The sequence below is a fragment of the Pseudogymnoascus destructans genome (assembly GCF_001641265.1).
Source record: "Pseudogymnoascus destructans isolate 20631-21 unplaced genomic scaffold scaffold_13, whole genome shotgun sequence".
Classification (NCBI taxonomy): Eukaryota; Fungi; Ascomycota; class Leotiomycetes; order Thelebolales; family Thelebolaceae; genus Pseudogymnoascus; species Pseudogymnoascus destructans.
In genome coordinates, this window is record NW_020167532.1 from 743,417 (window position 1) to 811,935 (window position 68,519).

A 68,519-nucleotide genomic window follows, 5' to 3' on the forward strand; every position below is an offset into this window, starting at 1 on the left:
GAGGCATACATCCAGGCACTGCTTGATATATGCAACCATCACAACATTGAGTCAGCATACCGTGGCGCTGGCTTGTTTCCTTTTAATCCCCAGCAAGCATTGCGTACGCTGCTCAATGCTGAACCATCAGTCGAGGCTGACCGACCAAAAACACCACATCAGTATGATATTTTTGACCGAGTCTTTATCAACAGCTCCCCCCCAGATGGGATGACCTTACGCTCTGCAAATGTGCTCCTTACAACTATGATTAATGGTGGTGGGGTGCTGTCAACACCAGTGCGGACGTACATCCAAAAACTCACAGTTGCGTCAGAGCAACTTCGAGCACGCAGTCCACCAACTCGATGCCAACAACCTGCGATCAGTTATAAAGCAACGTACGGTACGTACGAAGGGGAAAAGGGTTATTCTGAAGGGTCACTTTCATGTTTCTACGCAAGAGTTGTGTGATGCGGTGATGGAGGCGGAAAAGGCGACACATAACCCAAGTAAGAAAAAGCGCAAAACAAAGGATAAGAATGCCTCCTCAGACATTGAAATTGACGAATATATTGAGGAAGAAGCAGGGGAACAATCTAAGAGTGATGGTGGATCATGTATTATCGTTGATTGTAGTTAAATTTACAGATTTGTTGTGTTCTCTTCAAATTTCCACCGCGTTACGCCATCCCCCTCGTTACGCCATGACTTACGTTAATATACAGAATTGACAAACCTGGAGGAATCAGTCCTTGTTAAACACATACTCAACCTAGCTACTAAAGGATTTATTCTACAGATGTCTGTTGTTAAAGATATGGCAAATCAACTACTTACAACACATAACATGCTTGTGGACCAAAACCTACAGAGAATTCAAGAAAAGAAGAGTGTCACGTTCACCAAGGCATAGGGCGCCAGTTGGGTATTATGAATTAAACTCAATCTAGAGAAGAAAGGAAAGAGAAGAGGAGCACTTGAGCAGTGGCTCGATCTATATACAGCTATGTTGTTGTGGAGTGAATCTCTTTAGTGAGACCAGTTCTGAGAATTCACTCCACAACTGAAAACTTCGCTCCAACCCCAGAAAGCTCCCCACACCCCTGAACCCCTACTTGAGCTGCAAGGCGCACATGATATCGTAACATCACCTACATAAGCTCACTGCTGATTTTTTTTCTTAACATCATACTTTTGACTTTAAACTTAAATAACTTTTTTTTTAAAACATAGCAACTTCGTACAAAGAAAGAAGAATGATTCTTGCACTTTAATTGCTTAAATCAAACTAAAATTAAGTGTAACTCACGTTACACGAATCTACGATCTTCCTTGTATGACATTAAGAAATCGACATGTTAGAAAACCTACATGATATACAACTTTTGTTAAGTCTTAAAAATTGACAATATTAGAAGAAGAAGTTGTCGTATTATTCTTAGTCTAGATTCACAAGCATTTCCTCCTTGATGTAGTTCTATTTAAGATATAGCAAATTAATTGCTTGCTAAACATGATAGCAAATGCATTAGAAAGAACTAGACTTTAGACTATATATGATGACAACTATAACGTACTTCACTACTGAGCTGGCCACACCCCTAAGCTAGCCACCTCATCATGACTCAACAAACATTCTAGCCAAAACTCAACCCTAATGCCATGAATCAATTAAAATCACTCCTTATCACCTTCTTTCTACGATGAGATAACTACTTAACAAGTTCTTGCATTATGGCTAGTGTTTCCACAGACACCACAGCACTGCTTCTTCAGCTTAGACCTCGTTGTGCAACTACTACCCTGCTGCGTTTCCTGCTTCACCTAAACATCAATCTCGTTTTGCGCCATCTGATCCTGTCCCTCAGCTACTGTCAAAGTTCCTCCTCATCTAAGACGTTGTTTCTTTGTCCTGTGATGCCAACTTAGTAGGTGATTTGTCTCTTGAAGTGTCTTAACCTCTGCCTCTAGAAGGGCCATCCTATGCATAAAGACATGTACTCCCTTTGCTAGACAATCAATCCCTTTATAGATTGATGTTAGAGAGCTTCCTTGGTGACGTGAGATTTGGTCCTTAAATAATTGAGATTAGGAAGCAGCCTCATTAGCGCTAGTAGTCGTCTTAGAAGTCCAACTTTCTATGACTCCATTAGAGGTCCCTAGAGGTGTTGCTATCTTTAACTTGATATCTAGCTTTGACAGGACTGCTTCTAGGTTATGTGGTGTAAGTCCTACACCTCGAAAACCTCCGTAGACATTATCAACAGTCATTGCCTCCTAGAATGCAGCAAATGACTACCAGACAAACCACCGCTGCAGCTACGACCGCTGGGCCATCCGAAGACATCCCGAGTCGAATGGACCACCTCGAAGCACAGATACAGGAGGTCAAGGATCTACTAGTTATCCTGTCGGCATCCCAGACCAGAATCCCGTCCACACCGCCGGTGGACGCCCCCATACCCACAGTCGAAGCTACGGCGCAACGAACGCCTCGTACACGAAACACCCCCAACACAGTTCAATTGCCGCCTCTTCGGAACACTCGTTTTCCATCGATTCCAGGGTCGTCACGAATGCACACCGAGGACCCTCCAAATTGCTATAAGAAATCAACCATCTCTGAGAAAATCCTTCCTCTCAGCGATGGGGTAGAACATACCTTCCTACAATGGAGCGCTTCGATTCGGAACTGACTCGTAGTCAATGAGGACCACTACCTTACCGACGTCTCGAGAAGAGCGTTGATATGGGGAACTACGACTGGCCTGGCGAAGACCTACCTAGAGCCCCAATACCTGTCCGCTACGCATAGGTTCCGCAGTGCTGAGGAGATGATGGATCTACTAGGTTCATACTACCTCACAGGCAATGAGACGGAACAGGCCAGGAACCTCTTCAACGACCTGCAAATGGGAGAGAAAGGGCATGCTAGCGAAATCTTCCCAGAGTTCAAGGCTCGTTTCCAAAGTGCAGCTATCACAGGACAAGTCTCCGAGTCGGAATGGTTCCGGTACATGTGGAACAAGTTGACTCCCCAATTTCGCAGCCACGTCACGATCATCAAAAACCAATGGAATGGAGAATACCAGACCATGATACAAGAACTTACCGCCTTCGACCAGGAACGGCGTGGGAACAACGAATTGAATCTGCTACCCGCTCTCACAAGGACGTCCACATGTACCACGGATATGGCAAAGGCGTCGTCAGCGTCGAAGCCGACTCGAGCCACATCCGCTCTGTTCACCCGAACCGCTTTCCTCCCCAAGCCAGCCATACCAGAACGTCTGAGAACCGCAGTCCCTGTGCCCTCAGGAAACTGTTTCAAGTGTGGCAAGCCCGGCCATTTCCAGGACAAATGCCCCCTTAATGCTACTATTAAGGAATTGGACCGTAACGACCCCGAGGCAAAAGAACAATGGAAAGAAGCCATGGAACTTCAATCGGAAGCGTCCCTCGAGGAAAACGACGAGGCCTAGGAGAAGGCTCCTTCCTAGGTCTATGCAAATGTTGTCACGGTTCACCAAGGCATAGGGCGCCAGTTGGGTATTATGAATTAAACTCAATCCAGAGAAGAAAGGAAAGAGAAGAGGCGCACTCGAGCAGTGGCTCGATCTATATACAGCTATGTTGTTGTGGAGTGAATTCTCTTTAGCGAGACCAGTTCTGAGAATTCACTCCACAACTGAAAACTTCGCTCCAACCCCGGAAAGCTCCCCACACCCCTGAACCCCCACTCGAGCTGCAAGGCGCACTTGATATCGTAACACTACCCCCCCCCTACTCCAGAGTTGATCTCCTGATCAAGAAATCCCATTTTCAAAAAAAAAACAATTGTCTCCAGCTCTCATTTTGGTTTCTGAGGGTATTTTCTGTGATATGCTTGGGTAACTTCTGGAGAATTTTCAAAGCTCTCTGCAGTATACCATGTCTCATCCGGTGGATAGTTCTTCCAAGCTGCCTTGTAGAAAAGCTTCTTTCGAATAACTTTTGAGTTGAGGATTTTGTCCACTTCCCACTCCTCTTTGCCATTGACAATGACTGGAGGCTCTGGCTCCTGTTGCTGCCCTTCGATTGCATCATTCGAGTCAAGTCTTAATAGATTGGCATGAAAAACTGGATGAATCTTCATGCTGTTTGGAAGTTTGAGCCGATATGCAACTTGCCCAATTCGCTCTAGATTTCAAAAGGTCCCACTTGCTTGTGGTCTAGCTTCTTTGATGGCCTCTGTGTCTTTATATTTTGAGTTGAAAGCCATACTCTGTCTCCCACTTGATAGCGTGGTGCAGGTTTCCTTTTCTTGTTTGCGAAATGTTCCATTTTTGCTTGCGAGAGCGTGATTTCATCCTGCAGAAACTCCCAAACCTTTGCCATGGTCTGAGCTATGTTCTTGTGCTCCTGTTTGGCTTCGTGATATGCTTGCTGCTCTGTATCGAAGCTCATTCTTGGTTCATAGCCCTTGTTCGCAAAAAACGCACTTGTCTTGGTTGCATCTGATGGCAAACTGTTGGCAGCAAACTCCGCCATGCACAAGTATGAAACCGAATTGTCTTGAAGATAGTTCACATGAGCTCGCAAGTAGCGTTCGAGCTCTGCATTGAATCGCTCAGTCTGTCCATCTGTTTCTGGGTGGAAGGCAGTTGAAAGTTTGGCTGAAATTTTCCAAATTTTGCAGAGCAAACTCCAGACTTCTGCAATGAACTGAGGACCTCTGTCTGATATTATCGAGTTTGGTAGACCATGGTGCTTCCATACATGTCGAAGTAAGAGCTGTGCTGTAGCTTCTGCAGTAGTCCCTTCTTGCCCAGCGAAACACGGAATAAAATGTCTTTCTTTCGTCAACCTGCATGCAACAACCAAGATAGCATTGTTCCCTTCACAGAGTGGTAATCCTGTCACGAAATCCATTGATATATCCATCCATGGTCAACTGTCAATAGGGATTGGTTGTAGAAGTCCATTGTAGGCATCTCGAGATGGTTTCGATCTTTGACAACTATGGCAGCTTTTGACATATCGAATTATTGTTTTGTCCATGTTTGGCCAGTGATAGTGCTGTTTAATGACTCGCAGCATCTTTCCAGCTCCTGGATGTCCCAGCTTTGCATCACCTTGGAGTTCAATATGATGGTCTGAAGGTCGATGGGGAGGTAGCTTGTCTGCTGCCATTTTTGAAAAAACATCCAAAAATTCATGAAATTCCTTCGGAAGGATCAGTCGAGAGTCAATTTCTTCAGTTTTGGTCTTGTTCTTGTGCTCGATTATGTCCTTCATTGATATAGCAAAGACTTGAGCTCCTCTTTGCTTTATGAGCATTCGAAATGGTGCTGCGCCAATCATTGCTATGGTGCAAGGTTTTGGTTTTTCCACTTTCAGAGCAGGTTCCAGAGGAGGCATTTCTTTGGCTTTCTTCTTTGGCCTTTGTCTCTCGCTTTTAGATATAGGCTCTGTTTCGAGGGCTCGATCTGGTATAAAATGGTTGCAATAATCTCCAGTGAAGAGGACTTGATCATTGATCATATCAAGAACAACTCCATGTTGGTTTATCCAAGCTTTCCTGAGAATGATGGAATGTTTTCTGAGCGAAGTGATGAATAATGGACATAGGCTTTCCACATGCTCTCCCACTTGTAGTCGAGGATATATAGAATGTAGTGATAGCATGGGCAGCCTCTCCATTGAATCCTTCAACTTGTTTTGGCTTCACAAGTTCGACTGGGGCTATCCCTTCGATTTCACATATTCTTTCTGCATCAGCAGCATTAATGAAGTTCCCACCTGTGGCACCAGTATCGATCAATGCATGGACAATAGCTTTGTATTTTTCTATTCTACAAGTAGCTAAGAAAGGGGTGTCCGGATCAAAACTGGATCTCGAGGAAGAAGCTGCAATTCTGGCTGCACTGCCTCTAGTGATGACTTGTCTAGAGGCTATTCATTTTCCGAATCGATGATAGACTCAGCTGTAGATACCTCATTCTTGAGCTTTGAGCTTCTGGGGACAGTCTCAAGCTCGATGTCCATTTTGTTGGCATATGAAGCATTTCCCAAGTTTCATGAGCATTTCTTTTGCTGGATCTTGATGCGGTGATCGATACAGCTTCTGTGTCTTGTTTTGCATGTTCGAATCCATTGTAGGTTGAGGGATTGAAGTTCGAAGTGCCTGGCCCTGATTTTGAGTTTGGCCCATGTTGTTCGAAAATGACTTTGGCTTCCTTTTGTCTTCTTGTTCCTTGATCCGCTGGATGTTCTGGTCGATGAGCATGCATTTCTTTGCAAACTCGTGAAGTGTAGTAGCTCCAACTTCAGCCACTAAGGCTTTCTGCATCTGTTGGTTGACTTTGAAGCGCAAGTCATCCAGCAAAGTTTCTTCAGAGTAATCAAGCTCTGTCGTGAGCCTTTGGAACTCAAGTTATTACAGTCAACTCCCGTTAAGTCGATACAATTGGTGACACGTGTAAATATCGTAAAAGTGAAAATATCGTTATATTGAAATGCCAAGTATTATGTAATCCACCTATCTAATGTCTCCTAAACCAAGGAATTAAGCTGAATTGCCTCAATTTCGCCCTCTAAATGCTTCTAATGCCCTGAGGTGATTGGCTCGGAGAGCATCGTGACATAAAGCCACCGCGGCTATCAATTCGTCGCTAAAAGTCGTAGAGAATTTGTTCAAGTTGAGGCCATTGGCCAGTTCGATTTCGTTGTCTAGTTGTTGTCGAGTTGTCAAGATGTTTAAAGCGGTTACTAAGGCTATCTGATATTGTCGATTGACTGAGCCTATGATTGAATTCGTGAAGAAACCAGTTGATGCAGGCTTTCTATTTGTGTGCCTAATGTCGAATGGCACGGCGCTGTTTGAGTGTAATCGTGTGTTTTCGAGGCATAATAGAGTTAGATAAGTCAATAATTAAAGGTCAGAAGGTCAATATCGCGAATATCGAGAATTGAGTGCGAAAATCAATTGGTGCTGAAAAAAATATCGACTTAGCGGTGTTATCGACTAATCCGACATCGTCTTGGCGAGAGTGGACTGTATTGCTAAATACATTATTTATACTCTATAGCTATACTTCCTCTTAATCTGTAAAAAGCTACTAGTATACCCAAACCTATCGCAGATTCTGCACCCTGTCCTCGGTTTCAAGTCCACCGAACTTATAGAGGCACCCCCCGCAAAATTGGCGCAGCTGTTGGCGCAGCTGAAATGGGATGGCGGGGTAACAACTTCCGGATAATAATGTACCCCAACTGCTATACAGCTCTCTTAAATCCTCAAATCTCAATTCCCAACGTATCCATTGACAAGTAAATTGCCTTATAGCGCATTCTTTTAATCCTTCGGTGCGATAAAAGAAACCCGAATCATCGCCGCCGCCATTAGCCTCAACCGCACGACGCGCTGTCACGATGCCTAAAACAACCCCTCCTCTGGCGGATGTCATCCCCCCTCTCATCTTCGGAACAGCGGTCTTCAACCACCAGTACAATAGCGACCCATTTTCCTTGCCCTCCACCACTCTCGTGCATCACGCATTATCTTCCGGAATCTCCGGCTTCGATACCTCGCCATACTACGGCCCCAGCGAAGAAATTCTCGGCGCCGCACTTATAGCACCCATCGCCGAAACGAAGGCGCCATTTCCCCGCGACCAGTACACAATCCTTACAAAAGTGGGCAGGATAGCCGCGGATGAGTTCGATTACTCGCCGGAATGGATACGGAAGAGCATTGCGCACTCCCTGCAGCGCTTGCACACAGACTACCTAGACGTTGTCTACTGCCACGATGTCGAGTTCGTGACCCCCGCAGAGGCTCTGGGGGCTATTAAAGAGCTACGCAGGATACGGGATGAGGATGGAAGCATCAAGTACGTGGGAATCTCTGGATTTCCAGTCGGAACCCTCTGCGGCTTGGCAGAGATGATCCTGCGGGAGACCGGGGAACCTCTCGATATTGTCCAGAGCTACGGGAACTACACGGTGCAGAACCAGACTCTGAAGAATGAGGGCGTGCAGCGCTTCAAAGCAGCAGGTGTGGATGTCATCCCCAATGCGAGTATACTGGGAATGGGGCTGCTGCGGACCCAGGGTGTGCCGATAGGGAGCATGGGGAACTGGCATCCGGCTCCGGATGGCTTGCGTGATGTATGCAAGGACGCTGTGCGAGTTTGTCAAGAAAAAAGCGAGACCCTTGAGAATGTTGCCACGCGTTGGTCACTGGAGCATTGGCTCATGGATGGGGCGGACGTGGGCACAGCATCTTCTGGGGTGGATGGGCAGAAAATTGGCGTTAGTGTAATCGGTGTGAGCAATTTGGTGGAATTGGAAAGGGCTTTGAAAGTGTGGCAGAGCGTGCAAGATGGGGTGAAAAGTGGAGTAGAAGAAAGTAGGAAGACGGGCAGTCTGAACAGGAGGAGGCACATTGATGAAATCGTGGTTGGGATACACGCCGTCCTAGGGAAGTGGAGGAATTTTGCTTGGGACAGCCCCGGCGCAGAATTTGTGAACAAAGCTGCGAAATAGAGTATCACGAAGATAAACACGACCCATTATAGTTTGTGTCCAAGCATAGATGTGGACGAATATTAAATGCTTGCTACAGTGATATAGTTAACTCCTTTGAAGCAAATCCCACTCGAGGCTAAACGAACCACAGTCCGAAAGTCTAACGAGGTACCTGTCCACCAACTCCGTGCAAAGTTCGTACAGTAAAGCAATCCCTATACATCCATTTCCACAAGAAAAAGATTCGTTCCCAGCAATTGCCTTGCCTTGTTCCATTACATACACGAATAAAATATTCCATACCCTACCAGAAACTACACCACCCAATGTAATGCTGGCAAAGGTTCTCGAGCTTCGTCGCCTCAATGAGCAACTTATCGACTTGGTCGATATAGCTCAACTCCTCGTCCGGTTTGAAATCACGCCCTGTGAGTTTCTCCTTGACCCTGTTCAGAACTTGCACTGCTCTCTCATTCTGGATCTCAGTATGGTCTTGCCCAGGTTCAGTAACTGCGGTAGAATTGGTGCGACCACGTGGACGTGCGGATGGAGGACCGCCTGGTGCTGTTGTTGGGTCCTGAGCGACTAGCTCGCTGGGGGGGATGTTGGCATCCAAAACCGATGAGCGCCGTTGATCCGCTGCCATTATGGAGCCTCGGCGGAAGTTAGGGCCCTCACCAGGGGAATGGGCTCCAGTCAGGCGCCAGTTAAGAAGGGGGTCGTGAATGAACTGCGGCTATTAGCATCGAACGTTTTCGAAAATGTGGGTGGGAACAACTTACAGCTTCAAGGACGGCCATCAAAGACTCTTTATTATCTCTGACAACTCTCATCACATTCTCGCAAGTGATTCTGAAACTTCCTTCAATATTGCTAACCTCCATAGCATATGTCAACATTCTTGTGAGACGGAATGGAACTCTCTCCGGGTATTTGTCGCGGTGCATAGCAACTTCGAAACAGTCACCGAAATCGACATGGATGATCTTTCCGGTGATCCTATCAAGCATCAAGTTGGAAGGATGCCTGTCACCAAGGCCTAGGATGTAGCCAACAATGGACATCACACCCAGAGAGCGGGTATAGTTTGTGCGGCGGTCCAACCAGGCCTCAGAACTCTTACTCTTCAGCCACAGAACCCGATAAAGATCCTGGCCAGTAGTATTGTCAAGGGCGTAGCCAAAGACTTCAACTTTTTGCATCAAGGTCAGGTTGTCATAGTCCGGTGCCATCTGAAGCATGATGCGATGCTCAATATTGAGCAGAATCTTACGGCTCTCTCGATATTCACGTATAAGAACATGGAGAGTATCGCTGTTTTCAACCCAACCAAGAAGACCAGAACTTTGTGATAGAGGAATTGCGGGGTATCTTTCGATATTGAGATGACGCTTGTACGACTCTGAATCGTGCGAGAGTAGGGTATTGCAGAGTCCGAAGAGCTGCATAACACGTTCGTCCTGACGCATGTCCTCGTGGCCCTTCAAGAGGAACGCATATGCAACACCATCGCTGCCATTCATACGGAGCCTTCTTGGTCGTTGTTTGGAATTAATTACCGAAAATGTCGGGTCGAAAGACAGAATACGAATAATTGGCTTACCGCTCTGGTAGGTGCCGGGCACGGCAAGATCAAGATCGCGTACATGAAGAAGCTTTGGTGAGACATATGCAAGCTCTAGACTGGTAAGCTGAGGTAGTTGTCGAGCAATGCGCCGGAAAACCTGATAATACAAATCCCAAGCTTGGTTCAAGTCGCCGACATCCCTAGATTGCTTGTACGTGTAACACCACTCTCTTGCTTCCTGAAGATCACGGCCGAAGGTTTGAGCGAAGGAAATTTCACGCAGAGTTTCGGGGCCCTTGTCAAGCTGTTCGTGTAGCGGGGTGAGTGTCGCAAACATGCCCTCAATATCATTGGCACCGAAGTAGAGCCTCGATGCTTCTTCAAGGCCTTCATGCCATTGTTCATGCCAGAGAACTGCGACACGGATAAGCTCTTGGCTAACAACGTCGGCTTGGTCCACAAGTTGGGCGCTGTGCTGACGCATGCTGTCCATAATTTGGCCAGCAGACCTGGATCTTCTTGTAGTCTGTGCCGACTTCATGGCAACAGTAAGAGGGTATACAAGAGCCTGGGGATGTGCACGGCCGACATCTGCAAGCAGGGCATGAATTGATTGCCGCACGCGTGTATTCGGCTGGTTAATACGCGCAATAAGTTGCGGGATAACCTCGAGCCAGGTATCAACGCTGACCGAAGCAAATCCCTCGATAACCACTGCATTCACCTCGAGGTTTCCGCCGTGTGTAAACCATAGCGTAAGGAGTCGAAGTGTATCTTGCAAAGAGCTTCCGGCTGATAGTGAAATCGACTTGAAGAATCCCCTCACAGCGGGAACAACGTGGTCGATCAAGACATTATGAGGTACCACCGCTGTCTCTCGCTCCGGCTTCTGATTCACGGACTGAGCAATCTCGAAGTTCGCTAGAGCCCAAGCATGCCAAGCCTTATACCAGTGCGGATTGAATTGCGTGGCAGCAGAATATGCTGCCAGGATATCTCCAACTTGATCATGACGCCAGTCACCTCGGTTTAGCGATACTTGCCATTCTCCTTGCTTGAGGCAGCATCGAGCAAGCAACTCGGTATGATCTGCTAAAGCCTTAGGGCTCATAGCGTAGGGTACGCCGTTGCCGTTCACAGCAGCGAGGCCGTTCGCCATGTCATGTCCATCCTGCATGCCGTGCGCGGCCATCTGCGACGCATGCAGTCTTTCGGCCATGTCGTTGCTGAAGATTTTAAGCCCATCTAATGCCGCAGCCTTGAGCCCAACGGCCCAGTGATATTTGAGGACGGCATAATTGACTGCTGGAGTAATATGTCTAGGTGGCTCATGATGGTATTGCCCGTGGCCATCAGCATTGATATATGGCAGAACAGCATCGAGACTGTCATCGTTTCCAATTAATTGCTGCAGAGATTTTTCAGCCAGACCCATCCGACCTGATTTTCTACACAGATTGGCAAATTTGATCCACATCTGCATGTTCTCCTTGGGAGAAATGACGAGCGCACGGAGCTTCAACATTCGTTGCCATACTTCGACGTTTCGCTGGCACCCCAACAAACGTGTCTCCCACGTACGTCTCATCGTTTCTTGCTTGGCTGGATTGTCGTTGCTCTGCTTGTACACAATAAGCTCTTCAAGTTCAGCAAGCATCTGAACCCGAACGACTACAGCATATGCGCGATTGTAAGACTCGCTCACAAGAGCGCTCAGCTCCGTATCTAGTCCTTCTCTTGCTTTTTGAATGTATACGCTTGCCTCATGAAACTGGTTCCTATGAAGCGCGAGAATTGCACCGAAGAATGATCGGTCCGGAGACTGGATCTTCATAACGCTTAAGTAATCATCCATAAGATCCCACTTGCCCAAGCCCCAAGCAGAGGAAGTAGCCAGTGGTGCGATCCTTCGCTGAACATCAAGAGTTGAGGTATGGAAGGTATCTTGGGCCAAAGCTGAGAGCTCGTCCCATTCACCGAGAGCGTGTAAACATCGCATCTTGCCCATGATGATCTCTATCCTCTCACCAGGCTCGGTGCTTTCTTGCTCCCTCTGCTTGTAGAAATCCAGTGCCTCTTCCCACCTCTCAAGCTTTTCGAACCAAGTCTCTCGCAGTGCAATGCCATCTGCATACAATTGCGCTCTCCGGAGAATTCCAATCGCAGCGTCGTATTGCTGCAACTGGTTGTTTATCTGTATCAATGCTTCAACGGCACCTCCACTCTGGTCCTGTAGGAATTCCAGCTCTTTATAATGCAATGCCTTCGCGTATGCATGGCATCTACCAGCTTCACGGCCAAGAATTCGAATATCGATCGGCAAAGCCTTATCATCGTGCTCCATAAATTCTGCGAGGTTCAGCAGAATTCCAAGGAGATCTGGCGTAATATGAGGCGATTTAACGGCTAGCTCAATATTCTGAATGAGATCATCTTGGTACTGTTCAAAGAGGTCGCTCCAGCAAGAGACAAATGCAGAATTGAACAACTCCTTTGCAAGAGGTGGATAGGTGCTTGCCAGACTTGCACAGGCCCTCAGCGCATGATTTGGTGACTCCATAAGGACAGTTACGCTGAATCTTCGCATCCACTCTTGCCAATCTTCTTTCGTTGACTTCCCCGCGGCATCCCAAGCAGTCTTCAGATGCACTGGGTTCGAGTCAAGCTTTTTATTGCTGATATCAGAGAACGGGGCCTCGTCAATTTGGTTGTAGTATCGTTCTTCTGGGCTTAGATCCTGTGGGAGAGGCTCGCCTTTTTGCAACTTGGTAACAAGGAGATCGTAGTTTTGGTGCGTTATCTGATGGGCAATAAGCACTTTCTTGATTGTAGAGACAAAGTGGAGGTAGTCTCTTCCAAGCTGGAATATCAATGCGCAAAGAGTGTCCAGTGCTGCAAGCCTCAGAGATGGATCGGACCCCCCCAAGACTCGTGCCAGAGGATGGATAATTTTTGAGGCATAATCATTAAGATTGACTTGACGAGAGATCTTGCCGATAGCATCAATTGCGGATTTCCGAATAAAAGAAGGCTGTTGTGGCTTTTCAAAAACCTTCACAATGACGGGAATGATTAGGTGCATGTATTCTTCACTGCTCGATCCGAAAACCAAGAACGCGTGCAGGACCTTTTCGGATGGCTGTCGACGGGTTGAAGTGTCCTTCTCTAAAACACCAAGCATGAGTGGAAGGAGACTGGCAAGGTAGATCTTAAATTCCCCTTCGAGAGAGCGAGCAATGGCTTCCACAAGCTGGAGGATAGTAGCTTGTAGTGACGGAGAAATATTCCAGTATTCTTGCAAAACTTCGACAATGTCCGGAAGATAATTTCGAATATGCTGGCGAACAATAGTGACAAGAATAGCAAGTTGATTAAAGTAAGATTCAAGCCGGTTCGCTGGCGAGGCACGGATTACCGATATAAAGGCAGGAATAATCTTGTCGAGAAATGAGATACACTCCAAACCCAAGGTTCTGAAAATATTCATAATCGCTTCGATTACAACGGCGTGATGTTGTACAAGGGACTGGTCCTTCAAGATTTGTAACAAGGCGTTGATGACAACTGTAGGATAGTACTCCTTGTTCGATGGTGTAAGCCCAGTCATCATTAGGGATATGTCGGTCATCTGGTTGGACTCCGACCGCAATTGCATCTCAGGGGATTTTTCTTCCACTTGCTGCTGCTTATACGGATCCAATGCTCCGAGAATACCGATTAACTTGATTGTTTCTTGTCGCAGCGGGCCTCTCTGAGACTCCCCCCTGATCACACCTTGCAGTATCTCCAGCAACTGGGGATATTCCATGTATGGCTTGATGACATAACCAGAGTTACTGGCAAGTTGGCCTAGTGTTTTCAATGCTGCTTCTCGCTTTTGTGACGAGCTTTGGTCCTGAAGGGCCTCGAGAATAATTGGCATGAGCTGGTCGATATATGGTATCATATCTTCACCACCAACGGTAGCAAGCTCGCCGATAGCCTTTAGAATCGTTGCAGCAACTGCCGGACTTGGATCTCTAGCCTTCGGCAGTAAAACTGAAATCATTGGGTCCACATAAGGCTTGATTAGCCTTTGGGAGTTTTGAACCAAAAGGCTCAATAATTTCGCGCTCTCTTCCTTGTTTCGGGCAACATCAGAAAACTCTAACTCGGTCAACATCTGGATGAGGACTTTTCGCAACGAGGGAACCACATAGGCTGGGTTCACAAGTGTGAGGCGGCCAATAATGGTGATCGCCACTTCTCGGATAGCAAAGACTTCATCGTTGAGGGCAAAGAACAGTGTACGGATATTCTCCGACTTCGCAAGATGCCGATCGAACCTTTCATCCAAAGCGGCCAGTACTGTTCGTCGAATTTGCGGATCTGGGTCTGCAACTCCAACAGTGAGCAATTTCTCAATTACTTCGTTGACTACCTGGATTGCATGATAGCTGGTCTGGTTGACAATCGGATCCCGAATATAAAGCTGGCAACACGTTAAAGCCGCTGCCTCTCTGATTTCAGGGCTTTCGTCCTCGACATATTTGATAGCGACATCACGGACGAACTCATTGAGCACGTGGCCTGAAAAATCAAAACTGCCCAAGGTATTTAATGCCAGCTTAATCTCGGCCTGGCGATGCTCATAGGCCTGTGGGTCCTTTGAATCCTTCGATACAATTGGCACTGCAGCAATACTGTTCGGGGTTGGTGCTCCAAGAGGCTTGAAGGGCTCCCCACATAGAATGTTGCTGAGCATATCAAGGAGCCTCTCCTGAATGATAGATGTGACAGGTGGTATATGAAAGGCCATATCCACCAGAGCTTGTGTTAGCTTTGGCGTCAGCTCGCAAGCAAATATAGGGTCCAGGAGGGCCTCCATATATTTGCTGAGAGTCTGACCAACTGCTGCGGCCAACCTGCTGATGCAGTCGAACACAGGGTCCACGCTGCCACTTCGACGAGATTTAAGGCTTAAACCCTCACGAACATAAATAAGAACACCATCGAGATATGGCGCGATCGCACTCTTAACTGCATTGGCGATGTTACCAATAGCCAAGAATGCGTCGTTTCTCTCCTTGTCTTTCTTGAGCATCCCAGACAGGAAAATCATAAACTTGTGGAGATAGGTTTGTGCAAAGTCCGTCGGAGAGTAGTTGGCTAATTCGGGTATTAAGAGCACCACGGTACGGCGAATCACAGGTTCGCGGTGGTCCTTCATTTTGAAAACGATCTCGCATGCCTCCTGGTAATGTTCATGCATGAACATGCCCCCTTGTTGAAGTAGCTCTTTGATAACCAGTAGGGACCCGTGAATCGACTCGACCGTCCCCATTTTGATTCCAACGCGTGATTCCTCGTATATCATCGATTGCCATTGCAGTCTCCTAGCCTGCTCTCTTTCCCGGATTATTTGGAAGTAGGCGCTAATAGCCTCCGCAGCTGTTTCTCGAATAAGGAGTCGTATATCCCGCAGGCCAACCCAGATAAGGTCGAAAACATGCTGTACATATGCATACATGAGGGTTTGCGCATTTCTACCCAACTCTCTCAGTATGAGGACGGCACTGTAGCGACGTTCCTCGACACGATCCGATTGTAGCCACTCTAATGCGGTCTTCACCTCACTCTCTACCAATTCGGATATCAATGAGCCTCCAGGTCGGCATAATCTCCCCAGCGCCACGGCTGCCGGCTGCATAGCAACGAGATCTTTACTCCTGAGCACACTCCTCAGGGATTGGGCGAATCGCGTTGTTTTCTGAGCTGCATCGACGCCATTGAAATCGATGAGTGCATCAAGGGCCATGACGCCGCCCAGGCGGTCGATAGGATCGTTTCCATGGCTTATTAATTGTGTTATTTTTCCATTGACGACATTGTAGAATTCGATAAAGCGCTCCTGTGGAAAGTCTGCCTTCTATTAGCTAAAGCCAACAACCGCGGCAATAGTAGTGTACCTCTCGCACTAACCACCACCAAGTCCTGGAGCTCTATCGCAGCTCGTTTCCGTACATCTTCATTTCTAGTTTAGTTAGCTCTGTGCCAACATGGAGACGTTAGGCGTTGGGCTCACCGAGAACGTAGCTCTCCCACTAATCTATTCAGCACGTCTACTGCTTGTTGCGACATCTTCCAGAGTACTGCTCCCTGCGAGCGCCTTAATTAGAATGTGAAGTCGCCATCCATAAGCGCTACTCAAAAGACGTTGAATGTTCAAATATGGCGCCTGAAGGAGTATGTTGTTCGTGGCGTCTTGAGATTGTTTGTTTCGGTCGTCGGGTATCGTCTTGTGATTCCAGCTAGGTCGATTCGATAAACGGATGTCCCCAGCCCAACATCCCTGCAAGTCATGCATTAGCGGCAATTCGATAAGCCTTGTCATATTTGGAGGAGAGCCTCGACCTACATTTACGGACAAACTTCAATCGCCACAACACATATCCACCTCATATAAGGCACTTTAAGATGGGTAACGACGGAGGCAGGTATGTACACTGCAAATACAAGTGCTAGTAATTTAATTTCTGACTGAATATAGTATTCCAACACGACGAGAGCTCGTCAAGAATGCGGCGCGCGACCCGACCACCACTGACGCGAAGGCGACACAGCTCGAATCGCAAACTCACGCTTGGACATATTGTCCTCTTTCCCAACGACCTTTGTCTACCCCTATAGTCTCAGATTGCGCCGGTACTTTATATAATAAAGATGCAATTATAGAACACCTATTACCCAGCGACGACTCTTCACCAGAATCAAAGAGCGACCATGAGAAGGTTCTTAAAGGGCGCGTAAAATCGATGCGAGATGTCGTCGAAGTCAAATTCCAAACCGCGAAGGACGAGGTGGCAAAATCAGAGATACGACTATGCCCTATTACAAGCAAAGAGTTAGGCCCAACAACAAAATCTGTGTATCTTGTACCTTGCGGACATGCATTTGCGGAGGTGGCAACCAGAGAGGTGGCGGGAGTGGCCTGCATGGAGTGCAATGAGCCGTACGTTTCAGAGAACATTATCACAATACTACCCACCACAAAAGAAGATATTGGAAGGCTTGACGAGCGCATCAAGAGCTTAAGAGACTCGGGTCTGACGCATTCATTAAAAAAGGCTCCGGGGTCAAAAAAGAGGAAGAAGCACACAGAGATGGAGACTAAAGAAACAATTGAGAGGCCAAACGAGGATAACGGAATCAAATTTAAGGATGGCGTACAGTCAAAGATACGGGCAGGAACACCACATGATGTCTCTTCAACTTTACAACTTAAGAACGGCTCCTCGGCTTCAGCTGGCAGGATAAAAAATGCCGCAACTGCAAGTCTCACCGCAAAGGTTCTAGACGAGCAAGGAGAAAGGAACAAGCGGAGAAAGCTTGGACTAAACGATAATTTGAAGAGTTTGTTTTCAATTAGCGGGCCTAGCGAACTCAAGGGCGCTGGGGATTTTATGACTAGAGGATATTCAGTACCGAAGAGGACATAGGTGTTTGAATGACTTTAATATTATAAGACAAGTCTTATGCTTTATTTCTGCCCCCATTTTTTATCGATACAAGTCTGAGCAAAGAATTGGCCTCATAAGCATTCTCGATCGACCTTATCCCACTCCAGTTCCCACACATTCTGATTTCGTGTTTTAGCCTACAGGACAATGGTTTCTCTATGTCGCCCATAAACCGCGCGGAGGCTCCTGCGGAGCTCCCAAAAAAATATCCACATGAACCGTGGTCCATACCGTGCGCAGTTCCAAATAGCAATAGCAACCTTTTTGAGAAATGGCCCTCTTCGACCTGCGAAAGTAGCGACTACTTCAACTATTACCACCACCAGAATCTGTTCAATTCTTGCCAGAAACCGGTTCCACTTCCTACATGCCCAGAGAAGGTAATAAAAAAGGCGGGTGCAACAGAATTTCAACACTATTTCGGGGATAGCGCAAAGAACCTCCCTGAACTCTCTGGAATCTCTGCTTCTTGGTCCGTAAATCGTATTCAACAACCAGAAAGCCCAAATATGCTTAATGCACCATTCAGGCTCCCCGACCTCTCCCCATCCTATCAAGGTCCAGGCAACTGGTGGTGGCACAGGTAAATCTGACGGAGTCACTGGTGGTCCTGGTTGCTCAAGCGGTGAGGCTATCGTTTCCAGGTTGCTCACAACCGCCGCGGTAGTATCATTGGCGAGGAACAGCTTCTGCCATATGCGCTGTGCATAGCTACTGACGAAAATAAACATTTGAATTGCCCCGGAAGCCATTGAATTGGCCCTAATCGCTATCTTAATTGCGCTTTGACTTCAGAATTGAATTCCTGATAAATCCCCTTGCGCCTATTCATGCCCGTCCAACTCCTGAAATAAGAAAAAGCCGTTATCACGGTCAAAGAATATCAACTACTTCGTTGTGAAATCAGTCTCGAGGGGGTTCACTTCTCCGTCCGTAGCTTTCTCGCATGAACAAGCATCTGCTACACGTTAGCACTAAGTAAATCAGATATAACGGGGCAACTTACCAGCTGGGCGGACACCACATGCGCATGTAGGGCCGGTGGGAGTTTTGTTCTCGGTTGAAGCGCGGTCACAAGTGCATGCGCCGGCTGGTCTCGCGCCTGGAGATTGTATCAGCTTCCGTAAATTACAGTTGCTTTGTGTCCGCATAAGACGTTCAGCATCTGTGGTTGCATCTTGCTTTATGGGACTTGAAGGCCGCAGAAAACAAGTTTTGTTCCATAATACAGAGCCAGAGATGATAGATTTAGGGTATGACTTACGGCATGAACAGCGAGGTCCCTCAACTTTATTTTCTTCCGAGGCCTTGCTGCAGTTGCACTCAAGAGCATGCTTTTCGCCACAGGAACATTTTGCTTGAGCAGCTACAACACGTTAGTAAAGTTGAGCCCAAGTTGATGTAGGCTCGCTCCTACCACAGATACAGCCTTGCACGCTCTTGTGGCAACAGGTGGTGGATTGAACGGTTTCGGTGGCCATTTTGACGATGTTTGGCTGTTATTATTGAAGGCGAAGTAAATAAATCTATTATGACTGGAGAAGGAATTTTCTGATTTCTGGATTTAATGGTTTGGAAAGTTAATACTCTTAAGGAAGTGGTTGTTCTCGTCCTTTATAAGTCCAAGTTATCAGCCTTGCATGACAATGATTTGATTTACCTTAATCCTGATTGGCTGAAATGCAAGCTACTGGAAGCAGCTGTAGGTAACAGTAAACAGTAAATCAGTTACACAGCAATCCTGATTGGGGAAGCTCCCTTACGTCGTTAAGAGGTTCAGAGAGGCTGAGGATGTTTGTCATATTATATGGTACATACAATGTTTAATGAGGTATCTGTGATTCGTAAACGCCGAAATGTCCCACCCATATCTTATACCGCCCAAGTTTATGTCCCCCCATATCTTACACTGCCCAAGCCTATGCTCAGAATTTGCTCTCCTTGTATGGGTATCTTGGTTCGTCGTCTTTCCTGTACCACAACTGCTTCTTCTTCTTGGTTGGGACATGTTCTACCCAAATCTGCTTCGTATGTTCCTTCATGAACCGCCTGATGAACCTTGGATCCCACAGTTCGCTGGCTACGCCGAGATCCTTGCAGCACCGCATCAAGGCGTTTGATTTGCAACCTTCCGTAGCCGTAGGAATGCCTTCCGGGGAAAAGTAGGCCTGCTCGCCGCGGGCAACAGAAACCAGTCTATAGAATATCAACCCTTGCCCAATCTCAGTAACGTTGTCCAGACAAACCTTCCATGCGCCACAAGTGCGTATTCTCTTGTAATGCTCTTCGGTGTTACAATTGTCTCTCCTCGAGGGGCCAGACCCCAGCCTCCTGGGCCGAACGCCCTGTTCAATATCCGTCGATATTTGATCTCCGGTAGATATACAATTCCGTCCGGCTTGACCTCCACATCGTCAGTGGGTATTTCGGCAAGTAAAATATCTGCAGCTTCTTTCGAAAATGGCTGAACAGATAGACCATGGAAAGACTTCGCCCAGTCAACCTGTCGACTGCCCTCATCAAGACTGAGCGGCTCGTCTGCCAACCCTGATGTTATGTCGTCTATTGGCGACTGGTCATCTATAGACGCTGGCTTGCTGGCCCCATTCGTTTTCGGCGCACTTCCATTTCCCTCTCCATTTGTTGGCTTGCAGTTGTAGCTCGTTCCTGGCGTCGCAACTCGGACTTGTGAAGCGGAGAGGAATCGTTTAGCTCCGGACAGGCGTACATTTCGTGTTGGGTTCGACGATTGTAGGAGACAAAGGCTTGATGACTGTCTGAGACAGCGCCCAGTAGCTATCCTGACTCCCGACATATCTGGTGGTTGGAAGTAATAGCGATTGGTGTCGTTACGAGTTCTAGATCCTGTTCGCGACATTTGCCTAGTATCCTTGTAATAAATAGCCTCACGACTTGAGCCGCAACACCATTGGAACCATCAAACCCACCAAAACTACACACATAGATTGGAGTTTGTCTATTTAATAATACAATAATAATATATACATTTACTGATGTACAGCCGCCTTTTTGTCGAGCTCAATATGCACTTCCCTACGCATCCTTCATACTTGTCCTCTTGTCATTGCTCTGTTTCTTCCAACAGAGCTTGAAGTTGTCGAGCTTTAAAGAGGGTATCAATTAGCCACGCACTTGACAATTGTAGAGTCCCGGTTACTCGGGTGCGGAACCGCTTAGATATCTGAAAGGGAAGGATTTGCGGTTTACATACCTCCTCTTTACACTGTCGCCAGTCTTTCTTTTCATAAAAGCAATCATTCATCTTGGTATTCTCAGCTGTTGGGATTGTGAGCTATATCGTCCCAAATAAGACATCTAGTTTGACCACATACTGGCGCAGCCTGTGCTGAAGATTCTCTTGTCCCTACAGAGCAAGGTTAGCGTTGGGGACGGCTTTTGGCGGCTTTAGTTCCGTTTACCACTCATCCGGCTCATCATCATCAACTGCCGCATTGATTACTTTGTTTTTATCCCCCAAGTTAGACATCGTGTTGGAGGTTGTGGATGTTCTTTGGGCAGTCAATTTTGTTGAGAATACAACGTTCTCGCCTGAGTGCCACGGATTAAAACCACCGCCTCGGCTCCGAATACACGAGGTAATCTGGTTGCTGAGAAGATGGTTACCAAAAAAATGAACGTCCTGGTGTACTCTGGTATGTTTAACAAACCAGTAAATAGCTATCTTGCCTAGGCTTGTACTGAAATGATAAACAGGCACGGGAAGCACAGATGGGGCAGTCCGTCACGCTCTTTGCACACTGAGGCTGCTTCTTTCCCCGAACTACGCCGTCTTTCCTGTATCAGATTCCGTGATTATCAAAGAGCCATGGACATCATCATGTGCTCTTCTTGTCTTTCCTGGCGGCGCAGATCTTGGGTATTGCCGAGTACTCAATGGCGAAGGCAATGACCGTATTAGTCAATATGTGCGAAGGGGTGGCTCATATCTTGGGTTCTGTGCCGGTGGCTACTATGGAAGCGGGAGGTGCGAATTCGAGGTGGGAGACAAGAAAATGGAAGTCGTCGGGAAACGCGAATTGTCATTCTTCCCGGGCATCTGCAGAGGATGTGCGTTCAAAGGCTTCGTTTATCAAAGCGAAGCTGGAGCATGTGCTGCAGAATTGACTGTGGAGACAGAATCGTTCGCTGGGATAGACTGCCCAAAGTCTTTTAAGTCCTATTATAACGGCGGTGGAGTCTTTGTAGATGCTGCCAATTTCAAGTCGGGGGGTGTTGAAGTACTGGCCACATATTCCAAAGACACGGATGTTGACGGGGGAGACTGTGGAACGAGGGCGAGGGCTGCTGCAGTATTCTGTAAGATAGGCGACGGATGTGCAGTGCTTACCGGGCCTCATCCAGAGTATGTCAAGCTCAGATTCTTGCATGGCACATGCTAACAGTGGTAGATTCGCGGCGGCAAACCTAGACGCCAAATCGGGCGGGCTAGACTATGCCAAGATGATTGAGGACTTGGTTGAAGGCGACAACCTCCGAGAAAGCTTCATGAAAGCATGCCTGACGAAAATGGGACTCCTTGTTGCGATAGAGACAAGCACGGTGCTACCAGTACTTTCTGCCCTTCATATTTCTTCTCTTCATAATGTCGAGGTTTCTGAGCTATTTGACGATCTGAAGAGTGATATAACGCTTGAGGAGGGAGAAAGTTTCGTAAAAGGAGGGAACGATACATTTCTCGTTGAAAAGAATGGCTCTCCTTTATCGTTACATTCTCTCGGCGTTTCTCTTCCAGGAGCCAGCTCAGAGGCTAAGGACGAAGCAGGAACTGATCAGCTTCGTAGTGGCCAGGGCGAGAAAAATATCGATTATAACAAGGTCATAAAGCGTCTGGTATTCCATGATGGTGGATGGCCTCAGAACACTGAGACTCCGCATTTTAACCACGACATGTTCTACTCGGAACTTGTCGATTACCAAGATGAATTAGGTAGTCGAGCAGAAGACTTTGGCAAGGTCATCATGTATGGTGATGTTGTTACCAGTACAAATACTTTGTTGGAAAAGTGCGTTCCCACAAAAATTCAATGACCACTACTAATAGCTACGTGCAGGAACCAGAAGCTTTTATCACACCTCCCAAATGGCTTCACCGCAACAGCAACAGCTCAAGTTGCCGGCAGGGGTCGCGGATCAAACGTTTGGGTTTCACCCGTTGGATCATTGATATTTTCCACCTGCATCAGGCACTCTCTAGAATTGTCGGCCAAGGCCCCTGTTATCTTCGTCCAATATCTTGCTGCCATCGCTATTGCGGAGGGGATTAAAACTTATGGCAAGGGATACGAAGATATCCCCGTGAAGCTTAAATGGCCCAATGACATCTGTAAGTACAATAAATGCCAGCTCTTGAGAACAGTATTGATAATTCTAGATGCTCTGGACCCCACAAAACCAGGAAATAAGGAATATGTAAAGATTGGTGGAATTCTAGTGAACTCTTCGTACTCCTCTGGCAATTATAACCTTGTGGTTGGCATTGGAATCAACACAACAAATGCTGCTCCAACAACCTCCCTGAACGCACTACGGCCGCAACACCTCCCAGAGTTCACCATCGAAAAGCTCCTTGCTCGAATTTTGACCAAGTTCGAGGACATATATATCAAATTCTGTCGGTCAGGGTTCGATAAGAAGCTAGAGGAAACATACTATAAGCTATGGCTCCATAGTGAGCAGATCATTACGCTGGAAGCTGAAGGGGGTGTTAGAGCGAGAGTGCTCGGAATCACCAGAGACTGGGGATTTTTGCGGGTCCAGGAGCTGGGTTGGGAGGATAAGCCCACTGGGAAGATCATCGAATTGCAAACAGACAGCAACAGTTTTGACTTTTTTAGAGGTCTTGTCAAGAGGAAGGTATAGGTCTTTCATATTTTAGACGCCAGCGTTTGCAAATTTTCTGGCTACCCACGCTCCTCCGTGTTCCTCATACTCCTGCTTTGTAACTGAGAGCTTGCTAAGCAATGCCTCATCGCGTGCCAGGTTTGCTCCACCTTGCCAGGTGCTTACAATCGGGCTTGGGTTGGTCGGTCGGGCAAGGCGAACCATACACTCAGCAGGTGCAAGTGCCATAATCTCAGCCTGTAGACGATGTATAAACCCGTCGATATTTGCATTGCCTCCAACAACAACGACGTTTGCCAGAAGCCCAGGCCAAAGCCCAATGGGCAAAACAGAAAGACTTTGCATCACAACTTGCGCAAGTCCAGGCTGTCGCAGGCCGATATCCATAGGATTGAATAGCAGTTCCGGGACCGTAAATCGTTCATTTCTGAGTGTCAAAACATCCTCTGGGTTCTCCACCGCTTTGCCGGCTGCTATCTTCTTCAAGTTGCCTGCCAATTTAGGGTCATGGTCACGGAGGTATCCCTTTGTTATATTGTGGTAATCTGGTAGAACATAATCTTTTGCTATGCCCCCACCGGTCATGTAGCTTTCCCTCTTTTCGCCTTTAGTTCCTTTCCAAGATAGTTCCAGGTCAGTATTGAAGTCCTTGGTGACATAGCAAGCTGCCTCTTTAATTTCGTTCATTAGGTATGTTTCGTTTCGCATATCAAATTGTCGAAGGGACAACAGGCGAGTGAGGTAGTTCGTCATCAGCTTCCCTCCAACATCTAGTCGGCGAATTGCAGATTGTAGTGGACGACCCTGTAGTAACGGTGTGACTGTCGTATGAGAGTAACCAGAGTCGATGAGAAGAAGGACTTCGGCGGGAGCCACACGTGCCGTAGCATCGCGTGGCGGGGCCTTAAATATAGCCTGTATGTCGTTGTATGCATTAAGAGTCGGTCCTGTATGTAATGAGCTTCCATTCTAATCTGCAGCAGCTATTCGGAGGGGATAATTCATACCAAGAGCGCGATAATAAGACGCGAAGCCGAATTCCTCGAAAACCACTTGGTCGCAATTGGTCTGCAGCACCGGCAGGGAATTCGGCGCCTCAGTAAGAATGAGCCCTGTTTCTGATGGATCGCAGTGTAGTTTTGCTTTCTTATCAAAAAATTCGTGATCCCATATTTCCTTCTGGGCTTCCCAGTTCACGATGTAGCCTTTCTCGACAGGGCGCCTGAAAGCTATGTCGCCGAAATCCTTGCATTTCTCTAGCTCTGAGCCAATATAGACTTTTCGTTCGCGATCCCGTGCCATACAATTCGGTATTATATGACACCAATCTTGGGTCACTTCGATAGAAGGCGACGAGAAGCCCGCCTTGATGGTGAACGCGCCATTGTCGAGCACCAAGGTTTTGGACGGCGGCGGCGGGCCAGAGGACTTGGTACGGCGATGGGTCGGAGCCATGCTTGCGGCTATATAAAACTTATAATCTAGCCATATACCATCGCGTGGTCGTCATTGCTAGTGTTGACAAAGGTCTCAGCCAGCTCGTTGTTTCGTTGTCGAGAAGCTGGATGTTCAAGGTTGGCTTCTCGGGAACGCGGGGGGGTTCCGCTAATATTTTACCAGATCTTATCTGCCCCTCATAACTTTTGAAATTAAAACTAACACGACAACTACGAGTGCGAGGGCAACCACCCATTTTCTGGATAAAGATGGCGTCAGTTATCCAGAAATCAGAGGAGCCGCTGCTTGCTCTTAGAAGCACAGTAAAAACTGTATCGGCCCTCCTCGACCAGCTTGAAACGGCAATCAAAGCCTCGCCCGTGACGCAGACGGCCCCCGCCAGCGATGTTAACGCCTTATTTCTAGCTCACGATGCAGCCAAACTCATTTGCGCCCATTCGACGAAGCTATCTTTGCTAATAATCAATACTCCTTTCACGCCTTCCGCCATCGTCAAAGTCCTGCGCGAGCTGGCGGCCGGCCCACTTCCCTCGCTCGGAACTGCCGTTGAATTATGCGGGGCACATATATATTCAGATACAATGCAAAGGGAGTTACAGTGGAGGGTACGTAAGGTTTTTAGCGAGTTTAGAGTACTCCTCAAGGAGATTCCGCTGGATAGCAAGGTGTTAACGAATGACCAAAAGAATGGCACCGGGAAAACTGTGGGAAATGGCAGCTTGGCGTCTACGGGCGTGTTATGGCAGGCCTGTGATGATCTAGCGGAGCTGAAGAATTTGGGCATTGCGGGTGTGGTTGTGCGGAAGGCTGAGCAGTATCGGGATACCCTCAAAGACGCCATCGAAGAACTACAGGAATGGGGGGATGAGAGCGGTGACGAGGACGAAGGCGAAGATGCGAATACAGATGATGAGGCTGATGAAGCTATCCCTAACGCTGCTCAAGACGATATGGACGACTTTTTTGGGTCCACCATGCATATCCCAAGCGATGACCCCGACAAGATCCGCCCTCGTCTCGAGCTATTGCTGCGGAGGCTGAAGCTGATAGCAGTGATGTTCAGCGCCGTCATCAAGCGGCGATTCAAGACGCTATCCTCATTGACCTTGTCCGAGTTATCGACAGGAGGTTATCCTTTGACACAGGACAAACTGACGCCGCCGAAACCAGGCAGCGTTATAGCACCAGCATACCGTGTAGACGCCAGCGTGGATATCCTCCGAACCCTCACCGAGTTGGCCGACAACCTTGCCACTGCATTTTACGACCTCGACGCTGAGGCAATTGATGATGGGATGGACCAGTGCTTTTCAACCAGTCTTAGAGTAACTGAGTTATTATCCCAAGACTGGGCTGGGAAAGATGATGCATTTACCACTTGGGTGAGTACCGAGAGTTTCAGGATGTTCTGGCCATAGCTAATTTATTCCAGGCCCAAACCTTTAAGACAGAGATGAAGAAATGAAGCACGGCTTGGATACACTTAGACAGCGGCACCGTCGAGACAACGGCGTAGCTATTATATTTCGCAGCAAAGCATACGTGCGTCTGCAATTATAGGTGATGATGATATAGTGGAAACTATCGTCAGCTTGACTTCTATCTCAACCTCATGTTGGCCCAAGTGACCATGCATAGCTAGGAATTGATGTCCACAGCTCGATTTTTGAGTGACTGGTTACAGAGTTGCAGAAGACCGCTATGTGATCTGTACAGATAAATTTTGTAGGCGACACCTACAGATACTTCTTAGTATCTCGTCGACATCTATGCCAAAGCCCACGGGATGTTCAAATCCTCCTCCTGGCCCCTATTTTGGGGAAGACCCAGGTCTCTCCAAGCTAATGCAGTGGAAGATGCAAATGCTCTACGAGAAGGCTGTCTCATCTCACAAAGAAGATACTGTCGGACCAATTGCAACCGCCACAGGCCCGGCAACGGACTTATATCGCCCCATTACACCATAAGCCTTGAAGGCGAGGTGACGAGAAGCAGTGGCGGTGAGAAAGACCGGTGATGTGAAAGCTTCGAGGAAGCTGCGACAGAGCGTGCTTGGTAATCGTTCTTGCCATATTTAAGCTTGAAAAGCTTCAAGGAAGCTGCTTAGTAATCGTTCTTTCCATATAGGGATTGAAAGTTCTAAGGAAGCTGCGACTGAGCTTGCTTGGTAATCGTTCTTTCCATATTTAAAGGTTATAAAGCTTCTTCAAGAAAGGTACGACGGGCCGCGACGAGAACTGAATCCCGTTCGAGAATGCAGAGTTTCAAATATCAACTGCTCCTACCAGTCCGTGCTGCCAGCTATGCGGGTACTCCTCGTCTTAGCTGCTCAGATACTTTAAGGGATCTGTGCTGCGGCGGTGGTGTCTGCCCTCTTCCTGGGACCTCTCAATGTGGAAACAGGGCCGGGCGGAGGAGCATCGATAGTCTGCCCAAACAATGATCTTTGACGCAAGTTGTCTGAGATCTGCACTACATAGTGTGGCTCAATGTTGAGCTTGCTCTAGTCATTGCTGTATGTGTTGCGTGATGCGAGATTCGTGTCGAGGATGCTTCATGTGCCTCACTGCTCACAATCGATATACGATTGTTCCGAACAAGTGGAGCCTGGTTTTCAATCCAATATTAATAATACTATGGTACATATTATCTAATATACAATCTATTTATTCCGTTCATATAGTGGTGTCTGAGGGAAAACCTGCTGTCATAAGGGGCGCCCCCTACCCATACCAGACGTACTATCCTGAATACTATAGCCCAAAATATACGAGTGCTGGGAGGCGGCTTTGGCACCACTCAGTTTAATCCTTTAAACAAAACACTTCGTCGGTCTTTGATATTAACGAGCGTATATTCAGCCAAGCGTGGGTCGCCCCTTTCGATTCTCATAGTGGTATATAGCAGGTTCGGCTCTGTCCAAACAGGGCGTAACCCGCGGGCTTCGAGGGTTTCCCACCTATAGTTCACTTAGAACGGTAGCCAGTAGCCCGAAGGCAAAAAGCACTCACCACTGCAAAAAGTTGTAGGCGGTCATTTCTTCGTGCCCGAAAAGATGTAATTCCACCATTAGTTGACCTATTGGGAGCTCAAAGCCTTCGCCCTCGGGGAATGCCCGGTCAAGCGAGCTTAATGAGGCAAATTCGGCGTATTCGATGTCCATTTTTAAGATATCACTTTCAGCCAATAGTCAGTCTCAATCCATGGCATCGGCTCATTGAGGAGAAGAGATCCTGGTTATGGCATGGGAAGATACTCACATATAATCGTGGCCATTCGTCTTCATAAGGTCTTGGATAGTATAGAATGGGGGAAATGAAGTGGCATTTGTGACACCTGAAATGCCAGCCTGGGTGAAGTGTGCACGCGCCCTGTGCTCATAGCTTAATTGCTTGCCAAAATTCGTCACCGAGTAGTCATAGGCCCAAATTTCGCAATTCGTTCGCTCGATCGTCTCGTCTTCTGAACGTAGAGCAGCCTCGTTAGCATGCAGGGGGGCGCTTTGAGCTGTACTGAGGGGGTTGACTTGCCATAGCTAGACTCGGTCTGAACACCGAAAGAGTAGATGACACAAGGACGAGTGGCCGGCAGTTCTTCATATTTTGACATCCCACACACCCACTTTCCTCCATCACCCATTCGTCCTATTCTCTCCATCTCGTATGGGCAGCTCCATGAGGCGGGGGCAAAGTCCCAGATGGAATATGGCGATCCTGGGTATTTCTTTGGGGAATCGGCGGGGAATCTGAATCTCGTCAGTGGATGCTCTGGTGCGTATATGCGATTGAGAATGGACATACAATGGCATATTCTCCGGGTATTGCCATTCCGCGAGCAGATTATGTCTCTGCTCTACTGTCTTGCTCCAGATCTTCTCCGCCAAGCGCATATGACCCCGTAATGACACCCGCGCGACATCGTGGCTGAGGACTGAGGATGTTGAAAGCCAGCTTAGGGATCCGCCAGTTCCATAGCCTGAGAGAAGTGTTATAACGAAGATAGCGAATGCAACTAGCAGTATAAACCGGAGAGGCCTTGTTGCAAGCATGACGGGTGATCGCTTGGTGTACCTGGCTAGCTATCTGTTGCCAAGAGTGCGGGGAGAAGATATTCCAAACGGCGACTGCATAGAGCGAGAAACTGCTTCATGGGTACGATCCGGGGATATTGAGCCAGGAACCAAAGCAAGAAACTCGCAATTAGAGATGATTCGATGCGCACAAAACAACCATGTCGAATGTCGAATGTCATTTGGAAATACGAGTATTGTTGACTGGCGCCGTAGGCGCCGGTTTGTAAGCAGCCGCCGGCCGTGAAGCCACGTTAGCACGTGATTGGGCGTTAGTCACATGACCACGGCGCGTAAAACCCAGTAACGGAGGTCGTGGCCAGACCACTTTACTAACCCCACCAAAATCTAGAGCCAAGAACACCAAACCACCAGCTTCAAAAAATCGAAATTATTCAATCACTACCAGCCTAATTCATCTAAATAACTATCATATGGCTCTTGTTCATCTAATTCATCCATTTCCTTAATTTCAACTTTATCTAAGGGTGGTTAGGCTACCTTTTGTAATTGTAACGACACAGGGCACCCAGCTCACAGTAATAGCATATGAGAGTGCGAGTCGGAGGCTAAACGGATGCTATCCTATAGGTCTACTACGAAGGATACAAAAAAGATGAAGGGGGAACCCCGTTGAGTCTGTTTCCTTAAGTACCCGAAACGGGCCCGACTTATCCCAACCCTAGCCCTGAACCTTCCACCGCAACAGGTCTGCATCGACCCTGAACCATACACCCTTACCGTCCCCCACTATAGTGTAACTGGCTATGTGTTCCTCTACTGGTTCAAAACCCCACCGAGTCGGATTCCATGCTTGTAGTGACCGTAACAGTTGTGAGACAGGTTCTTCGAGTATCTAGGTACGGAGGCATCCTTACAGTAATGGTGGGTGCACCAGATGTGAGAATCTAGCCACCCAAGGAAGGGATGATTTTACTAAGACAACACACTGTCTTAGGAAAAAGAGCCAAAGGGTTGTAGCTTAGACTATTCCACAACGCAGCAATCAGGTGTATGATATAGTGGAGTGGTTTAGACAAGTTGTAACAAATGTTGAGTCTGAGAACTCAGGGATAAGTCAGAGGTTAGCACCTTACTGACTTTTCAGAAACAAAGAATAACAAGATCAATGCTTGGAAGCTTGGAAAAGACGTAGAAGTATGTGATAGTCGATTTACTGTATTGTCTGCTTGCCCTTTCTTAAGGAAAGGGCAATCCTATTTATGCTAAAGGAGTGTAGTTCTCTTATTTTCCAAGACTTTCCATGACTAACCAGGCTTGGTAACTGTAGTCGACGTAAGAAAATTCCATAGAACCATCTCCTAGGTTCCTAGCCTATAGGAAGTGAAAGGAGGTCCAAGGTCAGAGTACCCCTATAGACAAATTATGTCATAACTTAACCAATCTTGTGGGTAACTAAAGAGTGATGACGTGTAATGAATCATAGAAGTTCGTAGGAGCTTTTAGAGCTATCGTTCATGCTCCTAGGCCTCTAGTTGGTAGAGATATGTCATGTGGTAGTATGAGTGATGTCATGTAATGAATTATAGAGGGTTGTAGAGATATGCTATGTGGTCATATCGGCCCAGTAACTAAGGAGCAATGACGTGTAATGAATCATAGAGGGTTATAGCAATCGTTGAGTAGTATTGCTCTTGTTGTTGGTGTGACAAGCCAAAATATGTATAGTGACTTGTAGGTTTGAGGAGGAGATTTCTAAGTTTACTCTTGAGTTTGATAGCAAACTGAGTGCAACGAATGTCAGTATGACAGTTCTGTGTGTTCTACCAGCGGTTTATAAGAAGCTACTCTACTATTATGAAGCCACTGGTAAATCTCACAAAGAAAGGTCAAATATTCGAATGGAACCAAGTTTGCCAGGCAGCCTTTGAGTTGATTAAGAAGACTGTTACAAAAGCACCCATGCTACAACACTTCGACCGGGACAAAACAGCATATGTGGAAGCAGACGCCTCAGACTATATATCCTCGGGAGTTCTTTCACAGAAGGACAGCCAAGGAGTACTACACCCCATTGCCTTCTTCTCAAAGAAAATGACACCTGCTGAGTGCAATTACGAGATCTATGACAAGGAGCTACTGGCCATCATTAGATGCTTCGAAGCATGGAGACCAGAAGTTGAAGTCACAGCAATGCCAGTACAAGTTTTGTCAGACCACAAGAGTCTTGAATATTTCATGAGCACAAAAAAGCTTACTAGGCGGCAAGCTCGATGGGCAGAATTCCTCTCACGATACAATTTTCAAATCATATATCGACCTGGCAAGCAGAACGGAAAAGCAGATGCGTTAACTCGAAGACCAGGAGATAGACCAGAAGGGAATGAAGAAGATGACTGTCAAAAACAACAGCTTCAAACCCTATTACCCCTTGAGAGACTCCATCCGGATCTCGCACAGCAGCTAGAACTCAAAAGTCAAGGGCAGGCACAAGATGCTCAACTTACACCAATCCTACCACAAGATCAAAGCATCCATGACCAGATTCAAGCTGGCAGCTCCAGGATGAATTATGCAAGGATACAATCCGAAGACTACAGAACAACGAGCGAGATAGCCCAAATATAGCCTTAGCACATTGCGAAGAGAGAAATGGACTCCTACTCTACCAAAATCAAGTTTGGATCCCAGAAGACGTCCGAGTTAAACTCCTTCATGAGGTTCACGACCAGCCAGCAATGGGACACCCTGGAATTGGGAAGCTGATTCGAATCATTAAGAGACAGTACTACTGGCCCCGGATGGACAAGACTATCACTCAATATGTGAGGAATTGCCATACCTGCAAGAGATCTAAACCAACCTGGGATGCATACTGTCATACTGACATTCGTTGCACTCAGTTTGCTATCAAACTCAAGAGCAAACTTGGAAATCTCCTCCTCAAACCTACAAGTCACTATACATATTTTGGCTTATCACACCAACAACAAGAGCAATACTACTCAACGATTGCTACAACCATCTATGATTCATTACACGTCATCGCTCCTTAGTTACTGGGCTGATATTACCACATAGCATATCTCTACAACCCTCTATAATTCATTACATGACATCACTCATACTACCACATGACATATCTCTACCAACTAGAGGCCTAGGAGCATGAACGATAGCTCTAAAAGCTCCTACGAACTTCTATGATTCATTACACGTCATCGCTCTTTAGTTACCCACAAGATTGGTTAAGTTATGACATAATTTGTCTATAGGGGTACTCTGACCTTGGACCTCCTTTCACTTCCTATAGGCTACGAACCTAAGAGATGGTTCTATGGGATTCTCTTACGTCGACTACAGTTACCAAGCCTGGTAAGTCATGGAAAGTCTTGGAAAATGAGAGAACTACACTCCTTTGGCATAAATAGGATTGCCCTTTCCTTAAGAAAGGGCAAGCAGGCAATACAGTAAATCGACTATCACATACTTCCACGTCTTTTACAAGCTTCCAAGCATTCATCTTGTTACTCCTTGTTTCTGAAAAGTCAGTGAGGTGTTAACCTCTGACTTACCCCTGAGTTCCCAGACTCAACATTTGTTGCAACTTGTCTGAACCACTTCACTACATCACACACCTGATTGCTGCGTTGTGGAATAGTCTAAGCTACAACCCTTTGGCTCTGTTTCCTAAGACAGTGTGTTGTCTTAGTAAATTCATCCCTTCCTTGGGTGGCTAGATTCTCACATCTGGTGCACCCACCATTACACATACAATGGACTCCTACAACCAATTCCAATTGGAAGCCAACCATGGAAGGACATATCACTCGATTTTATTACAGGATTACCATTATGTGAAGGCTTTGCAGGTAAAGAAGACACTACAGCAGAAGCTACAGCAAGGTTACTACTCCAGCATGTATGGAAACACCATGGTTTACCAAATTCCATCATCTCAGACAGAGGGCCCCAGTTTGTAGCTGCAGTGTGGAAAATCCTCTGCAAAGTTTGGAAAGTTACAATCAAATTGTCTACAGCATTCCACCCAGAAATGGACGGGCAAACTGAAAGGTTTAATGCAGAACTAGAGCGATATTTACAGGCTCATGTCAACTATCTCCAAGACAACTGGGTTGAATATCTTTGCATGGCTGAATTCGCAGCAAATGCCCTTCCATCAGACTCAACAAAAGTTAGCCCATTTTTTGCAAACAAGGGTTTCGAGCCAAGAATGAGCTTTGATATAGAGGATAGCACGTTCCAAACTGCCCTTCAAGAACATAAGGACATAGCTCAAAACATGAAAGATATTTGGGAATTCCTACAAGACCAGATCGGCCTCTCCCAAACCTGAATGGAGCACTTTGCAAATCAAAACAGGAAGCCAGCACCAAGATATAAGATAGGAGACTGAGTCTGGCTTTCTACTCGGAATATCAAAACCCAACGACCCTCAAAGAAACTTGACCATAAGCAAGTTGGTCCATTTCAAATCCTTGAGCGAATTGGGAATGTTGCATACCGACTCCAGCTACCACCAAGCATGAAGATACACCCTGTGTTTCATAACAACCTCTTACGACTTGACTCAGATGATGCTTTACAAGGCCAGCACCATGAACCACCCCTGCCAATCATTATAGAAGATGAACTTGAATGGGAAGTTGAAGAAATCCTAGATTCTAAACTCCTACGGAAGAAGCTGTTCTATATGGCAGCATGGAAGAACCACCCACTAGACAACACTTGGTATCCTGCTACAAACTTCAACAATGCACCTGAACTCACACAAGCTTTCCACCGAAAATACCCGCAGAAGCCACAATGATCTTACTCTTAATCAAAACCATATCAAAAGGATAATGAGGATAACGACAATGAGGATAGTGAAGATGACGAGGACGAGGATGTGCAACCTCCAATACGACGAAAGCAGCGCCGCAGAGAGTCTGACGTGACTGAAAACGCCACCCGCAAGAAGGTCCACACGCGCTCGTCCACCATAGCCCAAGCCCAGACCTGCACTACTCGAGGTCCTACAGTTTCTCGGAGTTCACCAGACGATGCGGAGTCAATTCTAGGCGCGGAATACCAAGAATATCCTCTTCAGGGCTTTCTCAAGTGTGTGAGGATCTGACGAGAGACAACTTTCAGGAGATCAATCTTACTAGGGGGGGGTTAGTGTTACGATTACAGCTCACAGCTTGTTACGGTTGTTATGGTTGTTGCAGTTGTTACAGTTGTTACGGTTGTTACAGTTATTACGGTTATTACAGTTGTTATGGGGATTACAGGTGTAGCCTTAGCCACAAGGTTACAACCGCTAAGCAGACAACTGTATGTTATGAGGAATAGCCTCACCTTCCTTCCTTCTACTTCTTCTTCTCTCTTTAGATTCAATCTAGATTACTTTTCCTGGACTGGCATCATGACCTCTATGACCATCGTAACAGGGGCCACTGGCAGCGTGCTTTCCAGGTCAGATGGCTGCGGCTGCTGCCATCTAAGGCTATTCGGAAAGCCAAACGAAGAAATAGGGGGGCCCTGGGGTATATTCGGTAGATTCAAAGGCTGGATAGGAGGCATATTGGCCTGGAATGTTGACTGGAATGTTGAATAGGGGGTATTCATACTGTAATTATTATATATAACGTGCATGTATAATGAAAGTGCCAAACAAGCGAAAGTGCCAAAATATCGCGACTACACCATAAGAATTGCGATAAATCCACCACAACAATATAAATTAATTAAAACTACTCGGAGTCCTCTTCCTCAGACCTGTCTATTACAATCTGACAAGTGCGCGCATTGTGTCCAGTCTCACCACACTTGCCACAGCGACGTGCATGGGTTTCTTCCCTTGGCTTCCGACCACTACTTGCCCTTATTTCTTGCTCTACTTGCTGCACAACGTCCCTCTCGTCCTGTAGCTCCTGTGCTACCTGTTGACTAAGTGATCCTCCTTGCTGTAGTCGTGTTTTTTTAGCTCTCCGGCGCTTGCTTAGCACTTCATTTGCCTGTCGCAGGTTTTGGTTCTCTGCTTTTAACAATGCTAATTGATGCATTATTTGCGATGCACCCTTTGTAAACTGGTCAACAGCTGCATAGATTGAGGTTGGAGAGCTATTTTGATGATGCGCAATTCAGTTTTTAATGAAAGTAGACTGTGATACAGCTTCAGTTGGGTTATTTGGTGTCTGAGAAACCCATGGTTGAGCGGTGTTTGGGCGAGAGGTTGGAGGTGTTGGCGTCTTAAACCTAAGGTCAAGTGTAGATATTACACTCTCAGGGCTAAATGGAAGAAGCCCAGCACCTCGGAACCCTCCCTGAATATTGCTTTCTGTCATTGCAATGTTAAATGCAGCGTGGAAGGCAGGAAAGAAGTCATCCTTAGTAATGTGAATAATATGAGCCCGCATCATATCTTCAATTTGCTGACCGTAAGCTCTCTTTAATGGGCCAAAACAGCCAACATCAAGTGGTTGGAGTATATGGGAAGAGTGAGCAGGCATACAAAGCGTAATAATGTTGTGTTCTTTGCAGTACTCCTCAAACTTGTCTGAGTGGTGGCTCTCATGACCATCAAGGACTAACAAGCAATAACCACCAACACTCCGGGGCTTTGTGTGCTTCTCAAAATGCTGAATCCAATCCATACCTCTCTCGTTTGTAGTCCAGCCATTTGCAGTAACAGCGATTACCCAATCTGCTGGAAATCCACTATTCTCATACCAAGATGCAAGGTGGTTTTTACCTGCCACAATGACAAATGGCGGCACTGCCCAACCTTGAGAACTAACGCCTTGGATTACTGTAACCCATTCCCGATTGCCAGGCTGCACCTTTTTTGCCTTTGCCCGCCCATCTGAGCTCGTTACTACCGTTGCGCTTGAGATGACGCCCATCATAAACCCAGTCTCATCAAAGTTGTAGATATCTGCATTGTTGATGCCATACTTTAGAATTGTGTTCCATACAAGCTCAAACCAGCCACGAATGACTTTTGGATCTTCGCACTTAGCCCTCTGGTAGTCGTATTTTCGCTGGAAGCGTGTCCGGAGCTCTACATGGCGCTTAACAAAGTTTGAAGCCCAACGTGACCCGACGCGTGGCGCGTCGCGTGTTGCAAGTAGTCGATTTGCCATATCTTCAACAATAGACAACTGAGGAGGGAACCCTTTAGCAGCTAAGTCAAGTATATACTGAACAAGAACTGATTCCTCTAGGTTACTTAATTTCCGTAAGTTGGCTTGGATATCGCGTCGTGAAGGTACACCTTGTAAACGGTGACGTAGCTTGCGGTGGTCTACGGAATAGATCCTAGCTGCAACTCGAAGGCGCAAATTTGGGTCGCTTTGCATAGCTTGGATAGCTAGCACTAATTTGCTTTCATCATTTTTATGGCGCATGTTTTGTTGTGGAGGAATTTAACATTTAGTTGGGGGGGTTGGTCACCGCATGATTTTGGCACTTTCGCTTGTTTGGCACTTTCGTTATACATGCACGTTATGTTAATAGAATTATCAACAACTTCATATGTTAGAACACAGTTTTACAGCTAACCTAATTCAATTTAACTAACTACTTATGGATAGTAACCCTACCTGCTACACTGTAGCAGCTGCTATCCTAATTAGGCAATTATGATGCCAAGCCTACCAGGGTTTATATTTCCTACTACGGCTAGTTTTATGGGGCTGCTACAAAATGGAGCAGCGTTACAGCAAATCTAAATTCCGCTGTCGTTGCTCAGTCATAATAGTAGTAATTTGTACAAGCTCTGACTGGAACAGCTCAGCCTCTGTTAACTGAGTTTGGATTTCAGTATAAGAAGATGCCCACTTTTGCCGTGACGGTGAACTAAGGATCTTATCAAATGTTTGACTCCATGTTGAAAGATCATAACTTGCTTGAAATGCGCGTTGTGGTGTTTCTAAAACTTCTGGTTTTGCATATATAGCAACCTTCTCTTGAATCTTTTCATAGTTAGGTGGCCAAATACCTGCATCTCTAAAAGACTTGATACAGTTACCCTTTGTAAATGTCTGCTTACGGATAGTAGACAAGTCTCTAAAGAAAGATATAACATTATAATCTGTATCAAAATTCCGGATTGCTTGTTGAATTGCACGTCGGTGCCAATGTTTATATTGTGCAAACACAGTAACATCTAGCGGTTGTAGAATATGCGTAAGATGAGACGGAAACACATGTAAGTGTATATTGTGTTGATGTGCAAGTATTATAAACTCTGGAACTTCATGTGAGACATGAGAGTCCATTATTAACAATTTCGTTCTTATAGACGGTGTATGTTGAATAAAATGCTGTAGATATTCCATTGCAAGCTCAGAGTTTGTATATCCGGAATCGGATACTGCAACTTTCTCATCACCGTGTAGATTGTCATGGTACCAACTTTCCATGTGTAATTTTCCTTGTATAATAAGGAACGGTGGAAGTGCAATGCCAGCAGCTGAAATTGTCTCTATAACTGTAAGACTTTGTCTGTTCTCTGGAGCTTGTATATAAAGCTATAAATATTAGAATAATATAAAGTAAGATAAGTAGAAACAACTTACCTCCTTTACTGCAGATGGTACCAACACATGTTCACCGGTGCTCATTCCTACACGGAATCCAACTTCATCAAAGTTGTAGATATCACCTGCAGTAATATCTAGTTGATTACACACATCTTTAAATTCATAAAACCATTCTTTAATAGCTGATACTTCATGAGATGCAACCCGTGCTGCTTCAATTGGCCGGGTTTTTATTGTATGGAAGTTGTGTTGTTGTGTCTTAATCCATGTCTGGAACCACCGTTGTGATGGTGGTGCACGTGTTGGAGTTTCTGCTGCACGTAGTTGGCAGATGGCACTGAACACCATAGGCTTAGTTGCACCGTACCCATTTTCGTACGAGCGTTGGATGTATCTTTGTATAGCTGTAACTTGTACATCAGACAGTACTCTGTTCTGGCCTCCGCGTGGCACAGCGGTGCGTTGTGGTGATGCGCGTCGTTGTCGTAGTCGTATAGTCCGGAGCGTACTTGGGTTTACTCTGTACATCCGTGCTACTGTAGCACTCTTCTCTGTTGGGTTTTCATTTAAAAATTCAATGGCATTTAAAAGAGCTTCATTTTTATTTACTTCAACTACCGGCATAGTTGTGGTTGTAGTTGTGCTCGTTGTCGGTCATGTTCATGGTCGGTCGTGTCGCGTCGCGAGTCCGCTCCCGAAGTGTCCCACAATCGCTTTCGCGTCCCAGTTCGCTTTCGCCAACCGCCTCCAGGCGGTGGTTTGAGAACCAACGATTATCCCATTTGCACATATACTATGTCACTAGGCACTCACTCTCAAAAGATTAGAATACGCAACACAGCGTATATTATTGCATTCTGAAGATCTAGAAATGATTATACACATAAATCTAGCATGACTATGAAGTAAAAAAGGGGATAAGAAGACGCCGCCGACACAGCGGCAGCAGGGTGGCGCTAAATCAAGGTATATAATGCATTCCAAGTCAGATCCCATTAGTTGGGATGGTTGGTCTGGCCGAAGGAGCTTACAGCGATCTGCACTCGTTTGGCCCCCTCGAGTACCTGTCAATCATCCTGGAGGACCCACGAAGTTCAAAGGCCTGTAGAAGAAGCATGCAGTGGTTGGATGCGGGTATTTCCCCCTTCTATTGGCTTATATGAGAACTCTCCCCGACACCTGTGGAGGAGATATTGATTTTTGAATGAAATCTCACGGAGACGAGGTTTGGCAAGGTGAAGCGATCGAACGGGGGATTGGGATGAGTTGTGTATTTTGAGGAAGAGGGAGGGAAGGAGCGGTGGTTGAGGTTGTGTTGTAGATGCGGAAGTTGCGCCGTTGAGGTTGTGTTGTGGAAGGAGAAAGGGGTGCCGGCGATGGCAGAGTGGCGGCCACGGCGGAAGGAGCAAGGGGGGAAGGAACGCGGCGGTGCCCGTGTGCGAGATGACTCGGCACATACACCGTCCGGCAAACGCCAAAGTCATCACGCGGCTCAAGCCTGCTCGGACGCCACGACCATGCACTAGACACTTGCACACACCCCATCCCCTCGCTCTGCTCTCGCTGCCGCTTGGCAACATGAGAAATACTGAGCGATACGAGCGTTGTTTAAGAGATGAGAAAGGGAAGGTGTGAGTGATGGCTATGAAATGCGGAAGGAGCAAGGGACGGTTGTGGTCTCATAACAAACGCGGAAGGAGCGTGGATATCCGACTAATAGGAATCGTTTATCAAGCTTCAAACACTTCAGATCAGCTGATAGAGTCAGTAACTTGAAATACTGGTCTGTACGATGGCAGTGGTATACTAAAAACTGTATTATATGACGTGAAAAGTGCGAAGAAACGCAAGTGCTGATTAAAAATATATTGATTTATATAGACCAACAAAAGGAGAAAGGAAATCTACTCACCTACCACTTGACTTACCTATTTAACCAAAGAAAAACTGGCTTACCTATTTGACTAAAGAAAAACTGACTTACCTGTCCACGTACCTTGGACACTCGCGGCGGCGGCAAGAACCGCGGCAGAGTCATAACCTGATACCGCCGCCGGCAGTAGGGACAAGTCCGATTCGTCCTATAATACCACTGCGAGATGCAAGTCCAATGGAATATATGTCCACACGGCATTCTCCTCGGATCCCGAGCCTCAGGCTCGAAGCCATCCTGGCAGATTATGCACTCCTCCCCAGCGAGTCGAGTATCTGTCGGATCAATACGACACAGCAGGTCCGTCTCGTCGAACTTTCCGCCGGAGAAGTACTGGCGGTGCTCGAGCTCAATGCCCTTCCTGTCCTCCTCTGCGCGAAGTTTGCGGACCTCAGCGTAGAACTGTTCCGGGTCCACGATGCCGGGATGTCGCCGTAGCTGCCTGTAGTGTTCGATGAAGTCGCGGGCCGTACGATCGAAGCGGTCTGTGGAGAAGTCGCTGTAAAGAAGGTTGTTGGGGTCGAAACGTATCGATAAGGCGCGATGGCGAGCTTGTGTTTCGGCTGCGAGCTGGTGGTAGTCGAGTATCCGCCTCTCAATCTCTTCAGAGGGGATTGTGTTCATATTGGGATCTGAACGGGTGATGGTTGGGTCTTCGTCGAAACTAATGCGGAGGGGGTTAGTAGGGTCATCTCGCGTCTCGCACTGCACGCAGTAGCCTGGCATGCATATAGTGGCTATGACACTTTGATCGCAGACGTTCCTGTTGCAAGGGATCCAGCGGGGGTTGATGTTGCTTCGGGATATTATGCATGTAATTGTGGCAGGATGTTTTGGTCTCGATATGACCACAGGTCTCGTGAAAACATCTGATAACATCGCAGATCGGTATAAACCCGCCTCGTTCTGCTTTTACCAGCGGCGAAAGACAGCTTTCGTACGGACCATCGATCTCGTTTGCAGGCGCTGCCTTGCCAAAAAGCTGTGACGACATAGTTATTACTTGAGAATTATTGAAGTCTGTTGAACACACGCTGTTGAGCAGTTGTTGAAGTCTGTTGAATACGCGCCGTTGGGCTTTGCATTAACTCTTCACTGTCCAGGATCTGATTTCAAGACTTGCTTGGTAAATTGCCCTCATTATATACTCCAGAGCCCAACGGCCCCTCGGTCCCGTTCAATGTTGAAACATAAAGCATTTTCGAAAACAATGCGAAGGTATTGCTCTTCGTTTTATCGACGGACAAACTCCTTGTTCGGGCTTCTATGTTCGTTCCAAAGCTTTGCCATTGTGCTCTGCGGCAGGGCTTTCATTGTTCGATTCTGATAGACAGCAGATCAGAGGAGTCTTCTGACGAGAGCATCGTTGAGTAATTCCTGTGCCTCGACGGCAGTTTCGTAGTTCCTTTCAGACAGATTCGCGGGCCAAGCGAATCCCTTGACAACAGAGCATTGTCAAGCAAACACAAAGAGATAAAGAGAGACTCATGTGCCTCGGCGAATGAGATATCATTCAGATAAGCCGCAGGCCAAAGAAATCCTTTAACAAGAGAGTTTATTAAAAAAAATACGAACAACGAAGAGAGACACCTACCACAACCAGCATTTACAAACCTATTTCTCAGGTGCTTCTGAGTCCTGCCCATTCCAAGAAACGATCAGTCACCCATCATCACAAACCACATCCCCAAACACCCACCCACCTCAAAACATAGAAAGTGCACCCCCCCGCCCCAAAACAATTCCAAACCCCCCCACTCCCCTCCTACCTCGGCGACCTCTCTTCTCCCCTCCCCCTATCCCTCCTCCGCCATCGGCCTCCAGCCGCCCTCGGCGCAGCCGCTACCGCGGAACCGCACCGCCCAACCGGAGCTCCGGCACACACAGTCAGCGTCCCAGTAATCGCCGTACATATTCCCTTCCCGGTGGCGATTCGCGCGGAGGCGCCAGACAGGTGCTAGGTAAAGTGATTCCGGTGTGAGACGCGATGAGGGCGGGTCAGGGAACAGCTTTACTCTCAGGAAGGCTTAGACGCGATGCCGGTGGTTGGTGGCTTAGGGAAGGTGATGAGGTGAGAGTGGAGCGGTTGCGGAGGGTATGGGGAGAGGCAGGTAAGCACTTACTGGCTTTTGTTGGTATGTGGCTGGTGATATATGGGTGGCTTGTTGTCATGTCCGAGGAGGGAGGGTTGGAAGAGAAAATAGACCAGGGCCCTCCCCACTGAAGTGAAAGACACGCGATGGTCACCCTGGTGTTAAGGTTGATGTGCTTTACCTGAGGGGCGCTGCTCGTGCCACATCTACGAATTGTACGGTGGTTGGGCAACCACTGAGGGGTTATTCGGGGCCGCGGGCGCCGGCTGGACTCTCGATTTAGCGATACGATGAGTCGAACACTGCTGAATCGCCCTATTAGAGCGATTCAGCAGCGTTCGACAGTCGTCGGCTTGACACTGCCTGATCCGGTGATGCTAAGCAGTACTAGAGTACTACTAGATTATATTAGTATTAGGGGCAAAAACTTGATATACCCAGTAAACTGGTAAGAAAACTCCATCTACCCAGTCGGCCGCTAACCCGCCTTTGGAAAGGTTAACGAGCCAATGAGAGGCGTACTATCATTTGAGAGTAGGTGCTCTCATATGGCCTTTTTGAAGCAATTGAGCTGGCAATATGTCATACTGACATTCGTTGCACTCAGTTTGCTATCAAACTCAAGAGCAAACTTAGAAATCTCCTCCTCAAACCTACAAGTCACTATACATATTTTGGCTTATCACACCAACAACAAGAGCAATACTACTCAACGATTGCTACAACCCTCTATGATTCAGGACTTGTCATCGCTCCTTAGTTACTGAGCCGATATTACCACATAGCATATCTCTACAACCCTCTATGATTCATTACACATCATCACTCCTGTCATACTGACATTCGTTGCACTCAGTTTGCTATCAAACTCAAGAGCAAACTTAGAAATCTCCTCCTCAAACCTACAAGTCAACATACATATCTTGGCTTATCACACCAACAACAGAAGCAATACTACTCAACGATTGCTGCAAACTCTTCTACTACATCTGTTTATGCTACATACATCACGGCATATCATTTGGACACTCATTGAACAAGTTATTAAGAAAATCTCCTCCTTAAGGGGGTGGGCCAATACTATCACATGGCATATCTCTACCAACTAGAGGCCTAGAAACATGAACGATAGCTCTAGAAGCTTCTACAACCCTCTATGATTCATTACACGTCATCGCTCCTTAGTTACCCACAAGATTGGTTAAGTTATGACATAATTTATCTATAGGTACTCTGACCTTGGACCTCCTTTTCACTTCCTATAGGCTAGGAACCCAAGAGATGGTTCTATGGGATTCTCTTACGTTCACTACATGATTAGCAAGCTAGTTGTGGGTCGCACTTGATTTCTAATACATTTACCAAGCCTGGTTAGTCATGGAAAGTCTTGGAAAATGAGAGAACTACACTCCTTTGGCATATAGGATTGCCCTTTCCTTAAGAAAGGGCAAGCAGACAATACAGTAAATCGACTAGCACATACTTCTACGTCTTTTCCAAGCTTCCAAGCATTGATCTTGTTATTCTCTGTTTTTGAAAAGTCAGTGAGTGTTACGACGGAACAAGAAGGCTGGCCAACTACAGGACAGGAAGGAGGGAGGTCGCATGAGACCGGCCCTGGTACCTGGAGGGGCAGCGGGGAATAGTAGTTCCGAAAGTATCACGTGACGGACTCGCAGGATGATGAGAAGAGTCCTAAGAGTCCAGGACTCCGAGGACTCGAGTGAGTTCCCAGGAGTCCACTAGGCACGTGACGGACTCGCAGGATGATGAGAAGAGTCCTAAGAGTCCAGGACTCCGAGGACTCAAGTGAGTTCCCAAGAGTCCACTAGGCACGACGCCACTATATAAGTAGATAGTATTTCCTTAGATAGGAGCTTCGTGCTCAACTCAATACAGTATTTGTTATATACTAGTAACGTGTTACTTGAAGCCTTTGTGTCTGATCCCCTGCCTCCTCTGATAAGTAAACCTTTACGCAAGAGAACCTCTGTGTCTTCTATCGTTTAGAAGTCAGCGTTACAGTGAGGTGCTAACCTCTGACTTACCCCTGAGTTCTCAGACTCAACATTTGTTGCAACTTGTCTGAACCACTTCACTACATCACACACCTGATTGCTGCATTGTGGAATAGTCTAAGCTACGACCCTTTGGCTCTGTTTCCTAAGACAGTGTGTTGTCTTAGTAAATTCATGCCTTCCTTGGGTGGCTAGATTCTCATATCTGGTGCACCCACCATTACAACTCCTTAGTTATTGGGCTAATACTACCACATGACATTCTCTACCAACTAGAGGCCTAGGAACATGAACGATAGCTCTAAAAGCTTCTACAACCCTCTATGATTCATTACACGTCATCGCTCCTTAGTTACCCACAAGATTGGTTTTAAGTTGTGACATAATTTGTCTATAGGGGTACTCTGACCTTGGACCTCCTTTTACTTCCTATAGGCCAGGAACCTAGGAGATGGTTCTATGGGATTCTCTTACGTCGACTACAGTTACCAAGCCTGGTTAGTCATGGAAAGTCTTGGAAAATGAGAGAACTACACTCCTTTAGCATAAATAGGATTGCACTTTCCTTAAGAAAGGGCAAGCAGACAATACAGTAAATCGACTATCACATACTTCCACGTCTTTTCCAAGCTTCCAAGCATTGATCTTGTTACTCCTTGTTTCTGAAAAGTCTGTGAGGTGCTAACCTCTGACTTATCCCTGAGTTCTCAGACTCAACATTTGTTACAACTTGTCTAAACCACTCCACTACATCATACACCTGATTGCTGCATTGTGGAATAGTCTAAGCTGCGACCCTTTGGCTCTGTTTCCGAAGACAGTATGTTGTCTTAGTAAAATCATCCCTTCCTTGGGTGGCTAGATTCTCACATCTGGTGCACCCACCATTACACATCCGCAATTGAGTGTTAAGCTTTGACAGCATTCTGTTACGGCTATGGTAACATGACATCAGTTACAGGGCTAGCAGAACTAGGCTCGTAGCATGACTAACAAAGAAGTCATGTGGCTAGGTAGCGGGGCTAGGCTGCAGCCTTACCATATCCACTAGTTTCTGATAGTTACAGAAACTAGTGGATATTGGATAGTTGAGCTATCCATCAACTATCCAGATTACCCATAAGGCTCGACGCCACTATAAAGTAGAAGAATTCCCTTAGATAGGAGCCTCGTGCTCAACTCAATATAGTATTCTTTACAATACTGTAACGTGTTACTTGGAAAGCCTTTGTTTAATCCCCTGCCTTCTCTGTCAAGTCAACCTTACGCAAGAAACCTCTGTGTCTTCTATCGTTTAGAAGTCAGCATTACACACTCGTTCTAGGTCATACAGGACTAGACCAGTAGCTGCGAAGCCGCTACGGATCACATTAAGAGCCATAGACTCTTTACGGGCTGAAAGGTAGGTAGTAAGGAAGTCTGGTTTGTTGATATGGTTGACCCCAGCCCACATATACTCCTTAACTTGCTTTCCATATGACTGCTTTAGAACTGCAAAGCAGCTAACATCTAGTTGCTGCCAAAGATGTAATGAATGCAGAGGCATACAGAGCATAATAATTAAGTGCTCTGAACAAAATATGTCAAAACTCTGGAGTAGAGTGACTCCTGTGGCCATCAAGAATAAGAAGCTGATAAACACCCTTTGTACGGTCCTTGGTTTGTTTGTCAAAGGTGTCTATAAGCCAAGTTAGGCCAAGAGAGTCATTTGTCTATCCATTTTCACTAACTGCAATAGTCCAATTGCGTGGTAATGCATCTGTATACCACGAAGAGATATGGACCTTGCCTTCGAAGATAATCATAGGAGGTAGTGCCTAGCAGTTAGAACTCACACATTCAATAGCTGTAACCCATTCGCGGTTCCTAGGTTGCATGCAAACAGGCTTACCAGCCTGCATAGAACCTGTAATAACCTTTGCAGTTGTAATTAATCCCATTTGAAATCCAGTCTCATCAAAGTTATATATATCCCCCTCTTGAATCCCATATTTAGCAATTGTATCCTGCACAAGCTGAAACCAGTGTCAAATAATTATAGGATCTTCGCATTTTGCCCGCTAATAGTCATATTTACGGGTGTATTTTGACTAGAGGGTGTTGTGTCGCTAGACGAAGTTTTGAACCTAGCATTTGCCAACCGTAAGTGGATTATCTTGATCTGTATCCAACTGTTTTTTAAGTAGTAGATTTGCCATTTGTTGTACAGAATTAGCTCTAAGTGGTAGGCCTCGCTCCTCCATAGATAATATCCATTAGACAAGTGTTAACTCCTTAGTAGCTGTGAGTTTAAGGTTCGCAGCACCTCTAACACTTGTAAACTGTCCATCTTTATAGGCTTGTATTACTAGAGTCAGTCGACCCTCTTTGTGGATCAATTAGAGGTCAATTGGTTGAGACATGTTAATTTGAAGGTGGGTATACGCGAGAATTTGTGATGCGTACACCGCTCACCTATATGCGCCGCTCGCTTATAAAGTATGTTACTCATGAGTATGATTACATAATTATACTCATTACTCATGAGTTTGAGTACAATAATTTTTATACTAATGAGTATACTCATAAGTACTAGGTTATGTGTAAATCACATGACTTTTAATTTAAAGAGCTTTATTAGTACAGTAGAGTCCTGCTAAGCTGATGGAATCTAGCACCAATTTGATATTGCCTTAATGAATATATCGCGCAACTAAATGCTTATATAATCCAACTATCTAAACTGCTTTAAACTCTGCCATTAACATCTAATGCCTCTAAATCTGTGTTATATCTCTTAATAGCTCTTAATTGTGCTGTTGAGATATTATCTCGACTTTCTGTAAACTCAATTAGAATTTGAACAGCCTCTCGAGCAGCCTGAATTGAAGGTATAGGCCGCTCCAAGGTTTCTTCTTCTTCTTCTTCATTTTGAGCGTCATTATATTGACTTAGATGACTTGATATAATATCTTGTAAAATCTCCTTCTCTGTTAGTGCCTCAGTATCATTGTTCTGGGCCTGTGTTTCCTCATTAGGATTTAAGAAATTGTGTAATGCCATTGCATCTTGTATATTTCCAGCTCTTGTAATGTTGTTATATAATTCAGATAGATTTGGAGGATTAATTGGTGTTGAAAGAGCAAGTGGTGGAGATTTCTAAGTTTGCTCTTGAGTTTGATAGCAAACTGAGTGCAACGAATGTCAGTATGACACAAGTTGAATAACGTGAGCTAGGCAGGGTATGTTTCCAACGCAAATAGGGGCTATAGAGAAATTTAAGTACTTCATCGTAGCCAGACTTCTGGTACTTTCCTCCAATAAAATGCTCGTTGTCCGCAATACTATCAAGCATTATTTCCACATCTCTCATCATCGAAGTGTTGTTTGACGCATTATCAGTCGTAATGGATATAATTCGTCCTTCTAAATGCTGCCTTGTGATAACTTTTTCAAGTATTCCACATAACTCAGCACCAGTATGCTCTGTATATATAGGTTCAAAGCCAATCAAGACCTCTTGCATTTTCCAATGACAGTCGATAAACGATACAATAATACCCATAAATGAAAGTGGAGTAACACTTGACCAACAGTCTAGCGATAATGCAATCTTTGAACCAGGAACAACATCTTGTAGCATCTCTTCTTCGATTTGTGTGAGCTTTGTTGTTAAGAGGTTTCGAATAGTTGTTGCTGAGGGTACTGGATAGTGAGGATTCTGTAAGATAGCAAGCCTTTTCCATTCAGGATCCTCAACTGAGCAGAACGAGCTATGAGTCAAGATAACTGTGTATAGAACTTGTTTATAAAATGTCTCTTGTGTGAGAATATGATCCTATTAACCTACATGATTCTGGTAATAATCTGGTAATCCTTACTTGTTGAGGTCGCATTTGATTGATTTGCATTTGATAGAGACTATCCTTACCCATCCGTGACTTCTTTTTGCAAATGTCTGATGCAAGATGTGTTGCCATAGACTTTGGGCCAGCAGACTTGTTGCAGGATGTGTAAGGGCCTTCAAACAATAAGTACAAATGACACATGGTTCTCCAGAAAGCTGGTTGTTATGGCTACAGTAACATGACATCATGGTTACAGGGCCTAGTAACGTGATGTGTGAGTCACAGGGGGCAAGCGGGGTAGGCTGCCATGTGATGGGGCTAATGGATAGTTGCAGAAACTAGTGGATATTGGATAGTTAACGAACTATCCTGAATATCTAGCTATCCGCCAACTATCCAGATTACCCATGAGGCACGATGCCACTATATAAGTAGATAGTATTTCCTTAGATAGGAGCTTCGTGCTCAACTCAATATAGTATTCTTTACAATACTGTAACGTGTTACTTGGAAAGCCTTTGTGTCTAATCCCCTGCCTCCTCTGTCAATTCAACCTTACGCAAGAAACCTCTATCTTCTATCGTTTAGAAGTCAGTGTTACATCACACCCTGTTTTTAACATAAGTAATGACTAATCAAACATGTGATATAACTGAGTTGCCAAGACCCATACTAGGTACTCAGCAAGTGAGTAATCCCTATTCAACAATACTCGGGACATGAGTGAGTAACTCAGCTGGGTGAGTAAAAATTCTACTACTCGACCCAGTGCGCAGCCTAGTCGCATCTTTGTGCGGAGTGTATTGGAAATGCTTAATCCGGGCCGACGTATGGCCGAAGCCGATATCTGCCAACGTAAGTTTCAACAGTAAAGGCCGTCCACACCTCGTACTCATTCTCCGCCCAGAATAGCGGCGTCCAGCCAGAGCTATCCTTCGTACCTACCTCGACGCCCTTCTTCAGCAGCAGTTTGACGACGATCTCGTCCCCTTAACCCGCCGCCCAGGAGACCGGCGTCTGGCTAGAGCTATCCTTCGCATCCACCTCAGCGCTCTTGTCCACCAGTAGCTGGACGATAGCCTCGTGTCCTTTCTCTACCGCCGATGATAACGGCAGCAGCCGGAGCTATAATGAACCAAGATTATTCCATTTATTTTCGCGTTTGACAGGCTTTGAATCGCACCAACCTGAAAACACTTGGCTTAATATGCTAGGCTAGAAATGGAGCAGTAACTTCATTTGACGTTTCCGGAGCTGACTGTGCTACTTCCTTAATTGATATCTAGGTACTTCCACTCTCGAGGCTCTTTGTCTTCTCTATCTGTGGGGCCGCCTCCACATGCGTAGCAGCCGTACCTCTTGCGCTCTGTCTCCTCCGCGCCAACCAGAATACAAATCCAGCTAATAGCGCTACACCAACGGTGACCATAGCCCCAACCACTCCTGCAACGGCATTCGACATTCCACTTCCACTACTTCCGGCCGCTGCTTCTGTAACTGCTGTCGTTGAAAGTGCAGGACAGAACGATTGCGTGGCGTTGCAAGCAGAGCACCACTGACCCACTGACGTGATTGCTCTTTGCTTGATCTGGACTGAGAATTCCTTCCAGGAAAGAGAAAGCGCGGAACCACCGAAGAGAGGATATACAGTGGGCTGGCTTCCGGCATTAGAGCCATTCCTGAACAAGAAGCGCACGTTCAGATCATCGGTATTAGAGGGGAAAGTTGTTATGTCGGCAGTAGTGAAGAGTTCAAAAGACATAGTTGATGCATAATGGGGTAAGCCGAAAAAGTCCGTATTTGCAGAGGTCAAATTCATGACGCCGAAGCTGGCCATCAAATTATCGTAGCTGCCAGCTAAGAGAGAGAACTTAAGTTTCCCTTTAGAGGAAACAGTTTGATTGAGCTGTGTGAAGATGCCTCCTAGTAGTGTCTCTCCGCCAATGGAACGCGCCGGCATGGTTCGATTGTAGTTGGTGCCAAACTCAGCAGAGTCGGCTAGTGTGCGGAGCTGGAAGAGTTGCTCTGAAGTCACATCGCTAGTGAATGATGTGTTGTGAATATTGGCAACGTTGATGAGGTCGAAGATATCATAAGCCTTCTCGTAGCTTAATAGTTCAGGCTTATAATCGTAAACGTTCTTGAGGACATCCCAGAACTGGGAGTAAAAAGTCTTGGTAGATTCGTTGAAGGTAAGGAATTCAGAGGACTCTTCAAAAGTGCCTTTTGCTTCAATAGCCGCAGGGCAGCCTTCGTCGCCTTTAAGCCAAATAGTATCGGGGGAGTTCACATCCTCGCCATGTAGGACAACATATTGATAGCCATTCAGGGGATTTGTGTATGAACTGCCATTGTTGATTGATTGCGTTGCTAGAGGGGTTTCATTCATGTCCTCAAGGGGTGGGTATAGACCCTGAAGGAAGGCAGTAGCCGTATTAAGGAGGACCTATATGCTGTCAGTCAATTACCATTGTGACAATATTCTAGGACTAACACACCTGCTGATCTGGAGCGCTGGCATACACCTGTGATGGAACATATTTCGAGTTGGAGATTCCTAAAATCTGCTTCTGAGAGCCGGCTGCGATGTAAAGGTCGCGATAATCGGAGCCGACCTCAAAGTTCTCGGTGATGCCCAGAGGAGACAATTGATACCCCGAATAATGCTTCGAGTTCCCTACCAGTGGAATGTCATTAGTTGTCTTACTAGATAGAAGTGGTAAACTTACGATCGCCGTGCCTGGTAAAGACAGTCACGCCATGAATTGTTTCTCCAACTACAGCAGATACTAATACAACAGCAGTTGCAATACTGTAGGACTTCATAGTGAGGATCTCGATACGAATCACCTTATTATTAGACGTTTATATAGTAGGATCGGCCGCTGGAATGGGCATACGTATTTCAGGCTTGGGAATGACGGTACTTATACGTTTTCTTGTGACGTTTTCTGGTGTGGTTATTCTCCTCCTCAATACATCCAACATGATCCGCAGTGCTTATCTTGTCTTATCGCAGAGCCAAGAGCACCATCAGCGAAAACTTTTCCTGTAGCCAATAAACATGTGCCTTGTGCCGCCCGAAAGTCTTCACCGGGGTGTCGCCGTTGACCGGGACCCTGCATATCGCCGAATCTCGGTCGCAAGAACCATCGACTGACCCTCAATACTGCAGTGTGCTTGGGAAAGCCGGTTTCGGGCGGGACGTGCGGGTCGTTCCATGCCAACCGATAATCGGTTAGTTGCTCTGATTCGAGGTACAGTATTATCTCGTTAAGTCGATACACGATTAGTCGATTTTCTGGATAACTCGATAACTTTCTTCGCCTTCCATTCGTCATACAAATCACGATACACACGATATTGAGTCCCATTTTCCGATTATCGACTTAAACTAATTACTAGACTACTATTAGAATACCTTCAAAATGCCTTCGAAAAAGCTCTATTCTATGACTCTTGAACAGCGAAAAGCCCTCCGAACCTAGCATCGATATTACCATCTAAAACCTACACAAAAGGCAACTATATAGTGGTTCCTCAACCAATACAATCGTCAACTTAGCCAATCTACAGTCTTGGAATCCCTTAGCTCTCAATTTTCAGACCTTAACGATACTCTTAATACTCTAGAAACAAACAGCTATAAAGCTTAGCGTCGCCACGCTATCGCCTAGCCTAAATTAGAAGCTGCTCTTTACGACTAGCAGAGGCTTATTAAAGAGCATCATAGCATTACAACTATAGAAATCTTCCAATTAAAGGTGAAGATTATCTAGAATCAGCTACTGCAATACCATGGACTACCTACGCTAGAATTTAGCTAACGTTCGCAATGGCGTAATGACTATCATACTGACATTCATTGCACTCAGTTTGCTATCAAACACAAGAGGCAAACTTAGGAATCTCCTCCTCAAACCTACAAGTCACCATACATATCTTGGCTTATCACACCAACAAGAAGAGCAATACTACTCAATGATTGCTGCAAACTCTTCTACTACATCTGTTTATGCTACATACATCACGGCATATCATTGGACACTCATTGAACAAGTTATTAAGAAAATCTCCTCCTTAAGGGGGTGGGCCAATACTACCACATGGCATATCTCTACCAACTAGAGGCCTAGGAACATGAACGATAGCTCTAGAAGCTTCTGCAACCCTCTATGATTCATTATACATCATCACTCCTTAGTTACCCACCCACAAGATTGGTTAAGTCATGACATAATTTGTCTATAGGGGTAGGAACCCAAGAGATGGTTCTATGGGATTCTCTTACGTTTACTACATGATTAGCAAGCTAGTTCTGGGTCGCACTTAATTTCTAATACAGTTACCAAGCCTGGTTAGTCATAGAAAGTCTTGGAAAATGAGAGAACTACACTCCTTTGTCATAAATAGGATTGCCCTTTCCTTAAGAAAGGGCAAGCAGACAATACAGTAAAACAAGCTTCCAAGCATTGATCTTGTTATTCTTTGTTTCAGAAAAGTCAGCGAGGTGCTAACCTCTGACTTATCCCTGAGTTCTCAGACTCAACATTTGTTACAACTTGTCTCAACCACTTCACTACATCATACACCTGATTGCTGTGTTGTGGAATAGTCTAAGCTACAACCCTTTCGCTCTGTTTCCTAAGACAGTGTGTCTTCTTAGTAAAATAATCCCTTCCTTGGGTGGCTAGATTCTCACATCTGGTGCACCCACCATTACATGCTGCTCGATATAGAGCCACATGACAAAGAGCATGTCCTTGGCGGTCATACGGTTTTGACTGCCACAGGTGATGCTAGGGGTGGTGCTAGTAGCGCCATTGTCATCATTGTCGTCCTCCTAGGTTAGGGGCTGGCTAGGCCCTTTAGGGGAGAGGGGAAATCTATAGATGGGATGGGCAAGTAGTTAGGGAGTTCCTCTAAGGGCTAGGGCAGGCTAAGCTGGTCGAGGCTAGGGCTAGGGATCTCAATAGACTCTCTAATAGGTTTAGAGAGTTGGCTTGCTATCCGCATAGCAAGCCAGGCCATTTGCTAGATGCTGTGAGGGTCAGCTTCTATAGTTATTATAGAGTAATAAACAGTATTCACCTATTTCAAGCATAGGATGTCGTTCAAATTGTTGATTATGGCTAACTACATATGATACACTACTAATTTACTAGGCTAGAAATGGCTCTGTCACAGTGTGATAGAGTTCTGTCATAGTGTAACAGTCCCCTTTCTTATTTGGGCACATGGGGCTAGAGTGGGCAATAGAATAGCACCAAAAGCATAAAAGTTACCAATACCTAACGTGCATGTATAACGAAAGTGCCAAACAAGCGAAAGTGCCAAAATATCGCGACTACCCCATAAGAATTGCAATAAATCCACCACAACAATATAAATTAATTAAAACTACTCGGAGTCCTCTTCCTCAGACCTGTCTATTACAATCTGACAAGTGCGCGCATTGTGTCCAGTCTCACCACACTTGCCACAGCGACGTGCATGGGTTTCTTCCCTTGGCTTCTGACCACTACATGCCCTTATTTCTTGCTCTACTTGCTGCACAACGTCCCTCTCGTCCTGTAGCTCCTGTGCTACCTGTTGACTAAGTGATCCTCCTTGCTGTAGTCGTGTTTTTTTAGCTCTCCGGCACTTGCTTAGCACTTCATTTGCCTGTCGCAGGTTTTGGTTCTCTGCTTTTAACAATGCTAATTGATGCATTATTTGCGATGCACCCTTTGTAAACTGGTCAACAGCTGCATAGATTGAGGTTGGAGAGCTATTTTGATGATTAATGAAAGTAGACTGTGATACAGCTTCAGTTGGGTTATTTGGTGTCTGAAAAACCCATGGTTGAGCGGTGTTTGGGCGAGAGGTTGGAGGTGTTGGCGTCTTAAACCTAAGGTCAAGTGTAGATATTACACTCTCAGGGCTAAATGGAAGGAGCCCAGCACCTCGGAACCCTCCCTGAATATTGCTTTCTGTCATCGCAATGTTAAATGCTGCGTGGAAGGCAGGAAAGAAGTCACCCTTAGTAATGTGAATAATATGAGCCCGCATCATATCTTCAATTTGCCGACCGTAAGCTCTCTTTAATGGGCCAAAACAGCCAACATCAAGTGGTTAGAGTATATGGGAAGAGTGAGCAGGCATACAAAGCGTAATAATGTTGTGTTCTTTGCAGTACTCCTCAAACTTGTCTGAGTGGTGGCTCTCATGACCATCAAGGACTAACAAGCGATAACTACCAACACTCCGGGGCTTTGTGTGCTTCTCAAAATGCTGAATCCAACCCATACCTCTCTCGTTTGTAGTCCAGCCATTTGCAGTAACAGCGATTACCCAATCTGCTGGAAATCCGCTATTCTTATACCAAGATGCAAGGTGGTTTTTACCTGCCACAATGACAAATGGCGGCACTGCCCAACCTTGAGAACTAACGCCTTGGATTACTGTAACCCATTCCCGATTGCCAGGCTGCACCTTTTTTGCCTTTGCCCACCCATCTGAGCTCGTTACTACCGTTGCGCTTGAGATGACGCCCATCATAAACCCAGTCTCATCAAAGTTGTAGATATCTGCATTGTTGATGCCATACTTTAGAATTGTGTTCCATACAAGCTCAAACCAGCCACGAATGACTTCTGGATCTTCGCACTTAGCCCTCTGGTAGTCGTATTTTCGCTGGAAGCGTGTCCGGAGCTCTACATGGCGCTTAACAAAGTTTGAAGCCCAACGTGACCCGACGCGTGGCGCGTCGCGTGTTGCAAGTAGTCGATTTGCCATACTTTCAACAATAGACAACTGAGGAGGGAACCCTTTAGCAGCTAAGTCAAGTATATACTGAACAAGAACTGATTCCTCTAGGTTACTTAATTTCCATAAGTTGGCTTGGATATCGCGTCGTGAAGGTACGCCTTGTAAACGGTGACGTAGCTTGCGGTGGTCTACGGAATAGATCCTAGCTGCAACTCGAAGGCGCAAATTTGGGTCGCTTTGCATAGCTTGGATAGCTAGCACTAATTTGCTTTCATCATTTTTATGGCGCATGTTTTTTTGTGGAGGAATTTAACATTTAGTTGGGGGGGTTGGTCACCGCATGATTTTGGCACTTTCGCTTGTTTGGCACTTTCGTTATACATGCACGTTATCAATATTATATTATTGTAGAGCTCGAAGATTTATAGGGGCTACTCCTAAACCAGGACGGGTGTGATTACACTCTACCTTCACTTCTAAGGCCATCCATTACAAAGAAACCATGAAAGGACAATGGGGCCCAGTTACCTTAGGGGGAAGTAATTGAACCAATTAAGTTAAGCCAGGTCTGTAATAAGTCTCGGTCTGGTCGGGAAATTCAGGAGTTATGGTGTAATATAGATCTATAGCAATAATTATAATAATTGTCAACTACTACAAATTAGACATATGGAAAATAAGTCATTATATGGATTATCTACATGTGATTGTTACCAACCCTAGTCCCATGGGGTTTCTTAGCAGACTGCTAGGAAACCATGGGTTATGAGCTTTAGACTAGACCATGGTCTAGTCTGAAGATTTGGACCCAGACCGGACCATGGTCTGGTCTAGGGTCAGTTTCCTAATGGGGTTGGTTCCCCATGATGCACACTAGTTATTACCAATCACTTTGCTACTACCTAGGGCGCACCATATAAGTTTGTCATTGTATAGTCGTCTAGGGGTTTCAGTGAAGCCCTAATTGTAATTATCAAGGCTTTGAAAAGACTGACGTGGGCTAGCGAACAGATTCTTACTGAAGTTGGCGAGTCCTTGTATCTGTTTAATGAACTCCTTTCAATTGGGTATTTTGAACACAGCAGCATCAGATATCACAATGATGCTGAGTCAACACTAGGCCTAACAGTTGCTACACTCTCACTCAGTGCCTTGGCCACCATGTATCTTCAGCCTAAAGCAAAGGCAGCAGTAGGGATTACTTTAAGGAATGCCAAGGGCATGAAAGCTCCTATTCTCCATGTGACTCTTAAGCACAGTGACGTGGTTATAATGCATGGGCCCAGAGTTCAGCAGTACTACGAGTATGAGGTTGTTCCAAACGGGTGTTACGACGGAACAAGAAGGCTGGCCAACTACAGGACAGGAAGGAGGGAGGTCGCATGAGACCGGCCCTGGTACCTGGAGGGGCAGCGGGGAATAGTAGTTCCGAAAGTATCACGTGACGGACTCGCAGGATGATGAGAAGAGTCCTAAGAGTCCAGGACTCCGAGGACTCGAGTGAGTTCCCAGGAGTCCACTAGGCATGTGATGGACTCGCAGGATGATGAGAAGAGTCCTAAGAGTCCAGGACTCCGAGGACTCGAGTGAGTTCCCAAGAGTCCACTAGGCACGACGCCACTATATAAGTAGATAGTATTTCCTTAGATAGGAGCTTCGTGCTCAACTCAATACAGTATTTGTTATATACTAGTAACGTGTTACTTGAAGCCTTTGTGTCTGATCCCCTGCCTCCTCTGATAAGTAAACCTTTACGCAAGAGAACCTCTGTGTCTTCTATCGTTTAGAAGTCAGCGTTACACTTTGAGCACCACTTCTACGAGGTACCGGCTTACACACAAAGCAACATGTCTGTCGTCAGTTCGAAGGGGAAAACCCCCACCACGCCAACTTCGTCTCAGAGGTCTAAGCCTGAGAATGAAGAGATGCCCGATGCACCCACCGTCAACGAACTCAAGGAAACTCTACGCGTCAAGTTGCCCGACACTTACTCCGGCAACCGAAAGGAACTTGAGGTGTTTTTGCTACAGGTCGAACTGTACCAGCACTTCAATGATGAGAAGTTTCCCACCCAGGAGAGCTATGCCCTGTGGACTGCGTCCTACCTTAGGGGGGAAGCCCTGCGATGGATCGAACCATTCCTCAAGGACTATTTCAAATATGAAAGTACCAATGGAAGCATGACAACTATGCAGACTATGTTTGGCAGCTGGAATGGATTCTGTAAGGAAATCCGACGCATGTTCGGAGACATCGATGAGATTAAAACCGCGGAAGACCATCTGTTTGCACTTAAGCAGACTGGCAGCGCCCTCACATACTCCACAGAATTCCAGAGATACGGCAATCAGACAGGATGGGACGCCAGCGCACTCATCAGCCACTACCGACGTGGGCTGAAGAGCCATATACGTATGGAACTTGCCCGTTTGGAACAACAACCAACGGACATGGTAGCGCTAATCGAACATACGGTCCGAATCGACAATCGACTATACGAATTCCAGAAGGAACGTCGGACCTATGACAAGCCCAAGAAAAGTTACCCCTACCGGGGAAACGAGGGCAGACGACGGGATCAACACCCGCGAGACAACCGTTGGTCGGACCCAATGGAACTCGATGCCACGTTCAAACCTGGACGACCCCGTGACCCTAAGAAAGACAGACAATTCAAGGAACGACTCTGTTTTAACTGCGACAAGCCAGGCCACATGGCCCGAGACTGCAGACAGCCAAAGAAAGGGAACGGCGGACGCAAAGTTGGCAAACAACTCAATGCCACCTGGACAGGACAGTTGAACGCAACGTTTGTGAGCAAACAGGACTGGGGAATAAACGGCGAAAGCACCCCAGAAGACGAGAGCTCAGATGAAGGGTCGGAGGCGGAATTGTTCACCGTCTCGGAACAGGAGACCTTCGATGAACTCGCACCTACGGAACCAATGAGTCCACGGTGCAAGAACGTAGTAAGACGCATGGCAAAACACGCCCACGCGAAGATTAGGGCCGAACGAGACAAGCCCAATGGCCAGAGGAAAATCCCCATGCTTAAAGACCTCTACGGGAACCTGTTACAGGAACTTCCGTTAAAGTGCAAGGTGGACGACTGCAAGGATGACCTCTGGAGATACTACGACCAACTAACGAATACCCGCAGGCTGCTTGGCACGTCCCAAGACGTAGCTAAGTTGGAAGCCCAAGAAGCGGAAGAACTGGAGAAGGATGTCGAGCATATGGCTAAACTGAAGTATATGAAAAGCGTCGAACTTTACTACCAGGACCGCAGGAGAGCCCTGCAGAAGTACGACGAGAAAGCCAGAGGTATGCTGCGACGGGAAAATGCGAGACCCACTCCACGCATCGAAAGGAGAGCCATGGAGCAACTAGACACGTTCTCCACGCCTCCGAGGGAAGATAGTGCATGGGTGAGAGGACAGCGGGAACTATCAACGACAGACGCAACAGAGACTGATCATCCCTGGCACGCGTTTGTCTACTGGGAGTATTGCAGCGAAGATGACTGCAAGCTCCACTGGAAAAAGAAACACCAGAATCAGTTGTTTCCCCGATCCTCGCCCAGGATACACTTCAGAGACGCGGAGCAAGTTCATGCCCTCAGGCGAAGCCAGTCTGAAGGGGACTTGCCTATCAAAAGTGAACAGATATACGAGAAATACCCACATCTGCTAGACGAAGCAGAAGAGCGAGGGAAACGATCTCCCCAAGGACCACCATTGGAAGCGGATGAATACTATCCTTCCTCGGACGAGTCAAAAAACTAGGAGTCCTCGACGGTAGGCCACCGGCGAGCGACACGAAGAGGCCTAGTACAGACCAGTTATGCGCCACGACGGGCAGCATGCAACTATATGTGGTCGCTAAGATACAACAGCGACACCTCCGAGCAATGATTGACTCAGGAGCGACGGGCAACTTTATGACAAAGAAAGTAGCAGACACGCAAGGTTTCAAGACGCAATTGAAAACCGAACCATACCCGTTAATGGTCGTAGATGGAGAGCCCATCTCGACTAATGAAGGAATGGTGACCCACGAAACGGTCCCATTGGAAATGGTCATGCTACACGGGCACAAGGAAACGATTCAGTTTGACATCGTGCACATGGACAACCATGCGTGCATCCTTGGTGTGCCATGGCTCAAGAAACACAACCCCCAGATCGACTGGTGGAACGAGAAAGTTGTGATGAGCCAGTGCGCGTGTGAACAACGGACGGACACGCGACAACGGGAGAAACCCTCCCAGGGCCGGAAGGAGTTATGTGCAACCTCCGAGCTCGATGACCTAGCCCAGGCATCCTCACCGACAAGTATACCGGTGGAGTACAAGGAATACGAGCAATTATTCCAGGAAGGCCCTAAGAACGAGGCGCTTCCTAAGCACCAACCATGGGATCACGAGATACCTTTGAAAAAAGACAAGAGTCCACCGTTCAGACCAATATATCAGCTATCGGAAAAGGAGCTGAAGGTACTTAAGGAGTACATTGATGATAACCTAGCGAAAGGATTCATCAGACCATCCACATCACCAGCAGGAAGTCCGGTGCTTTTCGTACCAAAGAAAGACGGCTCCCTACGGTTATGTGTGGACTATCGAGCGTTGAACAACATCACAATCAAGGACAGGTATGCCCTGCCGTTAATCAACGAACTACACGATAGATTTCAAGGAGCAAAGATCTTCAGTAAGCTAGATCTGCGAGGAGCATACAACCTGATCCGAATCAAGGCTGGGGAAGAGTGGAAAACAGCATTCCGCACCCGCTATGGCCTATTCGAGTATCAAGTCATGCCCTTTGGGCTAACAAACGCACCCGCATCCATGCAACGACTGATGAATGATGCTTTGCACGAATACTTAGACATCTTTACCATTGTCTACCTAGACGACGTCCTGGTGTATTCAGCAACCAAGGAGGAGCATGTCAAGCATGTCAAACTCGTCCTGAAGAAACTAAAGGAGTACAGCTTACTCCTCAAACCAGAGAAGTGCGAGTTCCATAAAAACAAAGTCGAATTCTTGGGTTACATTATTGGAACGCACGGCATCAAGATGGACCAAGCAAAAGTAACGGCAGTGTTGGAATGGCCAACACCGACCACGGTCAAGGAAGTGCAAGCCTTCCTAGGCTTCGCCAACTTCTACCGAAGATTCATCTCGGGATATTCCAAGGTAGCTCAACCACTCACGGAGCTTACCAGAAAGGATCTCGAATTCAAATGGACGGACAAGGCAGAGGCTGCTTTCGAGGAACTTAAGACGAAGTTCACGGAAGCACCTATCCTTGCTACATTTGACCCTGCAAAGAAGATCATCCTCGAAACGGACTCTTCTGACTTCGCAATTGGAGCATGTCTGAATCAACCAGACGAGAATGGTAAGTTCAAACCAATCGCGTACTACTCTAGGAAACTGTCACCCGCGGAACTCAATTACGACATCCACGACAAGGAGCTACTGGCTATTGTCGTTGCCTTTGAGCAGTGGCGAGTATATCTTGAGGGATCCACCTACCCTGTGCAGGTATGGACGGATCACAAGAACCTCATATATTTCACCACGACCAAGGTTTTAAACCGCAGACAAGTCCGCTGGGCAGAAACCCTCGCAGCCTACAACTTCACGATAACCTATCGCAAGGGCTCCGAGAATGCAAGAGCAGATGCTCTCAGCAGACGGACCGACTACGCCGGCCCAAAGGAAGAAAGACCTAGAGCAATTCTGAAGAAAACAGATGCAGGAATACAGTACAACGAGTTACTAGCGACGATCTCAGTCATCGAAGATACAGAACTCGAGGAAAGACTCAAGAAAGCTTACGCAACAGACGAATGCGCCAAGCGAGTCTTGTCCAAAGTCGAAGGCGACTTCGCCATCGACGAACAAGGATTGATTCGATACAAAGGCTTAGTGTATGTCCCAAGTCAAATGAGACGCCCGCTGGTGCAAGAACAACACTCGTTACCAGCACACGGTCATCAGGGAGTAACGCGAACCTTCGAACGAATCACTCGACACTACTACTTCCCAGGTATGAGGAAGCAGGTAGAGACAGTGGTAAGAGAGTGCGACATTTGCAGCAAGTCAAAATCCAATAGGCATCTGCCATACGGACAACTCAAGTCGACACCAGTACCAAAAGGAGCGTGGAAATCAATAGCTTTGGACTTCATCGTCAAGCTTCCACCCTCCAAGGACCCGTTAACAGGAATAGAATACGACTCTATCCTCGTCATCACGGAAAGACTCACGAAATATGGGAAGTTTATACCATATCTAGAAGCTAGCGACGCCGAGGCGCTCGCATATACCTTCATTCGAGTCATATTAGCCGATCATGGGATGCCAGAAGAAATCATCTCAGATAGAGACAAGCTCTTTACTTCGAAATTCTGGAAATCATTGATGGCGCTACTGGGAACAAATCATAAGCTGTCAACAGCTTTTCATCCCCAGACAGACGGCCAAACAGAAAGATTAAATCAGACCCTTGAACAGTACCTGCGAAGCTATGTCAATCATCAACAGGATAACTGGGTTCAGATCTTACCCATCGCACAGTTTGCATATAACAGCGCGATGACAGAAGCAACGAAAGTCTCACCGTTCTTTGCCAATTATGGCTACCAGCCAGAAGCATATAGGCAACCAAGACCGGATGAATCACGAGCTGAACAAGCCCTGATCGTGGTGGAACAACTGAAATCGTTCCACGAACAACTTGCGACGGACATCCAATTCTTAAATGAACGATCCGCCGCATACGCAAACAAGAAGCGCAGTATGGAACCTGCCTTCAAGGAGGGGGATAAAGTATACCTACTCCGGAAACATATCAAAACGAAACGACCAAGCACAAAGTTGGACTTCAAGAAATTGGGACCATTCAAAATATTGAACAAAGTCAGCTCAGTTAATTACAGACTGCAGCTACCCAGGAAGTCTAGACTACACCCGGTATTTCATGTCTCACTACTGGAACCAGCAAGAGGAAATACCCCAATTGCGACCGACACTGAACTCCAACCCGAGAATGAGATAATCGAATATGAGGTCGAAGCGATCCTAGACAGAAGGTTAGTAGGATGTCGAGAAGAGTTTTTGATAAAATGGGAAAATTACGAACCTACGGATAATTCGTGGGAACCAACAAGGAACATCAGCAAAGAACTGCTGGAGGAATATCGACGCCGCCATCCGCCAGCCATTGATCCCAAGATGCAGGGGAGTAGGCCAGTGGATCGGAGGAAGCGGGGGTCCCGGTCACAGATGAGGAGGCAGCGCTAACTGCCTGTTCCTCGACCTCAACAGTGTCACGCTTCTCAGCAGCCACACGTTCGGCCTCCTCTGCCGCATCAAGCTCGTCGAGGGTTTTCAAACCTCGTCGGAGCATATCTTTACCACGGGTTCGGATGAGGCGTTTCTGCTTCCGCAGACGAAGTAACTTCGAAAGGGTTTCTTCCTCTTCGCGATCCAGGCGATCCTCCTCCTGTTCGAGCTTCACCCAGTCGGGATGCTCAGGACCCATACAGTCACATTTTTCTTTTAAGTTGCGACGAACGCACTCGGCGCACCACCGTGAATCATTTGGAGACGACACGCAAGTAACGTTTCGCCTCACGCAGTTCGAGCAAGAATCCATTTCGGGTAGTTCGTATCCGTGGTTCTTTATTCGACGGACAAGATCGTTGCGTTCCTGGAGTTTGCGGGCAGTGTCAGTAGGCATGTTGCATGTTGAAGGACTCGCTGAGGAGCAGCAGAGTCCCGGGGACATGGACGTACTTATAGGATTCGAGACGAATGCCCAGGGGAAGGGAGCGAGTGTTACGACGGAACAAGAAGGCTGGCCAACTACAGGACAGGAAGGAGGGAGGTCGCATGAGACCGGCCCTGGTACCTGGAGGGGCAGCGGGGAATAGTAGTTCCGAAAGTATCACGTGACGGACTCGCAGGATGATGAGAAGAGTCCTAAGAGTCCAGGACTCCGAGGACTCGAGTGAGTTCCCAGGAGTCCACTAGGCACGTGACGGACTCGCAGGATGATGAGAAGAGTCCTAAGAGTCCAGGACTCCGAGGACTCAAGTGAGTTCCCAAGAGTCCACTAGGCACGACGCCACTATATAAGTAGATAGTATTTCCTTAGATAGGAGCTTCGTGCTCAACTCAATACAGTATTTGTTATATACTAGTAACGTGTTACTTGAAGCCTTTGTGTCTGATCCCCTGCCTCCTCTGATAAGTAAACCTTTACGCAAGAGAACCTCTGTGTCTTCTATCGTTTAGAAGTCAGCGTTACAACGGGTCTCTTAAATTTGCGTTAACCTGCCGTTATCCGATCTGAGACACTGTTGAGTAATGCCAAGAGAGAAGAGGCTAGGATCAAAGGCGCATTACCTAAAGGTCATGAGCAGTATAACTATGATGGAGACGGGGACGTTATATTCTCAAAAGAAGCAATGGAGAAGGTTGAGATGTCTGTGAGGCTGAATACCTTAAGGTGCATACTTAACGAGACCGTGGCGATATACAAGGTTAGTAAGGCTAAGGGCAATGCCAATGAGCTTTGCTAGATACAGGACCTTTTAGGTGAGGTTAGCAAGCTAATGCCTGTAATGGTGGGTGCACCAGATGTGAGAATCTAGCCACCCAAGGAAGGAATGATTTTACTAAGACAACACACTGTCTTAGGAAAAAGAGCCAAAGGGTCGTAGCTTAGACTATTCCACAACGCAGCAATCAGGTGTATGATGTAGTGGAGTGGTTTAGACAAGTTGTAACAAATGTTGAGCCTGAGAACTCAGGGATAAGTCAGAGGTTAGCACCTCACAGACTTTTCAGAAACAAGGAGTAACAAGATCAATGCTTGGAAGCTTGGAAAAGACGTGGAAGTATGTGATAGTCGATTTACTGTATTGTCTGCTTGCCCTTTCTTAAGGAAAGTGCAATCCTATTTATGCTAAAGGAGTGTAGTTCTCTCATTTTCCAAGACTTTCCATGACTAACCAGGCTTGGTAACTGTATTAGAAATCAAGTGCGACCCACAACTAGCTTGCTAATCATGTAGTAAACATAAGAGAATCCCATAGAACCATCTCTTGGGTTCCTACCCCTATAGACAAATTATGTCATAACTTAACCAATCTTGTGGGTGGGTAACTAAGTAGTGATGATGTATAATAAATCATAGAGACTTGCAGAAGCTTCTAGAGCTATCGTTCATGTTCCTAGGCCTCTAGTTGGTAGAGATATGCCATGTGGTGGTATTGGCCCACCCCCTTAGGAGATTTTTTTAATAACTTGTTCAATGAGTTGTCATACTGACATTCGTTGCACTCAGTTTGCTATCAAACTCAAGAGCAAACTTAGAAATCTCCTCCTCAAACCTACAAGTCACCATACATATCTTGGCTTATCACACCAACAACAGAAGCAATACTACTCAACGATTGCTGCAAACTCTTCTACTACATCTGTTTATGCTACATACATCACGGCATATCATTTGGACACTCATTGAACAAGTTATTAAGAAAATCTCCTCCTTAAGGGGGTGGGCCAATACTACCACATGGCATATCTCTACCAACTAGAGGCCTAGAAACATGAACGATAGCTCTAGAAGCTTCTACAACCCTCTATGATTCATTACACGTCATCGCTCCTTAGTTACCCACAAGATTGGTTAAGTTATGACATAATTTATCTATAGGTACTCTGACCTTGGACCTCCTTTTCACTTCCTATAGGCTAGGAACCCAAGAGATGGTTCTATGGGATTCTCTTACGTTCACTACATGATTAGCAAGCTAGTTGTGGGTCGCACTTGATTTCTAATACATTTACCAAGCCTGGTTAGTCATGGAAAGTCATGGAAAATGAGAGAACTACACTCCTTTGGCATAAATAGGATTGCCCTTTCCTTAAGAAAGGGCAAGCAGACAATACAGTAAATCGACTAGCACATACTTCCACGTCTTTTCCAAGCTTCCAAGCATTCATCTTGTTACTCCTTGTTTCTGAAAAGTCAGTGAGGTGTTAACCTCTGACTTACCCCTGAGTTCTCAGACTCAACATTTGTTGCAACTTGTCTAAACCACTTCACCACATCATACACCTGATTGCTGCGTTGTGGAATAGTCTAAGCTACAACCCTTTGGCTCTGTTTCCTAAGACAGTGTATTGTCTTAGTAAATTCATCCCTTCCTTGGGTGGCTAGATTCTCATATCTGGTGCACCCACCATTACACCTTGCCTGCTTCAAGCTTCAACTATTTCTATAGCAGCACTTCGATACTACAATGGAGGACGACCAAGCTCCTACAACTACTGCTGAACAGCAGATGCAACAACTGTTTGCCTTTATACAAACTATAGCAAACAAACTTGAGAATTTGGAAAACACCTTTCAAGCCAACACTTCAGCAACACAATCTTCAACTCAGACACATCATACAGAGCTTCCCACAGCTCCTCTGGCTATTTCGAGTACCCCAGGTGCACTTCCTAAAGTGCAAACACCAGATTTATACCATGGAGACAGGAGGAAGTTGAAGGGATTCCTTATGCAACTGGACATCTACTTCACCCTCAGGCCTCATCAGTTCACCTCAGACATTCAGAAGATCTATTTCGCTGCCAGCTACCTCCGTGGATCTGCATTCAACTTCTTTGAGCCATATCTTAGAAGACTTAGTGGCAACAACCAAAATACCACTACACCTTTGATTACCTCTTATGACCAGTTTCAAGAGGAACTTACCAGGACCTTTGGAGACATCAACGAAACTGCTACAGCAGAAAGAGAGCTACAGAAGCTATGTCAAAAGACCTCTGCTGCTCAGTATACAACAGAATTTAGGAGAATCACTTCTCACTTGACTTGGAATGAAGAAGCCTTAGTCTTCACTTACTACCAAGGGCTCAAGAGCTCTATTAAGGATGAACTCAGCAAAGAAGAACGCCCTACAACACTTCAAACGCTTATAGAGAAAGCTGTCAGACTTGATGATAGGCTTTTTGAAAGAAGAAAGGAGAAGAACCAAGACTGGCATCCAACAAGAAATTTCAACAATTACACCTCTACACCAACTGCTAAGGACTCAGCACCTGAACCTATGGACTTAGACGCCTCTATAAAGAGATCTACAGCAAATCCAGCACCTCAGCCTACAAGAAGCCCTCAAAAACTGAAAAGGGGTAAACTTACCCCTCAAGAAAGAAAACACAGAATGGACAACAACCTTTGTTTATACTGTGGCAAAGGGGGACACAGAATTCAGGAGTGCTATTCAGCACGGGGGAGTGCTGATTCAAAACATATAGCAGCCTCAGACACAGTCACAACTGCTATTCCTGAAAAACTTGAAAAATCCCTAGCAGGCACAACTTCAACTGAGACTATAACTTCTCCCCTAGACAACAAAGATGTGTCGATGGTGCTTTCTCAGAGTCTCACACACCTGTTAATCCCTATTCAACTCCATTTCAAACAACAGGTGTTGTCTACAAGGGCTATGATAGACTCAGGGGCAACAGGCAACTTTATATCTCAAGACCTCATCTTGACACACCAGTTACCTACAATTCCCAAACGCACTCCAGAGTTGCTCCGAGTCATTGATGGAACTCCTATCAGTTCAGGTTCCATTACCTGCAACACCCCAGTACTCAAACTTGAGATTCCCCTAGGAAAATCAACATTTTCAGACACCATCTCTTTAGATGTTATACCAATGAAGTACCCAGTCATCCTAGGTCTTCCATGGCTTCAAAGGCATGATCCAACTATCAATTGGAAGCATTTATCGCTTGGGTTTAGCTCAAATCCTGAGCTCAATACTGAAAAAACCCTTCAAGCCTCAGTTACCCCTATTCAGGTCCAAGACTCAAACTTGTCCCAGATCAAGGATTTTGACCAAACTATGGACGATATATCATCTCTGATATGGGTTAAACCTTTCCAACCTGTCCTGGAGATAGCAGCTACTTCAGATTTGGAGAAATCATCTCAGGAGGTCATTTTGCCTTTAGCATACCAAGACTACCAACATCTTTTTGACAAGGCAAAGGCATCAATTCTGCCAAAGCACCAGCCTTATGACCATGAGATACCACTCGCAGAAGGCTCAATGCCTCCCTACGGCCCTATCTACTCTCTATCTGAATTAGAGCTGAAAACTCTCAGAGAATACCTAGATGAGAACCTTAGTTCTGGCTTTATCAGACCTTCTTCCTCACCAGCAGGAGCTCCCATTCTCTTTGTCAAGAAGAAAGATGGCTCCTTGCGTCTCTGTGTTGATTATAGGGGCCTTAATGCAGTCACTGTTAAAAACAGATATGCTTTACCCCTTATCCCTGAGCTCATAGATAGGCTCTCTTCAGCAAGGATCTTTACCAAGTTAGATCTCAGGGGAGCTTATAACCTGATACGCATCAAGGAAGGTGATGAGTGGAAGACAGCATTCAGAACACGCTATGGTCATTTTGAATACCAGGTAATGCCTTTTGGGCTTGCCAATGCACCTGCTTCTTTCCAAGCTCTCATGAATGATATTCTAAGACCTTACTTGGATATCTTTGTTGTTGTCTACTTAGACGACATTCTTATATACTCTTTAGACACTCAAGAGCATGTTCTACATGTTAGACAAGTCTTAGAGAAGCTATCTCAAGCACAACTCTTTTGCAAACTTGAGAAATGTCTTTTCCATATGTCTCAAGTTGATTTCTTAGGACATAGAATTTCAACAGAAGGCATTCAGATGGACCCTGAAAAGACAAAAGCAGTACAAACGTGGCCTATTCCTTCCAGCATTAAAGAGGTTCAGTCTTTCCTTGGGTTTGCCAACTATTACAGGAGGTTTATACCAAGATATACATCCTTGGCTTTACCCCTTACTCAATTACTTCACAAGGACACTTTGTATCACTGGGATAAGACACAGCAAGATGCTTTCGATGCTCTTAAAGGAGAATTTAAAGAAGGGAAAATGTTACTACACTTTAACCCCTTGAAACCTGCCACTCTTGAGACAGATGCCTCAGATTTTGCCATTTCTGGAATCTTATACCAAGCTCCAAAAGACAAACAAGAAGAGCTACAGCCTGTGGCATTTTACTCAAAAAAGCTATCAGCAGCTGAACAAAACTATCCCATTACAGACAAGGAACTGCTTGCCATAGTATGTTCTCTAAAGCATTGGAGATGCTACCTTGAAGGGGCAAACTATCCTATCACTATTTACAGTGACCATTCAAATCTCTTGACCTTTACAACCACTAAACAGCTCAATCGACGACAAGCAAGGTGGTCTGAACAACTAGGAGGTTTTGACTTTGTTATAAAACATGTCTCAGGGGCCAAGAATCAAAGAGCAGATCTCCTCTCAAGAAGACATGACTACCAAGATTCTGCTAAAACTAGCAATACAAAGGCTCTGCTAGACTCAGCAAAGCTTATAGCAGCATCTTTAAGCAACCTTAGTACTACAGAGGACTTAGGGGTAAACTTATCCCCTCAAGACCAAGTTGCCCCCATTACCTCTTCTCAGGAACCAGAGACCTTTAAAGACTATACACCCTCAGCAACACTTCTTAAAGCATTCAAAGATGCTTACAACCATGATCCCTTTGCGAAAAGAACTTTGGAATACCTCCAGAAGAAAGGTTCCTCTCTTGAGAAAGTTGGACTACAGAATTTCTCAAAAAATCAGCATGGACTTCTCTTATTCAAGAACTATATCTATGTCCCAAGGGATAAACAATTACAGCTACACCTCCTACAGCAGTTCCATGATGCTCCAGCTGCAGGGCACTTTGGCTTTGCAAAAACTTATGAACTTCTAACAAGAAAGTTCTACTGGCCTAGTCTAAGGACTACTCTTCAAGACTATATATCTTCTTGCACTACTTGCAACTTGAACAAGCCTACACGGCAAAAGCCCTATGGCCTCTTGCAGCCTCTACCTATACCAGAACGCCCATGGGACTCCATATCCATTGACTTTATAGTCAAGTTGCCTCCTTCTATCCCAAAAGGGGGTGCTACCCCTTATGACTCTATCCTTGTGGTGGTAGAAAGGCTCACAAAAATGGCACACTTTGAGCCTTGCAATGAGACTATCACAGCTTCTGAACTTGCGTGGCTATTCCTCAAGGTGGTCTTTAAATATCATGGAATTCCTGGACACTGGATCTCAGATAGGGGAGCAGTTTTCACTTCAAACTTTTTTAAGGAGTTCTCTAAACTCTTAAACATGGAACAACGCTTCTCTACAGCTTATCACCCTCAAACAGATGGCCAGACAGAGAGAGTCAACTCTGTACTTGAACAATATCTAAGAATTTATACAAACTATGCTCAAGACAACTGGGCAGATCTTCTCCATC

General features: G+C 46.1%; 14 protein-coding genes across 14 annotated transcripts; 5 read left to right on the forward strand and 9 right to left on the reverse strand.

Annotated features, from left to right (window-relative positions):
- The first annotated feature begins 7,077 nt into the window (after positions 1-7,077).
- On the forward strand, positions 7,078-8,545 carry VC83_05399 (uncharacterized protein). The gene has a single exon (XM_024469021.1). It carries the CDS (start codon positions 7,396-7,398, stop codon positions 8,509-8,511), a length of 1,116 nt encoding a protein of 371 aa, XP_024323383.1. The 5' UTR covers positions 7,078-7,395; the 3' UTR covers positions 8,512-8,545.
- On the reverse strand, positions 8,546-16,320 carry TOR1 (phosphatidylinositol kinase- protein kinase tor1). Its single transcript, XM_024469022.1, has 4 exons — positions 16,125-16,320; positions 16,009-16,073; positions 9,276-15,961; positions 8,546-9,223 (listed from the first exon to the last, which is right to left on the reverse strand). The coding sequence occupies exons 1-4, from the start codon at positions 16,178-16,180 to the stop codon at positions 8,798-8,800; spliced, it is 7,233 nt and encodes a 2,410-aa protein (XP_024323257.1). The 5' UTR covers positions 16,181-16,320; the 3' UTR covers positions 8,546-8,797.
- A 150-nt stretch (positions 16,321-16,470) lies between these two features.
- VC83_05401 (uncharacterized protein) lies at positions 16,471-18,280 on the forward strand. The gene is made up of 2 exons (XM_024469023.1): positions 16,471-16,536; positions 16,590-18,280. The coding sequence occupies exons 1-2, from the start codon at positions 16,517-16,519 to the stop codon at positions 17,536-17,538; spliced, it is 969 nt and encodes a 322-aa protein (XP_024323258.1). The 5' UTR covers positions 16,471-16,516; the 3' UTR covers positions 17,539-18,280.
- Positions 18,281-18,478: 198 nt separating this feature from the next.
- On the reverse strand, positions 18,479-19,040 carry VC83_05402 (uncharacterized protein; the record flags this gene model as incomplete). Its single annotated transcript, XM_024469024.1, has 4 exons — positions 18,479-18,517; positions 18,566-18,661; positions 18,824-18,925; positions 18,996-19,040. 4 exons carry the CDS (start codon positions 19,038-19,040, stop codon positions 18,479-18,481), a joined length of 282 nt encoding a protein of 93 aa, XP_024323255.1.
- A 201-nt stretch (positions 19,041-19,241) lies between these two features.
- On the reverse strand, positions 19,242-20,437 carry VC83_05403 (uncharacterized protein; the record flags this gene model as incomplete). Its single annotated transcript, XM_024469025.1, has 2 exons — positions 19,242-19,755; positions 19,806-20,437. The coding sequence occupies 2 exons, from the start codon at positions 20,435-20,437 to the stop codon at positions 19,485-19,487; spliced, it is 903 nt and encodes a 300-aa protein (XP_024323256.1). The 3' UTR covers positions 19,242-19,484.
- An 84-nt stretch (positions 20,438-20,521) lies between these two features.
- VC83_05404 (uncharacterized protein) lies at positions 20,522-21,067 on the reverse strand (the record flags this gene model as incomplete). The annotated part of the gene is made up of 3 exons (XM_024469026.1): positions 20,522-20,856; positions 20,913-20,944; positions 21,000-21,067. The coding sequence occupies 3 exons, from the start codon at positions 21,065-21,067 to the stop codon at positions 20,642-20,644; spliced, it is 315 nt and encodes a 104-aa protein (XP_024323259.1). The 3' UTR covers positions 20,522-20,641.
- Positions 20,522-23,460, forward strand: BPL1 (biotin holocarboxylase synthetase; the record flags this gene model as incomplete). Its single annotated transcript, XM_024469027.1, has 5 exons — positions 20,522-21,233; positions 21,295-21,943; positions 21,990-22,604; positions 22,653-22,924; positions 22,973-23,460. The coding sequence occupies exons 1-5, from the start codon at positions 21,197-21,199 to the stop codon at positions 23,458-23,460; spliced, it is 2,061 nt and encodes a 686-aa protein (XP_024323260.1). The 5' UTR covers positions 20,522-21,196.
- ARP6 (actin- protein) lies at positions 23,461-25,041 on the reverse strand. The gene is made up of 2 exons (XM_024469028.1): positions 24,450-25,041; positions 23,461-24,389 (listed from the first exon to the last, which is right to left on the reverse strand). Exons 1-2 carry the CDS (start codon positions 24,895-24,897, stop codon positions 23,473-23,475), a joined length of 1,365 nt encoding a protein of 454 aa, XP_024323271.1. The 5' UTR covers positions 24,898-25,041; the 3' UTR covers positions 23,461-23,472.
- A 38-nt stretch (positions 25,042-25,079) lies between these two features.
- VC83_05407 (uncharacterized protein) lies at positions 25,080-27,506 on the forward strand. Its single transcript, XM_024469029.1, has 2 exons — positions 25,080-26,282; positions 26,333-27,506. The coding sequence occupies exons 1-2, from the start codon at positions 25,149-25,151 to the stop codon at positions 26,363-26,365; spliced, it is 1,167 nt and encodes a 388-aa protein (XP_024323272.1). The 5' UTR covers positions 25,080-25,148; the 3' UTR covers positions 26,366-27,506.
- VC83_05408 (uncharacterized protein) lies at positions 27,483-29,146 on the reverse strand. Its single transcript, XM_024469030.1, has 5 exons — positions 28,701-29,146; positions 28,431-28,645; positions 28,161-28,362; positions 27,912-28,076; positions 27,483-27,859 (listed from the first exon to the last, which is right to left on the reverse strand). The coding sequence occupies exons 1-5, from the start codon at positions 28,946-28,948 to the stop codon at positions 27,700-27,702; spliced, it is 990 nt and encodes a 329-aa protein (XP_024323273.1). The 5' UTR covers positions 28,949-29,146; the 3' UTR covers positions 27,483-27,699.
- A 4,330-nt stretch (positions 29,147-33,476) lies between these two features.
- VC83_05409 (uncharacterized protein) lies at positions 33,477-34,070 on the forward strand (the record flags this gene model as incomplete). Its single annotated transcript, XM_024469031.1, has 2 exons — positions 33,477-33,682; positions 33,821-34,070. The coding sequence occupies 2 exons, from the start codon at positions 33,477-33,479 to the stop codon at positions 34,068-34,070; spliced, it is 456 nt and encodes a 151-aa protein (XP_024323274.1).
- A 5,324-nt stretch (positions 34,071-39,394) lies between these two features.
- VC83_05410 (uncharacterized protein) lies at positions 39,395-40,409 on the reverse strand (the record flags this gene model as incomplete). Its single annotated transcript, XM_024469032.1, has 3 exons — positions 39,395-39,400; positions 39,467-40,079; positions 40,357-40,409. 3 exons carry the CDS (start codon positions 40,407-40,409, stop codon positions 39,395-39,397), a joined length of 672 nt encoding a protein of 223 aa, XP_024323311.1.
- An 802-nt stretch (positions 40,410-41,211) lies between these two features.
- Positions 41,212-41,587, reverse strand: VC83_05411 (uncharacterized protein; the record flags this gene model as incomplete). Its single annotated transcript, XM_024469033.1, has 2 exons — positions 41,212-41,372; positions 41,431-41,587. 2 exons carry the CDS (start codon positions 41,585-41,587, stop codon positions 41,212-41,214), a joined length of 318 nt encoding a protein of 105 aa, XP_024323310.1.
- A 7,006-nt stretch (positions 41,588-48,593) lies between these two features.
- VC83_05412 (uncharacterized protein) lies at positions 48,594-50,502 on the reverse strand. Its single transcript, XM_024469034.1, has 3 exons — positions 50,083-50,502; positions 49,852-50,030; positions 48,594-49,799 (listed from the first exon to the last, which is right to left on the reverse strand). The coding sequence occupies exons 1-3, from the start codon at positions 50,177-50,179 to the stop codon at positions 48,636-48,638; spliced, it is 1,440 nt and encodes a 479-aa protein (XP_024323313.1). The 5' UTR covers positions 50,180-50,502; the 3' UTR covers positions 48,594-48,635.
- Positions 50,503-68,519: the final 18,017 nt, after the last annotated feature.

Excerpts from the sequence above, each read along its gene's own strand:
- VC83_05401 (XM_024469023.1), top strand. The coding sequence starts at position 16,517 with ATGGGTAACGACGGAGGCAG. Across the intron at positions 16,537-16,589 it reads ATGGGTAACGACGGAGGCAG|TATTCCAACACGACGAGAGC; the intron begins GTATGTACACTG and ends GACTGAATATAG.
- TOR1 (XM_024469022.1), bottom strand. The coding sequence starts at position 16,180 with ATGTCGCAACAAGCAGTAGACGTGCTGAATAGATTAGTGGGAGAGCTA. Across the intron at positions 15,962-16,008 it reads GGTGGTGGTTAGTGCGAGAG|ACTTTCCACAGGAGCGCTTT; the intron begins GTACACTACTAT and ends AATAGAAGGCAG. Across the intron at positions 9,224-9,275 it reads TGATGGCCGTCCTTGAAGCT|TTCATTCACGACCCCCTTCT; the intron begins GTAAGTTGTTCC and ends TAATAGCCGCAG.
- VC83_05408 (XM_024469030.1), bottom strand. The coding sequence starts at position 28,948 with ATGCTTGCAACAAGGCCTCTCCGGTTTATACTGCTAGTTGCATTCGCT. Across the intron at positions 28,077-28,160 it reads ACGAATGGCCACGATTATAT|TGATATCTTAAAAATGGACA; the intron begins GTGAGTATCTTC and ends ATTGGCTGAAAG. Across the intron at positions 27,860-27,911 it reads GCCTACAACTTTTTGCAGTG|GTGGGAAACCCTCGAAGCCC; the intron begins GTGAGTGCTTTT and ends AGTGAACTATAG.
- VC83_05399 (XM_024469021.1), top strand. The coding sequence starts at position 7,396 with ATGCCTAAAACAACCCCTCCTCTGGCGGATGTCATCCCCCCTCTCATC.
- ARP6 (XM_024469028.1), bottom strand. The coding sequence starts at position 24,897 with ATGGCTCCGACCCATCGCCGTACCAAGTCCTCTGGCCCGCCGCCGCCG. Across the intron at positions 24,390-24,449 it reads GTCTTATTATCGCGCTCTTG|GACCGACTCTTAATGCATAC; the intron begins GTATGAATTATC and ends CATTACATACAG.
- VC83_05412 (XM_024469034.1), bottom strand. The coding sequence starts at position 50,179 with ATGAAGTCCTACAGTATTGCAACTGCTGTTGTATTAGTATCTGCTGTA. Across the intron at positions 50,031-50,082 it reads CTTTACCAGGCACGGCGATC|GGAACTCGAAGCATTATTCG; the intron begins GTAAGTTTACCA and ends TTCCACTGGTAG. Across the intron at positions 49,800-49,851 it reads CCAGCGCTCCAGATCAGCAG|GTCCTCCTTAATACGGCTAC; the intron begins GTGTGTTAGTCC and ends GACAGCATATAG.
- VC83_05407 (XM_024469029.1), top strand. The coding sequence starts at position 25,149 with ATGGCGTCAGTTATCCAGAAATCAGAGGAGCCGCTGCTTGCTCTTAGA. Across the intron at positions 26,283-26,332 it reads ATGATGCATTTACCACTTGG|GCCCAAACCTTTAAGACAGA; the intron begins GTGAGTACCGAG and ends AATTTATTCCAG.